General features: G+C 42.0%; 1 protein-coding gene across 1 annotated transcript; it reads left to right on the forward strand.

Moving 5' to 3' along the window:
- Positions 1 to 29,860: 29,860 nt before the first annotated feature.
- bmp4 (bone morphogenetic protein 4) lies at positions 29,861 to 39,453 on the forward strand. Its single transcript, XM_051387398.1, has 4 exons — positions 29,861 to 30,160; positions 34,201 to 34,323; positions 35,018 to 35,382; positions 37,773 to 39,453. The coding sequence occupies exons 3-4, from the start codon at positions 35,025 to 35,027 to the stop codon at positions 38,624 to 38,626; spliced, it is 1,212 nt and encodes a 403-aa protein (XP_051243358.1). The 5' UTR covers positions 29,861 to 30,160; positions 34,201 to 34,323; positions 35,018 to 35,024; the 3' UTR covers positions 38,627 to 39,453.
- Positions 39,454 to 72,089: the final 32,636 nt, after the last annotated feature.

Raw genomic sequence — 72,089 nt, forward strand, 5'->3', positions numbered from 1 at the left:
TTTGCAGAATATGGCAAAAATGTAATATAATATCCAGAAGTATGTTTTAATTAGTATGTAATCACCTGAAAATATGAATTTTGGTGTCTCCCATCAAAACAGGTATAGGTGTGTGTTTGTGTGTGGCGGGGGCTCTGAGTGAAGGCCACAGGGGCAGGAATGTAAAGGCTGCCTTGGGGGCCTCTGTGGTGCTAATGGATTAACAGGCCAGCTTGGCATGCTAATGGAGATTGTCTGTGATGTAATGAGCTTCTAATTAGGTCACCTCTGAGCTTGACCCTCTTGTAATGAGGAGGGCAGAAGAGAGAGGAGGGGCCGGGGCTGGTGATAGCACCCTGACCTGCAGGTGTGAACCGGCCCGGGCTGTAAACAGGGCTGGACATTCCTGGCATTCTCAGCTCAGCATCCCCTCCCAAAACTCCCCTCCTCCTGCCTGCCAATAACCCTTCTCTCGCGCTATGGGTGGATACACTCACAGAGAAACAATTGGAGCCACATTTCATGCTCCAAGGTGCTTCCCGGTTTGACTAAAAGAAAAAAAAGTTCCCTTGAGTTCAACTATTCTTTGATTGTCTGACACTATTTTTCTTTATGATATCCCTTTCACAGTGGTGTCGCTAGATTATGCTGTGACCTGGATTCAAATGCTAAAGGAATCTGCAGGAGGGGAACTATCTAATTATATGTGTAAGATTCTAGTCATCCTGTCTTATTGTGGTGTCTCATCTCTTCCTGACTGCCCTCTGCTCGCGGGACTATCATTAATCATTCACCCTTCCAAACCTCTTCTTCCTCAAACTGTCTCACTTTCTTTTTCTCTGCCTTGGCACAAAGTGGCGCACTGATACCACCCCAAAGCCCTTTTCTGACAGAACAAAACGCCTCTTTATTTCTGAGGGGGAGAATAACACCCAGTGTGCCACAGAGCAAGTGAAGAGGTAAAGAGACCAATCCATCCGCAGTTATTAGAAGTGCACTGTGAAAGGATTCCAGGACTACTGCCAGCACTTTTATTGCAGTATTTATGGGCATTGCATTATTATAAGTATTGCGTGATTATTCTAACAAGGATTTTACTATGTGCTCTCAAGGATGGTGTTGAATAAAGTGTAAATGAGGATGGTTTTATGTCATTTTTCTCTCCTTAATACTTGTTGAATGAAATGGAATTATTATCAGACATCTTGCTAAAGAGCATTTGGTTCTAATTTAGATTATAGCAGTGTGTGGTTTGTAAATGTGTGTGTTTGTGCATCCAAATACTTACCGCAGGTGGGGACACATGTGCACATGCATGTGTGTGTGTGTATGTTCAGGGTGACTTTAAAAAAGCTGGTGTCAAGATGTAGGGTTGTTGTTCTCAGAGGGACACACTGATACGATCAGTGTGGTGTAGTCATGGAGGGCGGGGACGAGGATGCATGGAGCTAAAGAGGAGTGGTATGACAAATGACCTTTAGGAGGTCATCGCTCTGTTTGTACTGTAGGGCTTATCAGATGCTGAGGGTCCATCCAGTCACTTGGTTGGGCTTCAGTTTTTAAAGCCTCTGAGGCAAAAAAGTGTGAGTTGTGCAGGCTTTTCTGAGAATAATTAATTAAAAGATTGAGTGATGACTTCTAGCCAGATGTGAAAATTGCAGGACCTGTTGCATGACTTAAGAACACAATCAGTGGTTTGGATGTACATTTGTGATCACAGACCAGTGTTACCCAAGTAACATGTTTGTCCTATTCCTTAATTGTATGATAGGCCACAGGGAGGTATGAGTACATTCCACCATACACTGGGGTAAAACGGAAGCACTGAGTTTCACGCTCACACACTTGTGAAGTGTCTACAGTCCACGTAATGTTTACTTCTTTGAAATAAGGGACTACTATTGCAAGATAAGCAAACTCTATACTGAGGGGACTGTTAATAAAAGGCAACAGTTCTGAGGACAAATAAGCTGACTTTTGCAGAATGTAATTTCTAAAATTTGACTGTTCTCCTGGATTGGTCTCCTTGGGTGTGTGTGATTTTTACCTATGGGGTGAGTATTGGGATATTTTCGACTAGATCTCTGAGGGCAGGGAGGTGCAGAGACAGGAACCCCAAAGCAGTAAGTGGACACTCTCTTTATCAGTCCCTCGTTCCTTCTCTTCTTTTAGTGGCCTAGACTCATTAAGCCGTCTATAAATGGTCCGGTCTTAATGAGGAGGCTTTTATAGGGCTCTCCCGGGGCCTCCAGGGGATAATCAGAGTCCAGTAGGAAGTCGTCTGTCTTGATAGCCTGCCCCTTTTCTCAGCGGTGGTCCGGCCAGACCTAGCCCCAATCCAGCATACAGTCACACCACCCATCTACCCCAATCTCAATTTCTCTCTCTCTTTTTCCTTTTCTCTTTCACTCTCTCTGTCTTTGCCATTGCCCCTGCATGTAGTTATTTCATGACGTGATAAAAGTCAGCTGGTGCCCAGTGCTCAGGCCAGTTGCGGGTCTTTTAATTGCCTCCTTCCTCCCCCTCGGCCTAGCCGGCTGCGGCTCTTTTACGAGGTCCAGGCCCCGGACCCACCGGCTGCTACTCACCCTTTCAAGGGTCTTCCTTCTCTTCCAAGGGATGTCCTTCTGTCTCCTGAGGCACCGAGACTCCAATTGTCTCCATTTTCAGATGATACCAATAGCACTGTACCAAAATGTGAACCATATTTGGTGGCGGGGGTTAAGGACAGATAGAGGGAGGGATAATTGCTTACATGTCTAGAAGTGATGAAAGGGAGTTAACTTTAAATAAATTATGACAAAGTTTGACACTCTTCACCCCAAAGTAATTTGATATTTAAGACTCAGTTTAAAAACTCTGTGTAAACCTTCACGGATTACAGGCTTCACAGCAAACTAATCACAAACTTGAAATGTCCCTTTTGTTTGTGTCAATAAAGCTCGCTTGTACAGCTTTACTTGTTGCTCTGGTACTCACAAGACAGCAGTGTTTACTTAGTTGCTTAAGTAGATAATGAAGATTCATTTTATGTGTTGCTTTTGGTGATTAAAAGCGTATTCATCAATGCCATGTCAGGCGGTGCTCGAATCAGGGTGAAAGCCTATCCCTGAACAGATGTTTACCACAAAGGTCAGAGAGCATGCTGTGTTTACATCAGCGGGTTTAGGACGGACATGTTTAGAATTGGAAATGCTGCTGTAGGCTACGACTTTAATCAAATTACCTTTTTCCTTTCCTCATCCTCTCCCCTTCACTCTATCGTTGTTCTTAAGAACTTTCTTTTTGTCTTACAAGATTCAAAACAACTGCTGCCTAGCGTCATTGAGTGTATGTCACTTCCTGCCTTAGGGTGAGTGTGGCCTCTCCACTTCCTCCCTTATTCATTCCAGAGGAGGGCTCTGAAATGCTCCATCTGAGCGAGCAGTTTCAGCCTTGGGGCTCTCTAAAAGGCATGCAGTTTGTGATTTGGAATAAGATATGTAAATCTGGAATGGCCTTTAGTATGTTTCTAAGAGGAAAGTTACTCAGCAGCTGCTTTTTGTAACTGTGTCTAAAGTCATTCCTTTTAATTCTTGGCAAGAGATACAAAGAGGGGCTGAGAGGAGAGAAGGGAGAGGCATGGCTTATGGGAAATGGAATGATAGCTCAGACCAAAACAAATTGTTTCTGGTTTCACTTGGGCCCGACCCTATTATCAGGCTGAGTGTCAGATCAGACAACTGCTGGAGCAGAGACAGTCCAGATGGAAGAGAGAAAAAAAAGACCACTTGGAGACAGTTTGCACTTGTGTAAGTGGTAATGCTGTTTTAGATTTTAAATTCAGAAATTTGTAAGTCTCTGTGTGTGTGTTTGTGTATGTACTGTGGAAGGCCAGTAGGTTGAAGGTCAGGTCTAAGGCCACGGTCCTTGCTGGGGGGGAAGCCACCATTACCAGTGCGTTTTGGACATGAGGGAAAAGTGAAATCGACTCTCAGATCCTAATGATGTTTTCTTTTGGAGTGAAAAATCTAAACATGTCCATTGCTCAGTAATGTGACCCAATATGGGGTCGCAGTCTGGTCACTGCAGGAAAGGCTTGTATTTCAATTACTGGAGCTTGAAACAACACATTTGCTGGGCTAAAAAGAGTTTACATGCATGTGTGTGTAGAGAGGTGAAGAAAACGTCAGAAGCCTCTACCTAAAAATCACTAGCTCAGAGGTTATAGAGCTATAGTTAAATAAATAAATAAATATATATTTAAATGTATCCAAGTTCAGTGTCTTACATTCACTTCCATTGTCTTTGGTAGAGTAGCTGTATTTATGGGGATGAGTGGGGCATATAAGCAATAAGTCATGTCAGACACCAGCCAATGATGATAATTTATCGCATTTTAATTGGGTCGGGGGGGGTGAGCGGGTGTGTGGGATCCCTCTCCAAAAAAACCCCTGTAGTTGTAAGTGATACTTAAGCGAGAAAAGGAACCACTTGATATTTCTTTTCCCGTCTTACTTTCTGTTCCTCCCTTCCCCTGTTTTACTCCTGTAATTGCATCATCACACCATGTCTTCACTTCCTTCTTCTTGTTTCTCTAGTGACACCTCTGCCTGACTCACAGTGATACCTACGTGGTGTTATTATGGCTACCGAGCAGAGCATTTGGGTGAGGCCCACTCTTTGTTGTTGACAGCATAGCGGTGATTAACGTGCCTTCTCCTGACCCCAGCTGCAGCCTGCTCCCTCAGCCCTCCCTCCTCAGTCCCTGCTGCTCCTGATGCCTGAATCTATAGCCCTAGAGACAGCCTCTCTCAGCCTCCACTGTCTGTGTTTGTGCACACATGTGAACTGCTTTGTATGTTTGGGAGGCAGTAATGATGTGTGAGAGCGGTGGGGGGTTTGTTTAGGTTGCTTAATTATCAGCTAATCGCTTCCTATAACTTTATAGTGTTTCCACTGTTTTATGGAGAAAAGCTTCAGTCGCTCCTTTTTTTCTTTCATATGGAATTTGCCTAAATGATGTGATGTCACCCTTCCCCACCCCCATCCAACCCCCCTCAGGGCACTATAGACAAGGAAAATTAGAGGGGAACTTTCACATAAAAGACGAAGGCTTGGCTAGTTTCAAACTGAGTCAGGTGATGCAAAGGAAAACAGGTATTCGCCGGCCAGGTTCATTTCTGCTGCTCAGTAGCGACAAATTCATTTTTAATTACAGAAAAAACATCCTGGAAGTCATTTAATTTTCCAGCCAGGCGCTGTAATCAATTTCTCTTCAGCATGGCTTGGTGGAATGGTAGCTGACCACAAAGCCTGCAAGTTAGTTAACCGCATTAAAGTTGCTCTGTTGAGAGCTGTTGGATTAAAGAACAGGCCTTAGGGGAGCTCCCCATACTAGCCCTGAAACCACCCACTGTTTCTTGTGTGGTTCAACTGCATGTGGGTGGAGATGTGCACGCAAGGTGTGTGTGCCTGTGTGTGTCTGTGTGTGCACGGACACAGACGTGTCTTGACATTAAACGTCTGTGTATGCACATTTATGCAAAAAAAACCAAAACGCTACTGCCCAGAACGAAACTCTGAACTCGCCACAACAGGCTGCGAGCCTCCTTGCTTTTCCATCAACCCCTCTCCTCAATGTTTGCCCGAACACAACCTGAGCTTTATTTCATGGCAGAAAACAAATATTAAGCGCACAGCTTTCTGCTTTACCTCTGCTACTGTGTATCTGCCTGGCCCTCACTCGCTTCTGTTCCTTCACGTCCCAGATATAATTATAGCTGTCCGAGGGATGATTATATGTTTACTCTGGAAGCTGGCCGACTGCCTGTCCCCAGTCCCTGAGGAGCTGCCTCTCAAAGGAGTTCCTCTTGAAAAGCACCACAAAAGTGGCTTCAGCAGTGCTCAAACACATAAGTGAGCAGATAGAACGATTCAAGACAGAGAGGAAGGTTACAGTAAGAGAAGGAGAGAGAGAGAGAGAGAAAGTGGCTGTGCCTTTATGCTATAATATCTATTTAAACTGGTCTATCCACCGCACTTGCTTCTGTGCTCCTTCTCTTGAACGGGCTGGTTAGCAGAATCTGGCTGACAAGAGGCAAATGAAGGGTGGAATGGAGGCTTTGGGAGTCACAAAATGAATGCCTTTAGAAGACGACAATACATTTATATTTATACAGACATCAATCCGTCTAACAGGGTTCAGAGATATATGTCATTGTTAGTGTGAGGCTAAGTGAGGGAACAATGAACAAAAGCTTTAACAATACTGTTCATTCCTCGTTTGCCCAAATAGCCTCTGTTATCTTTGCATTGTTTAACATGGAGCAGCTTTTTAGCTAGCAAATTGGTCACTAAGAAGCCATGAGCAACAAATATACAAACTATCACTCATTGCATCCTTACATGTCACACTTATTTTGGGTAACCTAGCATTAACAAAATCCATAATTTTTATTGGTTAAATCATAGCGTTACAGTCCACACTTAAACACCGCATGTAGTTTTGGTGTTGGCATGGCCAAATGAAGTGTTTTTAATGACTTGAGACAGAATTTGCAGACCACTCGTTCATGTTGCCTAGCAATACCTATTAATCTCTCCATGGCTGCTATGCATGAAGGTCCCTTTAGGCCAGGCAAAGGTCATCATTCCACACCTAATTAACACTCCTCACACTCCACATGCGCACAAGCACTCGTGTACACACACACACACACACACACACACACACACACACACACACACACACACACACACACACATTTACACAGATAGCTTTTTCTTTAAATAAAATCATATAGCAGCTTGTTTGGGGGTACAGTAGAATGCAGGTTTGGAGCAAAGCGGGACCAAAACATGTGCTTATGTCATGCTTTGACTTGTTTACAGTTTGGTATTTCTGAAGGCAGGCAGGGCTGACCTGTAACTGTTAGTTGACTGGTAATCTTTGGGAATTTGCTACAGCTAATCACCTCAGCTCTCATAACTTGCTCAGAACTGTGGGCCAGCTTGACAGGAATGGGAGCAAAAATTGCACACAAAGAAGCAAAAGCAGGAAATTCAGTGTCTGCTATCAAATCTTCTCAAACAGTGTATAAACAAATGAATAGTTTGTTGCTGGGCACTGGGAGGACGGAAGGACAAGCCAATAGCTGACTTTGCAACATTATTTTTGTTGAGCTGTGATCATCAACATAATGTTTGCCTGAGGGGTCCACAGAGTACATGTTGGCTCCAGTAAGGTTAAAAGTTGGATGTGCACAGCTTGTATATTTGTGGATGTTTGGTTGTAAACTGCTCTTGGTTTCCAGTTACCTAATTTCCTGAATGAGAACAAATAAATAAATACACACTTGCATAAAGAGACTTTAGACGACTAAACACACTCCGGTTTTATCGCCATAATTCTACCTCCCCTACCTCTTTTTTTAGTATTCAGTTAGCGGACGAGCACACACACACACACACACACACACACACACACACACACAAGCATACACACAGATACTCCTTTTAGCTGCAGACATACCGAAGCCCACGCATCCAGGCTCGCCTCAGTGCTGTCCTTGTAATGGGTGGTATCAGTGCTCCCTGAGCCCAGGACGGGCGATAAAAGCCAGGATAGCTGGGTTTTATCTGCTCTGCTGAAAGTTAGCCATTGACACCATGCACTTTAGAGGAAGTATCACTCAGTAGGAGGACCCATCTATCCTCTCATCTCCTCAGTGACAGTTAGTTCCCCTTTCTGGGGCAAGATTGAAATGATATTTATCCACCAAGTACATATAGACAGAGTCATATTGACAGCTACTGCTATTAAATCTTTTACTTTTGCTACAAAACTCAATATTCTGTGTCAAATTGGATTATGGACTTTTGGAGTTGATCAGTAGCAGGGCTTTCCTTTTTCTGTTCAACAGATGTTGAAGGAAAATTCTGGTTTCATACAAACCTGGTCTTATTTTTGTAGTTTTGCTGTATTTATCTTGGCAATAATACTATTGTACCTCAGAAGCTAAAAGCTGAAATCTGGGTATTCGGCCATATTGCTAAAAAGAGGCCTCAGGTCTCAGGCCTGAGGTAAGGAACTGGAGCAATAGCTGGCTAAACTCTTTAAGGTCGGACTGCTCATATTTTTGCCCGATCAGACTTTATTGTAGTAAGATGTAATAAGTACAATGTAATGATAACCAATAAGAGTACAAACTCCAAAAATAAGACCCAAGTTGTAATAAATTGGCTCCACATGGCTGCTTTTAACAGAGCAACTGTAAATGACAGGAAGTGTAGTGGGTTTGAATTCCTTGTTGAGAGGAAAGTGTGTGAAATCAGAATGCCAAGTCTTATCTACTGTAGGGTGTTCACATTGGCTCACTTAAAGCTAACAATGACTCAGTGTCTTCCATTTAGGCTCTTTATCCATCCAAAATGGTTGTTTTTTGTTAGCATTGTAGTGACTTTAATTCTTTTGCAATCACCCACTTCACCAACGGCAACCTCAACAAAACAGTCAATCACGGGCAGCGGCTATTTTTTTACTGTCAGACAAAAGGAACAAAACCGGAGTCGGTGGGTTTGTCCACCATAATTTGATTGCTGACAAGTGAGGGGAAAAAGGTCTGTCAGCTTAGCGACGATACCCAACAAAGGGCAATCTCATTGTAAACGTTGTAGCACTCAATTGCTGGATGATGGGGCGCTGGACAATGGAACAGCAGGCAGCGCTGGGCATGGCGAGGGCCCTCCCTGCGGCTCTCTACTGCAGTAATGACAGCCTAAGTGCCAACAGCAGGTGTCTTCCATTCAAGGCTGGGCAGGTTAATAAAGTTTCCCCCTGAAAGTCAATAAACAAGAGCTTGTTCACACACTGGCTAATTGTACTCATTCTTGTTCGTGCTCTCTCTCTCTGTCTCTCTCTCTCTCTCTCTCTTGCACTGCTCTCAGTCTCTCTCTCTGTCTCTCATCCTGTCTTCGCACGTCTGCAGTTTGTGTGCAGCGTAAAGACACGATAGAAGATAACAATGTAGAGAACTCTATATTATGTGGTTCACTTCATCAAAACGGTGCAATATTATTATTTAATATTTCTTCCTTTAACAAACACCATTTCCCAAAAGGCCCAGACTTCTACAGTATAAACATCACCAGCTTAGATGGAATCCAATCCCTGTACTTTTTATTTCTTTCAAATTCGGCATCATCTTTGCATCAGATATGGTTTGTGTAGGGGCATAAGAGTGGGGATTTTCTTGTGCGTGTGAGAGAGGGAGACAATCACTGATGATCAGCAAAGTGTTCACATTTCCTGTTATTAGTTTTAGTCAGTCCCCTGTTGTATCCACAAAGAGATGAGTATTCCTAGGAATTATTTTCACTTTGAATAAATTGGCAATCCATTTTATGTCACTAAGAGGAAAGTAAGGGTAACATAACCATGAACTTTCCTTAACCTTACTCAAGCTTTTCAGTTGGCAGTTGGTTTTTTTATTATAACCACAATCTAGGATCTCTCGAGGATCTATTGCCAGAAACAGTATACAATATTCATAGTTATGTTTTCATTAGTGTATAATTACCTGAAAATAAGTATTGTTGTGTTTCTGCTACCTTAGAATGAGCTCTTTTTATCTACAGAGGGAGCGGGTCCTCTTCTACGGAGTCAGCCATGTTGAACTGCCATGTTTCTACAGTACTAAAACACTGGCTCTAAATATATATGCCTTTCTAGTTTTTTTTACAAGTTTCATGGCCACCATAGTTTCTCTTTCACACTTTGGGAGGGTAAGGCGTGGGCATTGCAATCAGCAGCTACACTGCAAGATTTCACTAAAGCCTACCTACACGCTTCTCCTTTAACCATAACCTATAATTGTATTTTTAAAAACAGTGGCATTGAATGAAATTTGGGGCATTATCCAATATCAGCCTTCTTCATATAGCTGAAGATTTTAAGAAAGAAATTGAGAAGTGACATTAAAAGAGAGGATGTTGCATATCATAGATAAAGAATAACAATGACGATGTAGAGAAAAAGTTGTTGTTTTTGTAATGCTTTTTTGGTTTTTGGTTTAGTGGATACAAATTCATCTTAGGAAATAGATAGATAGTAAACCTCAGGAACAACACTTTTACAGGTGGAAGAAGTACACAGTAAGAGGTTGCGTTACAAAAGCAAGTAGAACAGCAGGTAGGCTGGAAGTGACGTCAGGACTTCAGCACTCTATAATGTAGACTGTCCTTCCTTCCCTATAGCCAGTCAAGAATGCTGATATTGGAGGATTCTGAAAATGTTTTCCTTTTAGGTCCAACACAAATGTTTGAAGAATTCTTGCTTTTTACAATATCTATGCAGGGCAAATATGATATTTAAGGTTAAGCAACTAAAAACATATAACTCATAGCTATAACTTGATACAGTTATGGGGAAAGACTGTAGTAATGGTTGATAAAAAGGGGAACATTATTGTTAATTGAAGTTAGATGCACTACATGCCCAACCATTTCCATACTTAATGCACACATGCTACTTCCTGCATTGACACTGAATGTCTGGAGGAGGCATGGAATCAACCAATATGGATGTACTTGGATCTTGAGTTTTTATTTGTTGAGAAATACGAGTATCTGTGCAAGTTCAATCAGTGTATGGGATCAAAAATCATAAACAACTGAGAATTTCAAAATATGACTTTCTGAAAATCCCCAGATACTTCCTCTGATGTGGAACCTGTCAAATCTAGTTGTAATCCCCTTTGTGCACACTGTCCGTCCTCTGTGTTATGGATATCTGTCACGTACATTTTGTTGCCATTCGTTCTCTGCATCACTTTAACTAACTCAAGTCTCTGAGGCTTGTGTTCCATCTTTAACAAGAGCCAAGTAAACAACTCCTTATGTTAAAGAAAAAAATGAGGGGAGCAGCCAGGAAAGTCAGTGAAAAGCTTTCACGGAGAGAAAGAAAGAGAGAAAGCAGTGATGGAAGAAAAAAAAAGAAGAAACTCCCACACCACAACCATGCAGCAAATTGGTTCAGTGCAGTGAACCTGTGTTCTGTGTTTGGGCAGGCAATAAGCAAAACGGGGGAACATGAAATGATATCTCAGCACATTTATCTTGATAAGAGTAGAGGATGTTGAGGCGTAATAGGAACAACATGGCTGGTAATGAGAGGAACACGGCATGATGGAGGAGTACACATGGATTACCAGCATTCCTCTTGATGGAGTTTTATGGAGGAAAAAAAAAAAAAGAATAGAGCTCCCTCGTTTATTTGATTTTAGAGGTTGTGGTTGGGGAGAAAAAACCTAGATAAATGCATGTTTCATCAGGGTTAAATATTTCCACCCTGTGAAAAAATGCCGGAAAGCAAACACAAGCCAGATTGTGGACTAGTGGTAGGACGATTGTGGGTATTTGTTTACATGTTGCTCTGTGTGTGTGTGTGTGTGTGTGTGTGTGTGTGTGTGTGTGTGCGTGTGCCTTTGCAAATAAATACCAAGCTTAACCACTCTCCATGGCATAGCAGGTGCTTCTAAAACAATGGTAGCCTAATGTTACTGTTTACCAAAGCTGCTTCCCTTGCTTTTACCGTGAAGTGTTTAACAAATAAAAGAGAGGAGGGACGAGGTAGAAGATTGATTAGAAGCGCCAAAGTACTGGGGAAGGATTGTTTGAGCCTGAAGTGAACACATTCATTGCTGACAGGTTTGCTAAAAGGCTTCCATCAGAGTGAAATTTTTCTTCATCATCTTCCCTGTCTCTCGGTAGCTGCTTCTGTTCTGTGTTTTTTTTTGTTCTACTTCTAACTGCAGATCCTCATAGAAATCTCAGCCCTTCAGTGTCTCCTACGTTCAAAACTTTCCTTACACTTTTAGTATCACCTTTGCATCAGACATGTTTTGTAAAGGAAAATATATGAGTGTGTGTGTGTGTGTGTGTGTGTGTGTGTGTGTGTGTGTGTGTGTGTGTGTGTGTGTGTGTGTGTGTGTGAGGTCAGACAGACACACAATGATACAGCTCAGTGGTGTGTTCACAGTTCCTGGTGTTAGGTTTAGTCAATCTTCTGTTGTGTCCACAAAGTAAGCAGCTCCCTCGCATTTCTGGAATGACTCAGATTTCTTCTCTGTCGGTCGCTCTCGTTTTTTTTTAAATTATTGCTGATCTACTTATGGGTTCCAAAGCCAAGATGCCCCCACCCCCCACCCCCCCTTTCCTCCCTCCTGACTCGTCTTTTCTGCTGTGTCACTGTCGGAAACCGAGGTGAGATCAAGAGAAAGTGAATCCACTGAGCTGCGGTGAAGGATACTCCCGTTTCGATCATCTGGACTCCATTTTGTTTCCTTTAGATGTTATCTTTTTGTCATAGTGCTTTTGCAATCAAACAATAAAGTGGCAAGATTAAGGGAAAGAAACCCTGTTATGTTAGTGGATTAAAGTGTTTAAAATAAACAGGACTTGTAAGACGAGAACTGTTAATTTTCTCAACGCTACATCACCAGTGCCAAGTCTTTATTTCATAAACAAAATTAAATACCACTTGATGTCATCACTGAAACATGTTTTTCCCATGCCCTTTGACAGCTGTGCTGGTTTTCAAAAACAGATTCATGTCCAGAAAGTGGAGAGAGGAGATTTTTATCCCACTGCTAGTCTGAGAACAGAAGCAGTTAGTTATATGAGATGCATAGCTTAAGATAAAAAGGTAGAGGAAATGTGGCTAAAATGTGGGAACACATTTGGGAAGCCAGATGAGATATATAATCTCTCCCGTGTGTTCTGGTTCTAACCTGGGCTCTCCTACCAGTTCACAGCAGGGAAAACCTCCAGAGGGAGTCTCCCAGGTATATGTCAGATCTTGTTTCTGTAATTTTGGTCATCATTTTACTCAACAAAGTAATTGCTGAGATCTGGAGACATGGCAACATTGATAAACACTGCTAAGTCCATCAGGAGTGGTCAGAAAACCAGACAGGTTGTAAACAAACCAGCATGTTCAGCCGGGTTATCTAAATGTTTGTTAAAATCCCTTATACCACAGAAAACTGTCTGGAAAAAGCAGGTCATAGTTTAAGCAAGAAGTCTATCTGTAACCATGAATGGGTTTCTACAACAGACAGTGTAGGGTAATCATTTTACCGTTTACTTTTGTTTTCTCTTCAAAACATTTGGCTAACCTGGAGGTTTGTTTAAAACCTGTACAATCATCCGACTGCAGATTACTTTTTTAGTGATGTTGCCAGATTTCTAGATCTCAGCAATTAACACGGCGAGTGCAAAAACAATATCAACTTAAGCGAGTAAGGGAACCTTGAGTTTTTATTGTCTTCTCAACTGCTGTTTCCTGATAAACTGTTGTTGTCAGTGTGCTTTAAAGAATGTGCTTGATGGTCGAACAGCGTCTTAAACACACTCCCAATGCTGAAAAATGTAACAACCCATGTCACACAGTGATTGGCCAGGTGTGCAGAGGTGAGAAAGTATGCAGGTTCCAACCTTTCTCTTAGGTTTGGTTTTTACTTACGTATTTTCTGTCACTTTTTGCGTGTACGGCTGAGTGCAACACCATGAATGTCTCTCACAAGAGAAATGTTTCCCTTTAGGCGTGTTTGGACGACACTTTGTACGAACTGGTTTGTTTGAAGCACACTAAACCCATTAAGCTCAACTTTTGAGTCATCAAGGATGATAGGTGCTGAACAAACACAATTTTCTGATGAAGACTGTGTAATACAGTCGAAAGCTCCAGATTGGTGTTTCTCAATAATTTGAGAATAAAGCATTAGGCTCTCAAAGTACCTCCATTATGACTGACATACATACAGTAGCGGACCCTATTCAGCTACAGACAGTTAACACATTAGAAATTTTTATTCCTAGTGAGCAGGCTGATATTAAATTTTAAATCATAATTGTTACATTTTGTAGTATTTTGATAGTATTATATGTTTTTAAATGTATTTTATTAAATAAATGCCACCAGTGGTTCATGTACCATATTTCGAGGACGAATGCTTCACACCAAGCGAGTAAGTAGACCTTGAGTTGAGATTGTTTTGTCAAAGTTATAATAAACCCTTTTTTTTAATTCTTTGACTTCGCATAATGCATCCTTCATCTATAATTTCCTTCAGTTTCTGTAACTTATATCACAGTTAAATCCTGCTACTGTGGTTCGTCATGTATCATTATCCATTATCTGCCCAAAGCTGTTAGATCAGAGTATCTCAGCTCATGGAGGAATGTATCGTTCGCAGCAGAGGACGATTAGCTGGAGTCTCACCTGCAGATTTATTTTCTGGGAGCTGAAAGTGGGGTGACAGAAAGTAACTCAACACTTTTGCACATTATCCTTTCCACCTCAGACTCACCACCGTAATGGCTGCCATGTTTTCCTAGCTCGCCACCATCAGTTATCCATTTCTCTCTTCCTCCCCTCTCCATTGCCCCCTTTCTCCCTGTGTCTCCCAGTTGCTGTTTTTTTCTCCTCTTTTTACTTGATTTCCTCCAATCTGCCCCACGGAGACTGAGCCAGAGCACCTGCAAGTGCTCACTTTGAAAGATGTTGCAGGCCCAAGAATGCGCGCAGTAAACACATGAGAGCTGTATTTATAATAAATCAGCTTTATGGCCCTCTGATGGAGGTGATATCAGTGAAATTTATGCTGAGAGACCTCACCGTCCTTAGCAAAACAGCTGCGAGATAGCACTACACCCCCACCCTCCTCCCCCCATCCCCACCTTCACCCCACCTCCCCGCCACCACCGCCCCGCCCCACCCCAGCGAATAGCCTGGTCTGACTGGGGTTAGAGCCCAACACAGTCCTCTCTATGTGGTGCGGCCTGCGGTCCCTGGAACGGTAAAGTCCAGACTGAAATAGAGTGTGGGCAGGGTGGCGGTAGTGGGTAACAGTGTGTGTGTGTGTCTCTGTGGTTGTGTGTATGTGCAGTCATACGTGTATTTAATGTAGGCTGGGTTGCACAAATAGCTTAAGCCTCGTGGAAGAGACTGGACGAGTTTTTAAGGTAGATCAGCGCAGCGGCTCCAGACCCGTGTTCTGGGTAAAATCGACATTCAGCCGGAAACCTGACATTCCTCACGATCTTGCACATCGTTTTCGTGCAAGCACATTAGACCCCAAACTTAAAAGTGGATTAAACAGCTTTTGTCACAGACTGATTGTCTCAAAAACCTTACACTCAAGCCCAAGTGTTTAATAAGAGTGGGCTTTGCAAATTCACACATACTGTACTACATAAGCTAGCACAAGCACAGATACACACACACACACACACACACACACACACACACGCTCACACACTGCTACTCCCTTGATCATCCGGTGTTCTCTAACCGGTCCAGATGGTTTCTGTCACTGCTAGCGAATGAACAGAAAACAATTTTAAAAGCAATGATGTCACAGCCGTGTCTGCGTCGTACGGTTTCACCTTACAGAACCCATTCCCATCATTCCATGATGAAAGGTGACCACCCGCCATTATTTGGTTTTCAACAGATGCAGGCAATAATAACAACGGCTGAGGCCCTGATGGTTAGAAGTGTTCTTAAAGCCTCTAAAACGCTGTGGAGTTACACATAATCAAGCCCCAAAATAAACCACGTAAACAGTGAATTACTGTGTTTTCCTCTGATGTCATCTCCTGCCCGTCTTGCCAAGAAGGGTGCAGCAGCTTCTGTAAATGTTTGTTGTCCTTTTGTCAACAACCCCTCTTGAGGAGCCTTCATTCAAACATGTTTGCCAATTTGGTATCATGCCGCAATGACACAAAGGTGGATGAGCAACATCTGAGAGTGAGTTGCCTCAGACGACTGTATGTAATATTGATGAAATAGTGGAAGGGTGTTGAATCCTTACTGGGAAAAGGAGGACAATTTCTTGTTCTCTCCCATCCTTTGGCAACCACTGGTGAAGTGCCTTTGAGCATGGCACCGGCTAATAATTGCTCAGTGGTTGGCAGTAAAAGACCGCAGTTGTACATAAACATCAGGTGTGAATGCTTCCAGCTGAATGAGTGTGAGCAAGCAATTATAGGAAAAGGTCACATATTCTAGGTAACTCTAAAGCCTTGTTTAGACTAAGGCTTTAAAATAAAACACATAAATGGGTGTGGGCGCGTAGTTAAAGGTACCAGTGAGAAAATTAAATATGATTCATTTTTATTTAAAAGTACTTGAGAACAAATATGAGGTTCTTGTACTTATCTTGAGTATGATCAGTCAGTTTATAAAATATGGTGCATTTTTGTACATTAAACAACACAACAGTTTAAAAACTAAAATCAGCTCCAGTGAAATGCAACTTGTGGACTATGTTGGAATGGAGCATTTTATATTGCAGTATATCTGAATAGTTCATCTCTGCAGAGCGGATTATAATACTATGGGTAAGGATTTTACAAGTCTGGAAAATGATCACTGTGACAGTAGAAGTAGAATAATGTCATTCACATTCGCAGAGCAGTAGCTGCCACTGAGGACACTGAGGTCATGTCCTTGGTAATATTTCTGGGAGTTTGGGGGCTTTAGTGACACGAGAAGACGTTAGGAATCTCCGATTACATTTCTTTTTTTACAGTTTTAGATACAGTTTTCATAAAATACAATTGAATACATAAATGAATACATAAAATGAGAAATTTGTCATTTCTTTCTTTCTTTCTTTCTTTTTGTTTTGATTGGGGACTTTTCGATTTTTTTTAGGTGTCCTGGCTATGACCCTGCTACTAGGAATGCGTGCTACTTACATGTATTGTATTGGCTAATGTAGATGAGGTTGTATTTGGTTACAGAAAAAGTTGGCCAAGGTTCAGCTTTTTTCTCTGCAATTTGGTGACCTCATTGAGATGAATGAGGAGGCTCAGTTTAGTCTGAATAAGAAGTCTAACATGTTTGGGGAAAAATACAACATGGATCTGACTCAATAGCCCTTCTTGTGGTAGAAATCACAGCGAAAAACCCTCTTGCTGTCATCCGCTTCACAAGTCAACTTTTTGTGTATCGTGTGCGATAAATAAATAACCAGCTAGCTAGAAGTTCTGTGGTGGGAGGAGAACCGTGGTGTGATTTTACCCAAAGCAGCACGAGGAGGGATGGCGACCTCTGAGAAGTCACTGGGTTGCCCACTTTTCCCTCTTCTCCTTTTTCCTCCCCTCTCTCTTCCCTCTCCACTCGGTGTTCTCACCTCCTCTTCCCTGCTGCGACCCAGGCTCCCTGTGGGTGAGGTAAAGTACTGGAGGGGAAACTGGCAGAGTAACGCAACAAATTTGGCTGTTAACCCAACACCATCCACCGGTGTGTTTGAGTAGTTGCCATGGTGACAGGCTCCCGCAGTAGGGATTGGGCTTCCCATTTTTCGCACCTACAGCTCCCGAGGAGAGAAAGCAGCTTGGGATGAAAGGTGTTTGTTACAGGAACAAAGAGGATGGAGGGAGGGAAGGAGGTTTTACTCACATGCACTGTTTTCTTTTATTTGTTTTTTTGGTTGTGTTCTGGTTAAGATCAAACTCAGCATAATATGTTTATACATATCTTTTTTAGATCCTGCTCCCGGATATCCCCACACATATAAATAAACAAAACATTTCAAATGAACCCTCATACCATTTGCAGCGAGCCAAACCACTAAAGACAACAATAACTGGTCTAACATGGACACATGCATCATTATCCTGGCTAATATCACTAAAACTGTGGTATTTTTATTTAACTTTTTTGCCCAGTAAGCTTTTATTCCGTGATTTGGATATGAGCTTATTTGTGTTTTTGTGAAAAGGATATGATGTTTGCATGCGTCAACACAGAAATGGTGTATTTGTGTTTCCAGAATGATAAAGGGATATTGATACACGTATAAACACACAGTCATTATAAATTTGATTTTCCGATGGGGAGAAGGGCTTTGAGTGCAGGACTTTTTTACTCTGAGACTTTGGAATAGAAAATCCAAGCTCTTACTGTAAGCAGTATCATTCGGTGCTCTAACCCAGCAGGCCCCTCGATGGCCTGGCCCCGTCTTCACTAAAGTCTGTGTGTGTGTGATCTCCAGCTGCAGCCTTCAAGTATGCTCTTGCAGTAAAAAAAAAAAAAAAAAAAAAAAAGCGCAACCACTCTTTTTTTGTTTATTTATTTATTTATTTTATTGTCAGCGGAAAATTTGTGTCATGTCAACCGGCCCCGGGGACCAGTGGTAAAGCACAGAGAGGAGAAAAATGTGGCTTCAGTTAGCTGGATCCATTACCATGTCTCCAAAACTACAGCGGATATATCTGACTGCTTTTTCCTCCCCTCTGTAGCTTTATTTTTGTTCAAACCTTGTTTGTTTGTAGAGATTGGAGCATCTTTTATGACACAACCATAGTAACTCTTGTGTTCTATTGCACTGGCATTACAAACTCTCTTCTCTGAATCATGCTTTCAAGAAGAGCCTTGATTTGATGTGGAATTACAGGTAATATGACTAAGCATGCTTTTAAGAGCTTCCCAGCAGTCAACAACTCGAATTACATCTGGCCTCGTAACAAGCTGATTTAGGATCTGCACTAGACTTCCAGTGGGGCAGGCCATAATTTTAACTAGAGAGAATCAAAATGTGCCTGCAGATTAATTCACAGATCAGATTCAGCTCAGCACTGATATAAAATGTTAGTATAATTGTGATGACATTCTATATTTTTTTTACTGTCAACAAATCCCACGAAAAGACCAAACGCAACAATGACTTGATGCTTTTAAGTCTCTGAACCATCTCCTTTTTTGTACAAAAAACAAAGAACATGGGCACTGTAGCTTATTTTGAATCAATCCCACATGCTCTGTTCTGCTGTTGTAAAAACTCAGTAGTACAACAAATCCACAGCTAAAAATAGTCCCCAAGAGATATATTACTTACTCTAGTTGAGTAATGTTTGCCTGTCATTATCATCATTATTCATAATTTTTTTCAAACGACCAGTGTGTAGGATTTAGTGGCATCTAATGGTGAAGTTGCGCTTTGCAACCATTTGAATACCTCTCAGCCTTCCTAGAATGTAGGTAAAAGCTATGGGGGCTTCGAAAGTCATGAAAAAGGCCAGTGTTTGGTTTTTTCCATTCTGGGCTACTGTAGAAACATGGTGGTCCAACATGGCGGCCTCCACCCTTCTGTGGATAATGATGTCTCATTTTAAGGTAACGAAAATCTTATTTTCAGGTGATTATACACTAATGAAAACATACCTATGAATGTTATATTCCATTTCCTCCAATAGATCCTCCAAAATGTTACACACTGTAGCTTTGAAAAATGAACGTATATTTGTGATTTGTTTTTAAAGATTTATGTCTTTAGAAGGAACAAATAGGTTTGGTGTTTAGAGCAACAGGCTGAGGAGTCGTAAAGTATGGGGGTACGAAATAACAATTTTCATGAGATTTGGTGACAGTAACAAAATGGTAGAATAACACCAATCTTATCATTTAACAGAATTAACTCTCATCACAGATGCATGCATGCATGTCTGTGCATGCACACACTGTACAGTATGTTGTGTTAGCGTGCCTGCGTGAGTGTATGTGGGGTAAACTGTATCCCACCCCTGAGCTTTCAGCTCTCAAATCAAGGCCCTGAAAGTAAACAGTGCATTGCCAGAGGACCTTGTTTATCAAATCTGCAATTGCACTCATAGAGCAAAATGACCTACAATTATAAGCCCAGCTAGAAATTAAGTTTTCAGTCAGCCATCCAGAAAAAGATCATAGGATATCCTGCAAAGGGAATTCTTCAGTAGTCTTCCCCTTCTCCTAGTACCTTCTTTTCCTAAAACACCACACTGTCATGGAAGTTACTTTCTTCTTAAATATGTTCCTCAGTTTTTGTGAAAGGGTTTATATAGCTACCATGCACACTAATACACGGTGGTTGAGTGTGTATATGTCACATCATGGTCATATTTGTAGAATTTCCTTCCAAAACAACCACATCAGGCTCATACCTCCAAGCACGAGAGCTTTGTTGCTACCAGCTTCGCCAAGATATTCCGACCACTCCTAAAACGTCAACTGTTCCAGCAAAAGCAATTACATGCCCCTGCCCTGAAAGCAAAGTGGAGAGCTTCTCTCTTTAAAGTGTGTAAAATTCCCTCCTAGTTTAATTATGTGGTGCTGGGTGGAACCTAGAGGCCACTCTCTCCACTCTGCTTTAACATAAGTGCATTTTCCATGGCACAAGCATGCAACATATTGGTTCCCACAGAGAGATCGGAAGCACGGCAGATCCCTAAACCTGGGTTACAGCATTCCTGGATCTCTGAGCAGTGTGGTGACCTAATCGCCTGACCACCTACTGCTCCGTGCCAAATCCCAAGCAGCAGGCCAGACACCCCTGAGAGTAACATCCGACTGCACCATGAAATATTATGTCAGGAGTGAGTCATTGGATACTGAGCCTCGTTTAGAACAGCTTTACGTACTCACAAACACAGGAGCTTTACTCAAACTGGATTAAGCCGGTGAATAAACCGTATCACTGAAAGGAAATGTATCATTTCTGGCAGCCATATTACTCAGTTTATAATGTCACAGTGCGTGACACATAGGGAAAAAGGTCTGGTACACGTTATATGCAAGTTTATGGTTATGCACCGGGTCAAAGTATTTCAAAACCAGTTTAATTTGCTTTATTGAGGGACAAACAAACATGTATACTGACACCGTCAAGTCAATCAGAAGTACATTTCTTTGACAAGCTGCACTGTGACAAAAGTCTCCCCTCCATTCTGCATCCAGCTGTTGTACAGCGTTGACTTTACAAACAAATTCACTTTGACAAATATCCAAGCTGGAGACCCCGAGTTTGATAAACAAATCAGTCTCTCCTAATAAATCAATTCATGTTGCTTTTATTAGTGTTTTGACGTATCAGTCAAGCACATAATCAATCAGCGAGTTGATTGCACAGCATGTGTAGATTACTTACAAAGCAAGCAAGACCATGGCTATTGACCAGTAGTCCTGACTGTTAATGAAATATATCATTAGAATCATGCTTTACTGGTATTGTAACCATTTCACTAACTGGTGTCAAGGGTCATTCTGGTTAGTTTCAAACTTGGCCTGATCTGCTGACGTTTTGCCATCTTGCCATCAATTTCTCCCAAATTCTACTCAGTTTTAGACTTCCAGAGGGACAAATCTAAAATGAGCATATAATGTTAGTTACATTGAATAATACTGTATTCTATTTTGGGAGTCCAGTTTTCTGTTGTTATTGGCATGGATCAGAATTTGACTAAACACCCCCCCTGAACAGCGATTGCCCACTCATAGCTTAGCAATCATAAGCCTGGATTGCCTCAACTATGGGACTCTAGCAAAAGAGATTAATTTAAAGAGTTTGGAGGGTGGTGTCTCTTTTTAGCCTGTCCAAAACCGAAAACACAAGAGCAAAGGTGTAAGGAATGGATAAACCAGCGTGTTTGTCTGCTTTAACGTAAGCTGCAATAGTCAGTGTGTCCGGCCAAGTAGCTACTCCAGTAGTTACCACGCATTACTTTAAAGGCCTAAGAACACATCATTAACTAACTAGATTACATTAGGTTGTGGGGTTAAATGTTACTTTAAAAACATGGCTGCTCATGACTATCACTATCTATCCACTGTGTAGTGTTCCCTTACTGTGTGAAAGCTGGTGCCAGATGATCAGTGTATGGGATGTACTGCTTTTGCTTAATTCTTTTAGCATACTGTATTTGAGGGGTTAACTGCAGACTCCTTTTAGAAAGTTCTTTAAACAAGTCAGTTGGAAACCTTAGTCAGCTGAAAATGTTGCTTAATTTGCTAATTAGCAATGGCTAAAAATGAGAACCCTGCTTCATCTTTGTCTGAAACTTAAGATCCATTGTTTCAAAAGTATTTCAAGTGGTAAATCTGCTACTATTCTACATTAACTGCACATATGTCGTGCAAGAACAGAAAAGCCTAATAGTCAGGAAACAATAGAGAGACTTTTCTTGTTCTTGAAATGATGCTGATCTGCAGCATTTATAACTGATACACCGTGCCTGTGCTGTACTGTATGATTGACAACTGACTGCTAACCTTTTCCTCTGTTCTGCTCCATTCACTCTCACTTTTCTGCCACTCGCTCTCATTCGCTCGTCACTAAGTAGACATGGTAGCCTATGAGGTTGTTTATTAGCCCAAAAACAAGGACACAAGCTTTGTTAGAGAAGAGGTTGCAGGCAGCCAGACAAAAGACTGCTAAAAAAAAGGGGGAATGTGGGAAATCTCACATCAGAGTGCAGATTCTCTCTGACCAATCAGTTGTCTTCTGTGTTTGTAGCTCCACCTCACCGTCGAATTCGGTGTGCTGACTGAACTGAGGCGTAACAAAGAACGGGACGGAATAGAAAGGTTCTATTGGTATCATCTACAACTTTTGACAAGGAAAACGCAATAACAACGAATAACTGTTCAACTGTGCAAATGACTGACCCAAACTGGACTACTTGGTGGAAACCAAAGAAAAAAATTGGTAAAATAGAACTCAGGTTCAATATAATTAAATTCAGCATTTTATTACCTTTGATTTTTATGTGTCATGTATTTTGTCTTTTTTTTTTTTTTCTGTTTCAACACTCCCCTCACCTCTTCTGTTGCCCATGGTTCGCCCACACAGGGATGTTAGCATATTCCAACTGCTTGGAATTCCTTCCTGCCGTCTTGGGAGCTCACACTGCATTTTAAAACTTGTTGGGCCCTTTCAAGTTTTATTTGAAAGTATGTAATTACATTCTTGACAGAATAACGGGTTCCTGGAGTGATTTACATGCTGTATTAAATGTCATGGTTCGAAAAGACGCTTCTTGATAGCCTTGACAGATTTGGGCAATAGAGATGCAGTGAAAATATAATATAGAGGGGGTGGTAGGTTTGGGAATGAGGGCAGAGGCTTTACTCCACCTCTGTAAAGTCTTGTTGATGTCTTACTTCACTGGTTTTGTTAGGATGGCTGTGGCTGGTCTCTGGTCCATTTATAATTTATGAGGTTCAACTCTTTGCCACTGGTCGAATAAAAAACTTAAGTTGGGGTGCAGTTTGATGTAAATCAATCATTTTGATTAACTTTTGTCTTTCTGCTTTCAGCCAGGGTCAGTTAAGGTAGTGCATGATTTAAAATCGCATTAGGATTTTGAAAAACATCTACCTTTATATTATTGTAGCTAGTGAAAGTAGAATATGCAGTAGGCTTCTTGGTGAATAGCAACTTTGTACAGAAACTTCATAACCTGATTTTGAGAATATTACATAGTTTGATTGACCCAAAAAGAATTCCAGATATTCAGTTTTGAAGGTCTGGTCACAGGACCTCACAGGGCACTGTGTATGGCATTGCATTTTATTTAATTATGTTCTATTCTGGTCAATTTCTATCTATTCAGGTCTAATCTATTTTTCTCTTGAGCACCAGAACATAACACTTGTGAGGTTCTCTATCACAAAGCAGCGCCACCGCTAGAGAATTTATTTGGCTGCCTCTTAGCTTGGCCTCTTAGGGACTGCGGTGTGGGCAAAGTCAATTCCCCTCTCAGATTAAAGGAGTGTCTTCAAGTGCCAATCCAAATGGTGATAAAAAAGCTTTTTAATCCATTGAGAAAGTTTCCTGGTGTAACCCCCCAGAGTCCCAGCATCAGGCGTTGCCCCACTCAGACTGCGTCTGGACAGTGTTGAAGCCAGAGTGTGTCTCCCTGCGCCCTGACAGAGGCAGAGAAAGGCCTAAAAAAGGCCCCCTCCGCCACTCACTTGACCAGCTACCTTTGATAACATCTGGCAGGGGCAGGTTTGCACCAGCGACAGCAGGAGATGGAGGGACATTAAAGTCCTGTCACTCACTTGGCAGGAAGGCAGTCAGTAACTCCACATCATTCGGCCGACCGAACCTCAATCGCTTACACTGGAGTGTCACTGATGATCTCTCTTTCTAATGGGTCTGATGATATTCTCCGGCAGTAGTGTTATATGAGATGATGGCTTGGCATGGCTGCTTTTTATTCTGAACTCAAATCCCCTTATCTTATCATTAAAATAGCTTAGAGTGCTGATATCCTCTTAGCTATTTAGGCCTAACAAATGTATTTTTGACTACAGAACAAGAACAAAACCCAAAGAAAATCTGTGACTTGAAACCTAAACATTCTTTATAGAAGGAAACTTGTACTGTGTATCTAAACAGTGATGTCTGTTGAAGGAGATGGGCCGGAAAGGACTTGGACCTATTTTTGTTCTGGTCTTTGCAAGCAGTTTAGAGGGGGCTAGATGTGAGTTTCAACACAGCTCCCCCGGAAAGGCGCAGACCAATTCAACATCCATCCCTCTCCATTTTCTTTCTGTTTACTTCTGGGTTCATGAGTTTACATGCCAATTCCATTACAGGGATTAAAATAGTTTGTTCAATCCATCCTCAAACTCTTCTTCCCTTGTCCTTCTCTCTCCCTTTAACCCCTCACACCACTTACAGGCTTTCAGGTCCCAGGGCTGGGTTAGGGGATTACAGGACAAGCACACTGCAGCCGGAGCACCCAAAGAAACACAAGGCAGCTGTGTCGAAGAATGTTCCAATGAGATGTCCGAGCATTACTGAAAGCTGAGGTTTGATCAATGGCTGTGGCGCGTGTCTGCACTAGTGAACACTTCACGGAGCGTCTGACAGAGAAGAAAGAGAAAATCAAGGTGTGTTATGACATCAGGCTTGGGGTCTAGGCGGCTGGGTCACCTTTGAGCTGTTGCTGATTAAGGGCTGGTGTTCACAGGTGAGCGGCTCCGAGCAGGATTTAGTGACACAGGCACAGAGGTGAAATCACCCCACTCTCCCAGCTAACGTCAAAGCAGCAAAGAAGTGCTGACCTCTCCCTCAAATGGCCAAAGGCAAATGTCAGAAGATAAGTGAGCTCTGTGACTGTGCTCAGCTCACTCAAAGAAAAGTGAAGGCAGGTGAACTTTCCACAAGTCACTTTTTAAACAATTTATGTACACACAAAAATATAAAAAAGGAAGGAAAAAAGAACTAGATAGTAAGACGCATGAAATACTTGGCGGGTTTTAATCAGGTATTTTTGCATTTTTTCTCCTCTACAGTCCCAGACTGTGAGATCAGAGGTTCATATCATAAGTAGTGAAGAAAGTCAGTCGCTGCTCCGGGTTTAAGCCACCCGTAGTTGGTAATCTCCTTCGGAACTGCAGGAGCTCAAAGGGGCTAAGCCTGGTCAGCACCTAAGAAGGGGCATCCACAGCATATCTTCAAGTGCTCCCGGCTGCTTGGCTGCTTGGCTGAGGCTTCCTGTGTGGAAGGAACTCTGCAAGGCTCAAAAGCCATTATAGGCCATGCCGCTGAATAGAATAAAGTATTCCACCTGCGATGAAGTTTAAACAGAACATATAACTTGAGCATAACTTAATAATATTTCAGTGTGTAACTGATTTAATAAAGAAATAAAGTGAAAGAAGACCATGGGCTCTTTACAAAATAAATAAATGTATTTAAAAATACAGTTACACAGTTATTTAATCACTGTATATGCTGAAATACATTTTTAGTTGCCATTTACTAATGAAATATTGCTTTTTTTGTAATAATAATAATACTTTCAAAGTGCGTCACATCCCACATGACACGGAAAACATATTAAACATATTATATAAACTGCTGAATATGTGTGTGTTTGTGTGTGTTCTTGATAGAGAGTCAGAATTCTAATTAATTGCATAACATTAATCAATGTTGGGAAATAATTAATCATCAGAGAGTAAAACTGGAATCATTTCTAGTAAGAATGATTTCTTTGTTAAAAGGACGGACATCAAAGATGTAAAGCAGATGTAGCAACGTGTACATGAACATTAACATTAAATAACAGTGTATACCAATTTGAAACACTATATGTTGGTTTATATAAATTTGTATTGTCATATAGAAACAAATCTTTTATGTTCTGAATTGTACAATTTACAAAAAATATTATTTTTTTGTCATATGAGAAGTGACAAGCTTCCCAAGCCATAACTTGTACACCACCTCCATCATGTTTGACAGCTGACGTGTCCATGAGCTGTTTCTTTGTTTCTACAAACTTTCCATCTTCCAACACTGGTACATGTACAGTACAGGTTGATCTTTGTCTTATCTGTCCAAAACAAATTGCTCCATAACTCTTTTGTTTGTTTTGTTTTTGTTTTACATGTTTTGCTTATCTGTTATTTCCATCTTGTGGTTTAAGGTAATGCTGGTGCAATCTTGCCTGGTCTTTGACACATCAACGGATTATCTACGTGACATTGACGTAACATTGCATACAATATCTCATACATCTCAATAACGCACAAAAACATCCTGCCCTAAAATACGTTATAATTTGGTCATTGTTAGTTTACAGATGTGCCTCTGCTACACCGCAGCAATGTCCCGCATACATTTGATCCGCTGTGATAGTGCAACAAAGGGAAATAATACAGTGTGCAAATGTGGTAACTAAATATTGTTACATTACATCATCTCAGGGATGTTAACCCGCAGCAGTGTTCAATTCAAAGTATGTATGTCATATTAACAATGTTGCAATTGATGATTAAATGACCTACATTGAAAAACACAGCTTTGTGCCCCCAGTTTCAGTAATCGTCATACTTGTCAATATCAGCTGTAATATTGTAAAAATATTACACATTAACATCATACCATATATTGTCTATGGTGTCTAAACTTGTTGCTGTTTTAGAAACTTGATCTGTATTCAGTATGAAATAGTAGCTCAAATAATCTTATGATATCAAACCACGCAATGAGGGTGACAAAAAGGAATGTTTCATCCATTTTAATGCACTGGTGCAACATCAGGTCATCAGCATGATTAGTCCCAGTCATTCGAACTTGAAAGTGAAAACATGAAATATGGATCCCACAAGAAAGGCTGCAAGTTTGACCAAGAATAAATTATGCATGACAAGGTTGCCATCAAAGAGACAAGACACAAATGGTTTTAGTAACAGTGTTGAAATGAGACAATCATAGCTTGAGATCCAGCATCAAGAGTCATGCAGAAAGTATGCACTAGAAGGTGAGGAATATTAAGTGGCCTGAGTCACAAAAAATCCCAAATGCCACGCGCACATGCATAAATGTACCAATGCATATACACAAAAACTTTTTGGTCCAACAGTGAGAAGCTAAATGGATTTTGCAACCAAAGTGTGACACGGTTACACAGGAAATCAATAATGATTAACAAAATACATTCTCGGCCAGACTTTTCCAAATGATACATTCTCTGATTTAAAGGGGCCCACAGTGCAAACAATGTAGGAGTAGGACCACAAAAGTAAAGGTAACATGACAAACAGTGTCATAATATTTGCATCCCAGATCTCCTGCCCTGTACAGACCATTATTCGGACCCAGTCTACATGGCTTCACAACACTGACACGTCCAAAGTGATGCAAAGCAGATTTAAAGCATAAAAGAATTTATCTCCATGTTTCAGCAATAAATAACATGGTGCCCAACCTATAATCTCTCTTTAGGACTATTGTGGCAATAAATGTGTGGCAGAAATTCAGTGTAGTTTGGAAATTAAACTTAACAAACTGGCTGAGGAAGTCTTTTTCTTTATTGTTACTCTCTCATTGGACATAAAATGAGTGAAAATGTTTAAACCAAATTCAGGGGGTAAATCCTCTGGCTATGACAACGACGCTACAGAGATATGCTGCTTATCACATGGTTAATCCACTTCAGCAGTATTACGATTATTAGAGTACAAAAAAATCCCAAGAATCTGAAGCTTGATAAAGTTTACTCCATATTGCACCTAAAGACAATAAAAAAAGACTTTCTTCGAACAATAGCAGGAAAATGATTACATTGTTGTCATGCCTTAGAAATCTATTACTCACACCCTGTCACAACTGCATACCAGAATTTATCTGTTATGTGCTATTCTTAGATTTTAGTGCAGCTGGGTTGATCACAGGATTCCACAGGTAACATTGTTGCATGGTAAGGAGATCTTCTACAGCCTGTTTAATTACAATGTGGTGTGCCACAGGTCAGCTCCCAGGGTCTCTCTCTCTATATATATATATGTGTGTGTGTGTGTATATATATATATATATATATATATATCCTGCTTTGGCTAAATGTCAGGCAATTATAGCACTTAATATGTAGCCAGAAAAACAACTAGAAGCGTCAAACATTGATTTTAATCTAAAAAGGTGCCAAATATGATGAATATAAAAGTGATGATGTTATGGTGGTAAAAGAAGCTGTCAACAAGGGAATAAAATTCTTGTTAATGGTGGGGATACAGTATCATGGAGTATGATTTGTAAAATGTAAATCTATCTCCCAGAAATAATAAACAGTGTTATATTACTGTGCTGATATCTGGAGTGCTGCAAGGGGAGAAATGACAGGACTGAAAAACAAGACAAAACAGATCTGCAGTTGTTTTGTAATAGTTAAATGCTGTAATGGGTTTGGCTGTTGGATGGTTAGACATAAATAGGAGCAGAAAGTAGTGGTTCCATTTTTCAGACATGTTAAGGGAAACAGATTTCTTTTGTTTTGTCAGACAATAATTGAATCAAACAGGAAATTATCTCATAAATGTTTTTGAAAAGTATAAAAAATAAAAATGCAATAATAAAGATGATTATACCCTATATGATTACTGTGTGTTTGTAATTTTCAATATATGACAACATATTTACATACATTATTATTTAATTAATTGATTAAAGGGTGCATGTCTTTTTTTTTTTTTTTAAGAACTCTAGAAAGAGTTGTCCAATGAAGTTTAAAATCAGTGTTTAACAGCTCCACATGTACAATGGGAGTCATTCCAAAGGTGTTCAAGCACATTGGCTTCCTGTGGGATTTGGGGGGTCCCTAGAGGTCCCCCTTTAAACTTTATGTTACAGCCTAATGAGCATCAGAACCTGTGTGAGGATTCATTAAAGGTTCACTTGAGCAGTATCAGCCTACATAAATGTAACTCTATACTGCACATCACAACAGAAAATATCCTCAAATGGGGTTCAAGGGGAAATATCAAAATCTCTGTCATGTATTGTGCATCAGTAAGCTACAGACTATAGCTTAATAAATGGAGAAGCTGTTGAGTTGTAAAGGAGCACTTCAGTTTCTCTCTTTCTTCATATCAGTGACAGTGAGTGACGAACTATAGAGGGCCTCATTAACGCTCATGATTGCCCCTATAGAGGCTAAATCTATGAATAAATGTCCCCACATCTACTTAAGGAGAAAATAAAAAAATACACTTTTTGGGGGGAAAACATTCCATTGTTTGCTCCCCAAAAATTTACTTTTGCTTTAATTCAGGGGCCAATGCCGAGCAGAGAGGCAGCGGGTGTGAGATATAAGCTCGGCACAGGGGATATTATTTCTGAAATGTCGTTTTTAATTTGAGTTTTGACTAATTTATCACTCTGATTTGCTTGTTTACTGTGTAAATCTTAAAGTTGGCATAATTCCTAATTTTGGATTAAGCGCCACTCCAATTCAATTTAGACCGATTATTTACATCTGCAGGTACATGGGTCTTTTTCATTTAGAGCACCACGCCAAGTAGTTTACTGTCTGGATCCAGGCATTGAAATGCAGATTCATACTATTGAGCATTTGACTCGTCGGCTGTTATTCACAGTCAAATTACAACGTTTCACATAATGAATAGAAAAATACTGCGCGCATCGAGCTGTCTTTATTTAAAGTGGAGGAGGAGAGAAGGGGGGTTATCCAAGGTGTTTGAGACAGATGAGGGAGGTGGGGGTCGGAGAGGGAGGAGGAGGCAGGGAGGGTAAATTGGGCGGACACATAAAAACTGCAAGGGGCCATAGATGCTGGATCATTTGGAAAAGTCTGGCCGTGCAGCGCACCGCCCGCCCTCACGAGCAGTAGACTGGAGACGGATAGGAAACCTCGCTGCAAGACCCCGAGCACCGGCCTCCACTCCGACCCCGTCTCCTCTCGTCCGCTTAGAGGTGTCGCTAAAGGATTAATGAGCCAAAAAGGCACCCAACTTCTCCTTTAAGACTCGTTTCGGCGTTTTTCGGCTTTACGCCTGGACTGCCTTACACCTTTCCTTTCATATTCACTTCATTCGAGGATACCTGTACCTCTACTGATGGTAAGCGCTCATCTACTGACACATTCACACAGCACAGACGCAGAGATTCAGCCGCGCAGCTTTTAAGAAACGGAACCTGTTGAATAAAACAGGAGGAATCTCGTTGACAGTTTGTGACTTTTAGTTTTTTGGTCTTTGGTTTTTCGTGCGCGTTTTAATCGAGTTCACTTAGGGTTTGGACAGCTTTCCCGGTAGAAATATACAAGGATAAATGCCCATAAAAATCGCACAGCTTGCCTCATTGACACAGAAGCGGAGATAAAGTGAAATGAAAGTGTATTTGGGGACGAAAAGCGCAGAAATCCTGGTGGAGCTCGTAGCAGGTTAAAGTCTTTTGTGCCGGAGAGTTGAGCAGTGACAAACCAACATAGTGAGGTCATTTCCAAACAGAGCGTCCAATTTCTCTACGCTTCTCCCCCTTCAACACAATTAAAATATTTACATTATGCCGATTTTAAACTTTTCCCCAGAAGTCTGGCGGAGATTTTGCCGACTGAACACCTGTAGGCTATCTGCTTCTCGTCATCCCGGTATGCGTAATGTGAAAGATGGAGATGACACAGCTCGGGATTTAAGCCAAAATGAAGGGGAAAAAAACATTGTTTTTCTCCTAATTTTTATTTCTAATTTTATTTAACTGTACATATAAGATTAGTTTATGCGTAATTGAGCCATATTTTAAACGGCATATTTCAAACAGTACAGCAACAGTTGCAAGAATTCCGGTTTGTATTTGTTAAACGACAACAAAAAAAGGACTCAACACCTTTTCCACCAGTTTTTTAACATCACCTGATGTGTAACCAACGATTATGAAGTGAAATTCATTTCATTTATACAGTAAAGCTTGCAGCAGGGAAAACATTTCGCGGCCTGCATGGCGTCCTTGGCACAGTCTTTTACTTTTATATTCAAGTTTCTCTGCCATCATGCAGGCGCACATACTCCCAATAGCTACACACACACTCAAACCATGAATGCTAAGGCGTTTTATATTTGCCTAATTATATATCTGTTTTTTAAAAAAACACGTGTGGCTGGCAAAGACAGGTTGAAAGTTTCAGGAAAATATTGGCTCAGGTGTTGACTTTGTGTTGATGCAACCTGATGTTTTAGGATTTACATTTGTATTATTTAACAACCTTCAACCTGTTCAGCTGAGAGCATTTCACTTTGCCAATATAATTTCTTCTTAAACAGTGCGAAATCAACATAAGAAATCTCATAAAAGTCATGCAGCTCATCATTTATATCGACATCTTGCCTTTTACAATATACACAACCATTAACCTGGTTTCAGTGATCTCACTGACTGTGAATGTTCTCACTGTTGAACTGCTCACTGGGAGCAAATAAAACCCCAAACCTACACTATTCAACAACAAGAGACATTACAGGTCTCTGTTTTATTTCTGTCAACACAAATGAGGACGTTGCATTTAGTTGGGCACAGTGTAAAGCCCAATGTAAAACCATTTACTTACAACCTAACATGTTACTTTTTGTCTTTGCAACTATTGATCATTATTTGGAGTAGTCAGTTGAATCACTCATACCAAGTATCATTATGAATTATATGTGATCTAAAGCCTATTAGCACTGACCAGAGAAGGACATTAAACATAAAATATGGCAGCTGATTACAAAACACAATTCCCATGACTTTAAACGTTGGTAAACTGATCTAAAATGATAAAATCAGGCCAGAGATTTGGCTTTTCCCGTGGTAACCTGTTGTCCTCCTCCCTCCTTCCCTCCCACCATCACTGTCAAATTCCTCATGAAACACATCTGAAGAGCCATGTGCATAGTCTGATCACATTATCTTTGGTCAGAGAGAGAGAGAGAGAGAGAGAGAGAGAGAGAGAGAGAGAGGCCAAGGGGGATCAAGCAAAGCCAAGGGCAGTTGACTGCTCCGGCCTAATTGCACCCTGGTCTGCATTTGTTGTTGCAAAATGTGTCTCTGTCTCTCACTCAGTTTGGATGTATTCTAAGTGTGAAGCTTCTCAAAACATTTTATAATTCTGGGAATTCTGTTTTGCTGTTGCTGTTAGATCAAGAGGAGTAAATGTGAATCCACAATGCTGATAAATGCGGTGGAAAACCATTGAAAAAATGAACAGAGAGGGGAACTGGAAATGTTTTGCTTTTTTTAAATCATCACTGGGGAAAACAGGCCAGCAAAATGAACGCAATGACTTTTTCCAGAGTTGAAAGTTACTCCCCGTCTGTCTTACATCTTCTTTCATCATCATCGCACCACTTTGAGTGTCTGTCTGTTTTAGCCTGCAGCTTTGTCAGTGGCTGGTTACAGTTACAAGATGTTCTGTATGGTCAGTGTTTTTGAGTGCTATGAATCCCTGTAATCATGGGAGAGGCCCTCGCTGTACAATGAACGTTTGTTGTAAGAGATGTGCACACACACACATACTCTCTCTCACACACACACACACACACACACACACACACACGTTATCCCCCCACCCCATGGGTAATAGAGCTGATCATGTTCTGAACCCTCCTCTCGCTTTGCCACAGTTCTCACGAACATGCAAGCGGTGGCACACACTTATGCACGCGTACAGACACGCATGCTCACGCACGCTCATGCATGTACGCTGTTTAGCTCATGCACACACACACACTGCACATCACCCTTTTCTTCACACACACTGGATCTAGTGTCATGACCGAGAAAGGGGGGTCAGTCGGAGGTCAAAGTCTAATGCTGTTAGGAAAGAGATCCTTGATTGCATGTACAGTGAGCCATGCAGTGGCCGAGATAATCGCACAGATACAAACCCAGACATGCTCACACGCACACTGTATATTGCACACGCGCGCGCACGCACACACACACACACACACACACACACAATGTTCCTGTTAATGTGCATCCTCACTGTGTAGTAATGCTTGGATGCTCTCCAGTGGAACAGGCTCCAAATGATGACCAAAGACCTACTTTGCTCTGGAGCACCGAGTAGAAATGTCTGCTCTGTGGTGCTGTTGTTGTGGTCAAATATTCAGTAATTTTATTAGTGTGATTCAACAACATTTAGCACATTTAAATGACGTGTTAAAGAATTGAATCATTAGGGCCACATTGCTGTGCTTGTTAAACGTACCAGAAGAGAAAAAAAAGACTGTTAAGACAGAGAGGGATCTTTTTTTTCCTGTTTTTTTTCATCGTAGAAGCTTTTCCAAAAACGTTCATATTTTAATTAAAGTAGTCCTCTGGAACATATTTGAAGAAAATGTCCTTGGATGTTGTGGTGATATCAAGATTAAGAGCCAAATACGCCCCACAAAAACCATACACACACCAGTGCTGAATGTTCGACTCTTCTACCGATGACAGTGATGTCAAAGAGCAGAAGGCCTGTCATCAGCGTCACTACAACCTGTGTGATCCCTCAAGTGGGGAAGCGTTACTAAGAGATGAGCCCCTTTTGAGAGGGATGTGTTTAGTTCCTTGTGTGAGGAGGGATAAAGGTTGACTGAGTTCACTTGGAGACAGTTTCTGTAAGCAAATAGCCCTCTTGTTTTGGATATAGATTTGACCAGTCCTGATCAAAGTAGTGTTATCAGCTCTTTGGTCTGTGTGTGAACATGAGAGGATGGTTTCAGACTCTCTTTTTTTCAGTTGAAGTCTGCTCTTATCTAATGGTTTTTGCTCTTGTGGAATTGCTTGCCATCATTTCAAACTAGCTGCTTTTGAAACAGGTTTCCTATCACTTTCTGGAACAGATGCAATAAATTAATGAGGTGTGTTTTCTGTCTTAGGTGAGTGTAAGGCATTGGGGATCTGCTGTCTGTGTTGTGGCACATACCTCCTTACATTCCAGTTACAGTAAATAGCTAGCTTAGCCCATGAGCCAAAATGATAAGCCTTAAAGAGACACTGGGTCTCTCTCTTACCCACACACACTGACACAGATATACACATGTACTACTCTTTAAGTATATAATAAGAGCTTCAAGTGTTTGTAACTTCATTCAGTGTATAATGTCCCTGTGTTTTCATCTGTATCTTCCAGGAACAGGGTCACTCCAACGTTCTCCTGCAGCCGCCCAACACCACCTAACATTTCCTGGAAGAACGTGTCCATTGACTGCTCCCAACAAACATGGACTGTTTTCCCATGCTTTATTTTCTGTCGGTAAGTAAGTGGACCATGCCATTTCAATTTGTGGCATGTGACACATGGCCGCATCTCACATTTTTCCCTTTCCTCTCTGTCCACTGAATCACTGATTTATGTGGCATTCACCAGACTTGAACTGAAAATCCCTATGTTGGGCAAGGCACATGTGTGAGGAAGAGCTTTTTCTGTTAAATTTGTGGCACATAGTCGTTGGTTTGCCCCGTGGCTTGTTAGAGGAGACTGTGAGGGACCAAGGCTCCTTATCGAGTTAAGAATTTGCTCTGACCCCCGGGCTGCCTCTTTTATTTGTCTAATCATAGTGGAGGAGGGAGGAGACGAGGGGAGGGAGGGAGTGAAGAGGAATGGCCCTCAAATTCCATTCAAGAAAGTTGGGTTCTTGAGCCAGCTGTTTACCTTTGGAGGATGTCGCCAAAGATAAACTGCAAGTGGTCTATCTGATTGGGGACTGCTTTGCTGTAAACAAGACAGACTAGACTATATAACCAATTACGGTCTGCCCTGAGTGGGAACAATTACAGAAGACGGTGTATGGCTGGTAAAGACATGTAGAAAAGGAAAAGACAAATATTTTATGTCAGTTAAAATGGAGACCTTTCTCTCCCTTCGTTGTCTTTTTTGTGTTTTCTTCCCCCCGTGCTCAGCTCTTTCCTAATTTTTATCTCCCTGTGCTATCTTTTGCTCCCCTCAGAGACATCATGATTCCTGGTAATCGAATGCTGATGGTCATTTTAATATGCCAAGTCCTGCTGGGAGAGAGCAACCATGCTAGTCTGATACCTGAAGAAGGGAAAAAGAAAGTACCGGGCCTGCAGGGTCGTTCGACCGCTCAGAGCCATGAACTGCTGCGGGACTTCGAGGCCACGCTGCTGCACATGTTCGGCCTCAAGAGGCGGCCGCGGCCCAGCCGCTCGGCCACAGTGCCTCGCTACTTGCTGGACCTCTACCGGCTACAGTCGGGAGAGGCTGAGGAGACCGGAGCGCATGACATCGCTTTTGAGTACCCAGAAAGGTCAGCCAGCCGGGCCAACACTGTGAGGGGCTTCCACCATGAAGGTAAGGGGGGAAAATTGAGGATGTTGTCATCATATGTAGTTGGTGGAAATTAAAAAGAAAATGAAAATTAAATGAAAGGCGAAAATCATGTCATCAGTAAGAAGACAGAGGAAAAATGGATCATGTCAGCACAGAAACATTACAGCATACTCATGGTCATTGTTGCCAAGCATTCCAATAATTTTGGTAGTAATGTATTTCATTAGCATGGGCGAGGACTGCAAGTATTCAGGGTAAAAAAAAAAAAACATTTCCTACATCCCTTGAAACATGATTGTAAGGCAGTTCCACCCATCTCACCATAACCAAGGAATCTAAGGATGTGGTCACCAAACACTGTCTACAGAGGGGCAAGAAATTCTGCTAGACAAACTCTCAAGAGCCTCATTTGACAAAACTCTGCATGTTTGGTTAGCAGCTGAAGGAAAAGCATACCTTCATATTACTGACTTACACTTCTCACCCCACCCAGCAGAACATGGCTTAAAAAAGCCCAGTCTTGGCCTGGAATTGGAGTGTGCTCCTCTCTCATGTCTCCAGTTTATATGGAGGGCTCTTTTAGAAGGACCTTCCTCAACGTGCAATTATCTTTAATGCTACTCTGCAGGCTTCTAAATAAAGCCCCTACTGCCAACAATGTGGGTGCTGAGAGCAGACACTGTAGCTCTCTGAAGGGATGGAAAAACAGCCTCAGAAGCTAGTGTGATAGAAAGACTGGAACGTAAGAAGGGTTTCTGTTTATTGTGACTTGGGTCTGCTTAGTTTTAGCGACAAATGCAGAGGTTTCAATTAGGCTCGGAGAAACACCAGGGTGACAGAACTGGTAAATGTAAGTTGAGGTTGGAAATTTAGACTGAAACACGTCGGAGAAATGCTTGGAAACAATCCCTGGCAGTTAGCAGGTGAGTAAAGTGATCTTGTAGCGTGGTGGACTGAGAAAACCGGGGAGCTTTAGGGCTACAGAACATGTCTGCCCTTAGGGGGAGGAGTGTGGAAGGAGGGATGAGTCAGCCTTAATGGGGCTCGTCAAACACACTGCTAGTGGTAGCACACGGCAACACGCACTTACACTGCAATGTACCAAGGCTGGTCAGGAAGAAAGAGCACCGCCACTGAAGGAGGAACTTCTGCCTGTGATGCAATGTGTGTGTGTGTGTGTGTGTGTGTGTGTGTGTGTGTGTGTGTGTGTGTGTGTGTGTGTGTGTGTGTGTGTGTGAGTGTGTATGGGTTTCTACTGCTCTCTACAGGCATTTACCCTCCTTCTCCTTTGCTAAACTATGTTAATAATACGTTTTGAGGCCTTTCGAGTGGGAGTGCTCGCTTTCATGGAAGCACCATTGTGCAATAGTGTGATTTGGCTGACTGATCTGTCCAAAACACTGTGAGGTATTACAATCTGCAGCAGATGGACAGTCAGACATGTTTACAGGCTAGGTAAACCGTGGAACCATTCATCTTGAATTCAGCAAGAAAGATGTGTTTTTTATTGGCCGTGTGTAACAGGTGACATCTCCCTCTTTTTCATTAATTTCAAATGACTTTGTGAATTAAACTACAAAGCAGACACGAGAAGGTGTGTGTGTGTGTGTGTGTGTGTGTGTTCACATTTAAATTTTTGAATAAGCTTTAGTTGAGGATTTGAACACATTGCATTCCCTCGTATGAGCCTCTTTCCCATGGGCTTCAGATAAATGAGATTCTACTGTATTGTCTGACTCCTTAATGATTATTCATGATGAAAATGATAAACGTCTTAAGTGAACAAACTGCAGAGCTAATCAAAAACACAGCAGGTTTTAATAATGAGAACCACCTGGGTAAGATTAGGGCCTGGGTGTGAAATAACAGGGGTGGATTGAGCAGGAAAATAGTAGACACAACATTCCTTTCCCCAACAATGGTGATCTTGCCAGAAATCTGCAGACTGAGCGTGGAACAGGGAGCCTCCACTGTGTTTATACTGTAGCTGTGGTACGTTAATCACCACCCTCCTTGTAATGCATGTTTCAGCAAAGTGCTCAGAGAAAGGCAATGAGAGAAGGGCTGGATAATCCTTATAGATAGATAAGGAGGCATGGACGATGTATATTTATATTGCTGAATACACCAGATTCGTTGAAAAGTGAGCATGTACATCATTTTGTGTCAATTAAGCCACGCTAGACTGAGGAAGTGTGAGGTTAGCGCAGCTCAGAGGTGTGTTTCTTAGTTTTATCTGCTGGTACTGAAATGTGGGTGGGCAAAGAACAGCACAGATTAGGAATTACAGTATCTTAATCTCTGGATATTTTTATATAACAAAGTTATGAGTTAACTTTTTACACATTGCATTAGTTGACATTAGTTAATCATGCATTTAATCCCACATTTCTCCTCTTGCTCATTTTCAGAGCACATGGAGAGGCTGCATGAGCCTGATGATGGAGAAACCATGCCCCTTCGCTTCCTGTTTAACCTCACCAGCATTCCAGGGGACGAGCTGCTCTCTTCCGCTGAACTGAGGCTCTACCGTCATCAGATTGATGAGGCCATTGCCAGCACCCTCTCAGATGACCAGGGGCTTCACCGAATAAACGTGTACGAAGTGCTGAAGCCTCCGCGGCAAGGGCAGCTAATCACGCAGCTCTTGGATACGCGGCTTGTGCACCACAACGCGTCACGCTGGGAGAGCTTTGATGTGAGCCCTGCCGTGCTGCGCTGGACTCGTGAGGGCCTCCCAAATTATGGGCTGGCTGTGGAGGTTCTGCACCTCAACCAGACGCCACACCACCAAGGCCGACACGTCCGCATCAGCCGTTCACTACACCAGGAGCCTGGCGAGGACTGGGAGCAGCTGCGCCCCCTCCTGGTTACCTTTGGCCATGATGGGAAGGGTCACCCGCTGACCCGCCGGACCAAGCGCAGCCCCAAGCAGCGGGGCCGTAAACGCAACCGCAACTGCCGTCGCCACGCACTGTATGTGGACTTCAGCGATGTAGGCTGGAATGACTGGATAGTGGCGCCCCCTGGCTACCAGGCCTATTATTGCCACGGGGAATGCCCCTTTCCTCTGGCGGATCATCTGAACTCAACCAACCATGCCATTGTTCAGACACTGGTGAACTCTGTGAACAACAACATTCCCAAGGCCTGTTGTGTGCCAACAGAGCTCAGCGCCATCTCCATGCTCTACCTAGACGAACACGACAAGGTGGTCCTAAAAAACTACCAAGAAATGGTAGTAGAGGGCTGCGGCTGCCGCTAACACACAGCCTAACTCGAACTTGGACTTGGACTGGCGACTTGAAAAAAGCAAAACAGACGCTAAATGGACGCTAAAACAAATCAGAAGGTCTTTACTCCCAAAAATGTTCACTTGGACCCTTATTTATAACTTTTATGTTGAGGTGTATGTTTGTCTCACTTTTTTTTGTTTCTTTGACAATATGATCATATATTTTGACAAAATATATATATTTATATCTACATATTAAAAATAAATTGAGTCCTTATTTTAAACATAAAAAAGCTGTACAACTTTTCATAATGTACATTAGATTGTATAAGGTTTTTTATTGAGAAAATAGTAAAAACAATCTAAAAAGTAAAGTTTATTTACTGGTAATATTTATTGCTTTCATATGATATACATTTTGGAGAAAAAATAAAAACATGAATTGCTTCCAATAACACCTTCAAGCAGATCACAAGATGCACCATTTGTGTATTTGCATAAATTAGAGCACTGCGTGAATTTGTCACAACACTGATTTTTTTTTTAAGGAATCAGTTGAAATAATCAGAAATGTACATTGACTTTAATTAACCTCTTTCCATTAATATTAAGCTGATGATTTTAATAAGCCCCTTAGAACAAAATCATGTAATTATCTACGTAAGGGGGTTGTAAAAATAAAAGTTGACAGTAATTATCGATTACTGCTTAAACATGAATTTGGATTCAAATTCTAAGCCTGATGCTTCTCCTGATTTGAAATGTGTTCAAAACACTTTTTAGCTAAAAGAAAGATAAAAGCAGAGAAATCTTTCTGATGCTCTGTCTTTCCCAAATAAAAATTGTTTGGTTCATTATCCGGCATCTCACCAGCTTTTAATGATTCACACTTCATCAAAGAAAGACAAATAGTGGAAATTATCACCCTGCGGTTCTACTTTTTTTCTACTTAATTTTCACTGACAGAAGCTGTTACAGAAATGGTATGCCATTTCAAAGCCTTCAGGCCTTTGGGTTAGGGCCTTATTGTTCTCAAATTTCACTTTTATGTCAATTAGGCTAACATGTGGTGGTTGGACACTCGCTAATCCAATTGCAGTCGGGGCCGGTTGTTGAGCCTGACTGTGGAAGAGTGATTCTATTGTTCTTGACGTCCCCACATTGGGGGCATGATTGTGGCCAATGCGTCCTGCCCTGATACAAGGCGGCTGAGTCCTCAGAAGAATCAAAGGTTAGACGCTCTGTCTCCTGCCTTTGTCTTCAGCGGCTCATGCCGGCAGAGCAAAGACGCCTGTCTCCAACCTGTGCCCCATCACACAATAGGCTTCTACATCACTTATTTACAAGCTGACGGCTGGCCCAAATTATATGATAATGTTTAGAGAGAGCGACTCCTTTGAACTGCTGCGGGACGTTGGCTGTGCTTTGTTTCGTAGAGAGTGCCACGTATATCATCATGTCTGATGTACAGGGTGCAAACAAATAATTATAAAGTTGACAGTATAATCAGGATTTTATGGATTTTTTTTTAACACTTTAATGAGCAGTTTTTACATGTAAGAACTACAAATTTAGGTCCAGGCTTAACTGGTGTCAGTCTCAGGACAAAGGTAGAAAACTAAATTTTTTAACTTGAAACATTTCTTGACTGGTATGTTGTGACAAATGAAATGGTTACAATATTAGGTGGTTTATTTTAATGACAAGTCAGGGGTTCTACTGGAGCATGTGCAGGCCCTCAGGCCCTCTAATGGCCACTGGGCTTCTCTTTGATGCCTGCATATCAGCGTCAAAAACCAGCGAGACTGCTAAAGGAAGAGGAGACGGAGAAGAATTTCATTTTGAAGTGACTGAAGGCAGAGGAGATGGGGTTGAGGGTGGGAGGTACATGTATGTGTGTGTTCGAGAAGAAAGGGCGGTGGTGTTTTTTCAGCAGCTTGACAGTGCAATTACAACATTTCAACTGATCTGCCCCTGAAGTTGAGATAACATCAGCCAGTTATGGTAATTGTCTTGCCTGTTCATTATCCCACTACCTGACACAAAGAGAGGATGCATGTTTATTAAAAGACCCAGAGAGGGACATTTATATAAGCTCAACACACCCAGTGAGCTTGCCATTTAGTTTACCAGCCAGCCAGTGGAGCTTTTAAAGTTGGTGTTTAGCAGCATCATGCCTGAAGTCCCAAATGCTTCACTGAGGGTCATCAGCCACGTGATTCTTAAAAGCTTCAGGAAATAGATAGATAAATGTGAGTGTGTGAGAGTGAGTGTGTGTGAAGGGACATAGAGGGGTGGGGGGGTTGGGGTCAATTACAGAATGAGTGCTTAAAAACAGATTGAGGGCTTTGTCATTCCTATGTGACGTGCCACTCAGTCTCCTGTAAGTGCTCGTTCTCACGCAATTACAGGTGAGTCATTATGCAGCAGGTCTATTGACACTGCTCGACTAATTGACTGGGCGAAGTCTTCAAAAAGCTTTTTATTTGGACGTTCCACCGTAAAAGCCGAGTGTTTATAGACAGTAAACCTCCCCGCAGGAACAAAGGAAGATGATCCTCGCTTGCGTTGCCCTTTTTGAGTGGGTGCACTCGATACGTCTATCACTGAAATTTTCCTTTCTTTTCCCTCAGAGTTACCAGATGTTAGAGATCTGGATGTGTGTATGTGTCCATAAATCAGGCTTTCAGGTGGGTCGGGTGACACAAAAACACATTAAAAACAGCTTTAACTATGAAAATTAGATTTTTGTGTGTCAGTAAAGTTAAAGCGATAGTTCGGTTTTTGACATAAGGTGAATGTAAATCCTACGTTCAGAGTTAGAGCCCGCATGACTGGTGGTGTGATATACAACTGGGAAAAAAGTTCCAACTTTCTGGGAGACCTGAGAGAAAAATTAAACAGCAGAAAGACCCATTGCTCATTGCGTTATAGCTTTAACTCTTTTATATGTTGTGGTTTTCTGAGCTGTGGCTCATCTTTGTATGATGCCTTGCAGACTGGCTGGGAAATGGTGTGCAAGTCTTACCACCTCATGTAAAAAAAAAATAACAACACAATATTCGTTTAATGTTTTATTCAGTTACATTAACTAGTTCTAGATACATCTCTCTTTCTTTAGATTTTGTCTTTCACACTTCTTTTTACAATGGCAGGAACAAAGATGCTTTATTACTCTTCACAAGTTGGCAGTTTCATACTTTGAGTGAGGCCATGTCCACCAGGGCTGTAATGGACTAATGTTTTCATCATCAATTAATCTCACCAAAAGTTTTTCAATATATAACTTCATGTATGAAATCACAAGCCCTTAAAGCACAAGGCCAATGCGGAACACTCAGAGATATTCAACTTAAAATCATATAAAAATGGATATATATAAATATATAATAATATAATATAATAACATATAAACAAATCCTCATAATAGAGAAGCTGGATAGAGCAAATACGCAGATTAATGTCCACTAATGCAGACAGTCTCTTTCTTTCTTTTTTCGCCTTCATAATGGAGCTGGAAAACTCTGTTGTCACAATGTGACCAAATTAGAAAACAGCTTTCTGGTGTTGTAGTGTGGACTGGGAAAGTCCACAACATTTTCAAAAAGGCACCTTTCTTTCACCTCCAACTCTTTTTGTGATCTATTATCATCAACCCACACATCACTGACATCTTGTTGTTTATCCTATCAGATGACTTAATGAGCATGAAAGTGATATCTTGAGTCTGCAGTATCTGAGCTTAAACTGCTTAACATTTACAATCCACCATTAAATCATTATTTTCTACAACAAAAACCAAAGGATATCTAAAAGACCAAACACCTGTTGTGGTTTCAGCTAAGATAAGTGAGAGGGGAGGAGACAGAACAGAGCTTTAATCTGCAAAAGAGCGAGGAGTATCCTGAAATATGCATTATTCTATCCATTCAGTGCAGATAATGGTGGTAACACACCATTCTGTTGGTTGCCAAAGTTTGGAGATACCCACAAGTTCCAAAGAAAACTGTCCAGAACGAGGTTTTGGGATTATTCTGAGTAACTGGGGCATTGTTTCTGCTGCTCTTGAATTTTTCAAATATTTTTTAAAAACCACAAAGAATATTCTGCTCACCTCCATCATATTAGAGTGACAGCAGACATTTTGAACAGCAGTGGAAATCTCAAACCTCTGCAAATAAAACCAAAACTATCTGCAGGACGACCACAAGAGGTGGAAATATTTTTCTGCGGTTTGGGTGAACTGACCCTTAAAGACAAACAAAACAGCAGTTATACTCTACAAGAAGAAATGTTTATGGACCACGTATTGAGGTCTGGTCGTACTCTGGAAATGGAAAGAGTTAGTTGATGCTCTCTTGTTCTCTCTCTGTAGAGAATCAGGAGGGGCTATTGTGATGATAGCTCATGTCAGTGCTGCTCGAGGTCACGGCCTCTTGTTTCACTCTCCCACTCATACTTCAACACACACACATACATACACACACATACACACACTGTCTTATACCCTTTTTCAGGGTATATCATTTTTACACAAAGACACGCACGCACAGATCTGAAACCTTAGACCCTTCCCGCTGTCCATCTGTAGGGGTTATCTGTGTGACACCTCCTCTCACCCCTGTCTGTGACTCATCTCCACTCATCACGCACACCTCGACTCTGGCACATGGCAGCCAGGACGCTCCATGGTGCATTTAAGGGGATGAGGCTGTCATCGATGGAATATTTTGACCTCGGGGTCACAGGCATACACACAGAAACATGGTGCGTACAGTGCAAGTAGTAATGGGTAATAGAAGAGGGGCATTTTACTCGTCGGGGTTCAGACACAGTTGATGTGTATTGCTTTAGAGCCGAAACCATTAGTTGACTTGGAATGCAATCTGATTGAATTCTCACTCAAACATGACAAACTGTACCACTTGAAAGCTACGTGATTCTATATGTCTAAACCAAAATCACTCTTTCAATGCAGCAACTGATGCTTATTTCCTAAGTTTTGCAACCGTAATGTGAAAAAAGCAGAACTGCAAACTAAGAAAATTGGTGAGAAAAACTTACATTTTCACCATGTTTGTGCTTCTGTGATTCATTCCTTAGATTAATTCTAACTTTGTGATAGTACACTTTGATGATAGAAGAAGAGACCATGAAAATGACTGTAATCAAAATGGCTCATGAACAGAAACAATTTAAGAGAAACATTTAAAAGTGGTTTACGTTTTTGGCTTCTGCACGAAAAGGCTGTGCTTGTAATTATTCGTCATTTATCAAATGAAAATTAAACTTGACTTCTGCCATCTGAACTGAATATCTTTTGTTTTTGGGCTGTAAACCGGAGATTATACAACGTCAGACATGTCTGAAGATGTTGTAATCGAGATTTTCCCATTTTTTCTGATGCTAAATGATAAATTCATTAATTGAAAAAAACATCACCAGGTTATTAGAAAACTAAAATAATATTTAGCTGCAGCCTTACATTGCCTCTTCAGGAAACTGTGGTTACAGTAAAACAAAGAAAACACTGTTGTTGCTATCCAAAAGATGTAAACTAAAAACACTGTGTTTTTGATTGACAGTTGTTAGGGTTTTGGTCATTCTCACCCTCCCTGAGCTTCCTTTAACTTTTTAACTTACAGAGTGTGTGTGTGTGTGTGTGTGTGTGTGTGTGTATGCTTTCCTTCCCATGCACACTTAAGTACGTGTGCACAGTTACAAACCTGCAGTTGCCCGCCCCATTCAGGCTGTTAGCACCCCTGGTGTCTGTCAGTGGTGTTAGAAGAAAAACAATGAAGGCCTCTCAAAGAAAGCTTAATAACAGTAATTGCTGCCTGAGTGATTAGAAAGAGTATCAGATATTTCCATCTTGACAACTGTTCCCAAACAAAGTACACAGGAACAGAGGGTTGGGGGCCATGGAGGGTGTGTGTGTGTGTGTGTGTGTGTGTGTAGTGGGGGGGGGGTTACACACTGTGTGATTAAACCCCCTCGACACTCGTTTCTCTCACCAAGCCTCCCCGACTGGGAAGGGATCGCAGTGGAAATTTCCACTTGTCGAAGAAACAACCTGCGGGTTTAAAATTTGGTGTCAAGTGCCAGTGTCGCTGTGTGGACGGAATGCTTCTTTTGTGGGCGAGTCTCTGGTGTAATTTCGGGCAGGGCAGGGTGTCCCTGCAGTAGGCCTTTCTTCCTCGGGCCCTGTGCAGTTTCATTAGATACGGCTAATGAAAAGATGGCTGCTGGACAGCCCGGCCCCCCGACGCTCCTCTGGCCTGTATTTAGAGCCCCCGCCTCACATCTCCCACTGAACAGGTGTGCTGGCTGGCCCTCCAGCACTACACCAACCTACTGAAAACACTTTTCATCCTCATCTTTTCTTTAACAGGCTACGGAGTGTTATTTTCACAAGGTCATTTTACAACATTATTTTCATTTGAGGCAACTTGTTTACTTCCATTACAGGTCTTTTTCTTTTTATAACGTTGGTTTTTACCATCTAAACACAAAAGCAGGTGCCTCCTTCTGTTTCCTATTAGAATAAAGACACTTCCTCACTCCATACCGAGACATATAAACAAGAATCTGAAATAAAATATGATTTATAAATGTATTTATGATATAGCTTCTTGTTGATAGCTTTCCATAGTCTAGATATGTTACTCCCTGTTAACAGAAAATACGATACCTATGTGTGGGACATTTGGTCTGGTGTAATGCTGTACATTGTGTTATATATACATTTTTATATCATTTTTTGTTTTCTTTCTTTCTTTGTGTAGCTGGATTTTTTTGTGTGTATATTTTCGATGTATCATTGTCTTTGTGCTCCCACTCTGAATGACCTTTCATTGTATACTACTCGAATTGTTAATCATTTTGAGATGTTTATCAGTCTGGCGTGGTTGGATGGTAAACCACATCAGCCTTTTGGTATAAATATGGGTGCGGTAACAACGTCTAAACCTGATGAAAATCCAACTGGGATCAAAACATTATCTATTTGAGTAGATTTGTGGTTTTGGAGTCAGTGTGAAGACACTACTTTATTCAGTAAAAGTTTGAGCAATTTTCCATGAGGCAGGGTTAACACACACAATCTACTCAAATATATAAATTTGAGAATACATTTGAAATATATGGATGTATCCTTTTCATAAGTTCTTCTTCCATATGAATATTTTTGCCCTGCAAACAGTTTGTTTTCAAGCCTCTAGTAAAAACAAGTGGCAACATAAAGTGTCACATATTCCTCTCACATCCTTCTTTTTATTTACACATATGGCAGGAAATTAAAGACAGTGAGTAGAGCGAGTATCCCTCATTTAACAATCTCCACCACTCTGAAGCCTCTGGCAAACTGAGACGTTGTAAAAAGCCTCCTGTAATTAGACAAAGCTGTTTATGTGCAACTGCTTCATCTCATTCCCCTATTCGCTTCCCTATGAGACACTAATTTGCCTTTCAGCGTGATAATAGTTGATAAACAGTATGGTGTCATCTGGTGACAGCTCATTGTTTTGCTCTGGTTAGTTACAGAAGCCTATTTCGGCTACTGGCAGCTTCTCCCTTTTCAGGTGCATAAATATCTGAGAAGACAACTGGTGTTTGGCTGGAGCGCGGCCGAAGTTAGATCTCAGTGTTTATTTGCTAACAGACTCCCTCTGTGTTCATACGCTGACCCTTTGTGTGGCTCTCTGAGAGGCAGGTGGATTGTGCCTCTGGCTTGTGAGCTACAGTTTGAAAGCAACAAAGTGAAACCGGAGCTGTAACACGACCCTGAGGCAATTAGGCCCACAATGAGGACGTTTTTTTCGCATTCACTCCTTTTGTGTTGCTAAATACTATTTAAGAGCAAATAAAATGAGGAACCATGGGTGCTTTGGCAAAGAGGCTGAGGAAAATGTATAACCAGGTAGTAAATCAGCAACAGATTCCATTTTTTTTTTTACCTGACGATGGCTGCTTGTTGTACATAAGTTGAGAGAGTTGCTCCAAAGCATGTCATTCCTTTGAAGTTACTCCAACTTGTCGTCCGCCGTTTTTTTGAAGTGTGTGTATAAGCAGGGAGGGGATTTGGGTGGGGTGAACAGGACTGGAGGATGCAAGACTAATGGAGTCTGTTTTGGGGAAGTTTTAGCTCTGCAGACCCTTTCCCATGCGGACAGACAAACTTTGGAAGCGGGAAAGATGCAAGGAAGACTGGAAGAGAGAGACCCTGCAGCTCCTTCCCTCCTCCTTTTCTCCCTCCTCCCTTCCGTTGCTATATACCCTTCTCTGAATGGAGTGTGTCTACCGGATCTGCCCAGGATGAAATGTCATATCTTAGACTGATCCTTATCTCTTAATCGCTTCCTTTGTCTCCCATGATTCCCCAGACCCTCCCTGACTTCCCTCCTCGGACAGGGCCCTTTGATGTGTCAGCCACGGTTAGGGACGCTGGGGGTGGGATATTTGTGGTGTGTGCATGCATGTGTGTGTGTTTTAAAGTGGCGGTCTGGTTCTGCTCTGAGCTAACAAGAGCCCCAGAGGTTATCAAGATTCGATGGTGGAGGAGACCACTGGAAAGGGTTTGGGCTTTTGCGTCTCTTGTGGCTTTGCGGAGTTAGAAGCAAAGAGATGGTGTGTATTGTTGCATGCATACATGTGTATGCTCCTGTGTATGTGCTGGCTATTTGCATGGGTCACAGACAGTCAAATGTGAAACAAATGTTGGAAATATCAAAGAAAAGGTATACAATGAACAAAAAACAGGAGCACAAAGCAAATTCTAAAACTGCCCTGGCTATAACAGAATAATCTGTAATAATCTGATACATTTTGGAAGTTTCTATCACAGTTTATCTACATCCTTCACGAATTCCTGTTTTTTGGCCTTTGGCTAAATAGAAGAAATAGCTATTGTACAGAATGCGTCAAAAAGTCTCCAGATAAGCTCATTTCAACATTGTAAGGCCCGTGAAAACACATTCAGACAGATCATTGTTATTCTTTGCCATTGTTAGCCTTAGCCTTGAGCTGATGCCACTGCTGTAATGTCAGATGTGTTGGACTCATTAACTTCCAAATAGTGCCCCACTGTATATTTGATTTCACCAGGCAAGCAGGAATTTTAGACTTAAGAGATAAAAAAACAAAACAATGTTCAGTTCTCCAAAGTGAAAACTGTCGCTGATCTAACAGATATAGCAGGTTTAATATTTTTGTCCTCCCTACCTCCAGTTGGCCCTGTTTCCGTATTTATGTGCAGGTTTAAATAATTAAACAAAAGGAAAGCTAGAGTGGCCTGTGGTCTAATCTAACACACAGCAAATATAATATTTTTGACCTCCCTACCTCCAGTTGACCCAATATTCACTTCCCTAATTAACTTCTGCAGGTTCAAAAATTCCACAAAAACCTGTAGCAGTTTAGCTCAGTGTTCGAGTTTTTACTAGGCACCATTCACCAAAATATAATTGAAAGTGGAGATTTAACTTGAACCATCAATGAAGCTGAAATGATAATACATTTTTATTCAAGATATTGAGTTATTGGGTTGTGCAAGTATTAGGCACATGGCATTGGTGTAAACCACAGTAGAATAATACAATACAATGATAGAGGCCTAAAAAACTGGCGAAAGGAGGGGAAGAGAGAGGTCAGAAGGGCATGAGTTAAATTCTTTCAAATTACGTAGCACAGTTAGTTATGGATTGGACTGTTGCTTATAAACAGTATCTAAAATATGCACAACTTACATGTGAGTTCAGTCCTTCCAACTTCCAGCTGTGTTGGTCAGTATAATGTAATCAGGTATGTGTACCAAGATTATATGTAAATACAAGAGGAGTGGAATGAAATGGAAAAACTAGGCTGAGGAAGTACAGCCAGACCTTTTGGGTTTCATTTGGGGTAACTGGAGGATGGCTGCTTCAGGATTGTCAAAAATGTGCTGCTTCTGCTTTCCCAGATTTCCAATGAAAAGGTGTGTGTGCTATTTGTGTGTGTGAGAGCAAGAGAGCAAAAGAGACGGACCGTGAGAAAAAGAAAAAGACAGACAGAGATAGCTTGTTTGAAAAGGATCGTATCTTCCAACGCATCTTCGAGCAGATAAATGCAGTCACATCTTTAAACATGTGACTGTGTATGAGTGGAAAGTTTACATGTGTATCATATCACAGCTCATTGGTGTCTGTTTGGCTCATTTTGCTGATCCAACAACCGGAGGCTCATTCTTTGGTCCCTAAAGGAATCTCGGGCTGGAGCCAGGGGTGATGGGGGCACATTGTCTGCACCCTCTGGTGGCAGGATGCAACAGCACAACCTGTCCTTTTGTGTGTATGTGTGTATCTGTGTGCGTACAGAGGGTGTTTGTGTGTCTACTGGTTAAAAGAACGTGCTTCCTCAGGTGAGAGCACAATACTGTATGTTTGTGTGGGGAGGCCACCCAGCATCAGCTGCATATCCTGACAAAGATAGGAGACCTGGCTTACAATTAGAGGTTTTTGCTTTAGCCAAAAGCAACATTGTTCATTTCAGTGAAAGAGTGGGGCCCTCACTGGGTCCTGAGCCACCTGGAGATGAAGGAGGTGGAGGCGAGTGGAAAGTAGAGAGAAGAATAACAGCATTAGTGTCAGAAAGAAAATGTCACCATAAGAACAGATTCATCAATGTAATGGTAAGGCTATTATTATCGTATTGTATGCAGCATACCGTTTTCAAACCCTGGGTGGATTTTCAAATAACGGAGCAGCATTATTTCAGCCACTGGTGGCTATCTGTGTGTATTTGCACATCCAAGCTAGTGTAGAGAGAAAATAAGCCAGCACTTTCCCCCAGATTTAGGCCTAAGCTTGAATAAACTCTGACACTCCCTCCTTTGCGAGTGATTGTCAAGAGGCTGTTTGTTGCTCTTGGCATGAACATACACAACTGTATACATTTAGCTGTGGACACTGGGGCATTCAAGAGTGAGATCATTAACATATGGGCCGAGCAGTTAAGGCCCGCAGCCATGAGCCCTGGGGGACAGCCTGGCTGTGTAAGTGAATACTGATCATATACTTCAGATATTATTACCTCTCCTTGTGTGGAAAAAGCTTGTCCACAAAGTACTTAAACCAGAAACTGAGCAGGTGGTAGACAAGCAAACAAATCAGGCAACATGCATTTGTATTATCAGGAATTGTTCCTGAGAAAATAAAAAGATTTCAGACTCTATACCAAGAACCTGAACTTTTGATTGTTGCTTGAATGATTGGATTTCAGGGCTCGAATTTCTGCTGATATGTTAGACTTGGAGTTTTTCTGTGTATCTGTCTTTGAGAATTTTATCTATGTAATATTATGAAACTGTAGTGTTTGTAGTGTAGAGTTTCTTTTTTTTTTTTTTTTTTACTACAAAACTAACCCAAAGACCCAACCCAAAAGAAAGGAGGAAAAACTGTGAAAACCTACAATTAAACATTTCAGCCGGTAATAAAAAAGGAGAGGAAGAGTCACACCAAACAAACAGACTTGTTGCCTTGGTAATGGACAAAGCCCCCGCTGAGGTGGTGCACATGGGCCCTCCAGACTGTCAGAAGGAGATATCTGATATCTGAGCTATATCTAAAACTACTAGAGGACCACAAGAGGTATAAGTTGGAATAGTTGACAGGCGTGAGTTGAGGAAAAGAAACATTTTTTGTTTTGGTTGTACTGTCCTGCAAGAATCTGAGGAAAAGGTAGAGAAGAATAGGTTTCTAATGAAGACCAGGCTATCCCGGAGGATGGTCTGCTCTATTGGATACAGCAAGGGGGTTTCCAAAACACTCGCATTCATTTGTCCTTTACATTCGGGATACATGTTGCAGTGTGTCGTGGGTTCACTTGAGCTCTTTCTCAATGAGAACTTAGACTGTCTGGTGTTTGTTGCCACATACCTGCCATCCAAGATATTTCAATGATATATGAGAGGAAGTGGAGCAGAACCATGGAGGTTCTGGCTGTGGTATGATGAATATACTTTAAAAGGGCCAGGCAGAAAACATGGTGACATTTTTGGTGCTGGATGGGACAGAGACATGACTAAAACACTGTTTGGCTGGTCAACACGTGGTGTGTGTGTGCGCGCCTGTGTTTCTGTGTGTGTTTGTGTGAGGCTCGCGGCCACAGCCGTGCCCGGAAAGGCTTGGAGCACAACCAGTCATTAGGAAGTCAGGCCGTCTGGAGTGCATTATGGGCTGGGTACTGTAACTCTTACAAGCACAGGCTGCTATCAAATCAGGGATGAGGGGAAGAAGGAGGGAATGAGAGACTTAGAGAGAAAGAAGGAAAAGAATCCTCGTACCTGTGTCGGATAATAGATGCAAATAACTTTAGTGGCTTCCTTTAACTTACTTGTTTGTCATGAGGGACAAAAGTACAGATTTTACTGGAAAGTATTTGAATGTTTGGTAAAATTGTCCTGCTACAGGTACTCAAAGCAGGATAAAACACATTTTACGAGTTAACTCCTTATTTGGCTCAGGTCTGGTTAAAATGCAGGTGACAGCTTGGAAAAAGAGGAAAAGAATGGGGTGGATGAGGAGTTAATGGGAGAGGCAAGGAAAAAGTGAGGAGATCTTAAGAGCAGAATGGCCAACCTAAGATTGTTAAAACGTTTCAGTCATCCAAAAGAAGGGAGGAATCACTAGATGGATGGATAGAGAGACAGACAGATGTGTGGAAGATACAATGTTGCTTTCACATAAAGACAGTGCTTAGGCTGAATCAGTGCTGCGATGATAGTCACAGCTGAAGTTGTGACTGCAGCTCTCAACAATTTGACAGGTTTTGGTGTTTCACATCAAATTACTGCTTACATTTGGTTATGTTTAGGTGTCATCGAATGGACATGATTCACTCCAGACCATACAAAGAGTCCAACTGAAAGGAAAAGTAAGGGGAAGATGCATGCTGTAACATACAGGCAGAAGACAGTTGGATGAAATAAAAGAAAAGAAAGAGAAGTAGATATGAGGAAGAGATATCTGAGTGAGAGAGATTATATGACATCAACAAAAGTAAATATTGCGGGTTGTGTTGAATGATACCTGGTGAGTACCTCAAAATGAGTTTTAATACAAAGTCTTGTCCTAACTCGTCTCTGTGGCTTGGCTAATAAAATGTTGTGCAAATAACAGCACTCAACAAGACAATCAGTAAAGATCTGCATAGAGCTGGTCTGCAGTACATGTTGGCAGTGCAGTTTTTCTTTCACCGGGATTGTGGGCCGACAAGTTGTAATGCGTGATCATAGAGTAGGCTGGATGGTCTTTTGTTAGTCTGCCACAGCTTGCCACACTTGCACCAAATAGCTGTCTTAGCATTCATATCTTTATGACAATAAAACATTATATACAGGAGATTGGGCCTCAACACAATCATTAGTGAAAAGCTTTTTGCTGAAATGTAATGGTAAAACCTGAAAAGCTTGGTGCAGTGGCAGACTCAAAAAACACAAAAAGGGCACCAACTGCACGCAGTGGGGCACCAGTGTGCATAAAGCTGTAATGCATTTATGGTAAAACAGTTCCAAACCCTATTCTAGCATGCGTTTTCTCTTTTTTTAAGGTCAACCACTCCACTGGAAGTGCTGTTTTTCTACAAAGATTTAAGACCATAAGATGTCTGTGGTGATCACTGGCAGTGTGGGCAATTAGCTCAGAAAGTTCTTTTTTTAGACTAGGGAAAGCGAGAAGCTCAATTTACTGGAGGCACCACAGATACACACTCCTGCAGACTTCTTTCAAACTCCAGAATGAATCCATAATAAAGGACTGCGTCATACCTATTCACCCAGCACTAGAAGTAAATAAACACCACAGCTGGGAGGTCACAGTTCACGACCATAGCTATCCCACCAGACAAACTCTTTTAGGTCAACATTTGTGTCCTTTATCTGTTGCTCTCTGTCCACATTGAAAATAGAGTTGCTGTTTGGGTCTGAAAAAAGTCATATGAGTCATCACTGTGCATCATTCGACCACAAAAATACAAACAGATTTTGTTGCTTGGTGAGTTTGGTGAGGAGGCGGTCAGTAGATTTGCAGAGAGTCAAGCCTTTGCAGAAGGGCATCAAACTGTCAAATTTTGTTGTGGCTACTTAGTTCAAAGAGTAGTCTGTTGATTTATCAGTTGAACTTTTGCATTTGGCTCCGTAGTTTAAACTTATGAGACAATCAGAGCTGGAGGCGGCCATTTAAGGCATTGTCTTTGACATCTTGACTTCATCCTGGTCTTCTGTTTTTTGATTTAGCGGCAGAAGAGGAGAGGAATTGCCTGGCAAGCGTCTGGCCTTCATGTTACAGCATTCGACATATTGAAACACCTGTTTTGATTTATTGTGTTTGGGTAGTTGGCAGTGGATGGATTCCAGCACCCAGCTTCTTGCACATGCACTGCCAAGAAGACAACTCTGTCTTATACACTTTTTGCACACACTCACACACACACACTCACGGACAAATAAACACAAAGAGTACATATTTGTCCAACACCACACACACACACACACACACACACACACACACACACACACACACACACACACACACACGCTGTACTCTTTACACGTTTTACAAATGACTTGGTCCAAAGATCAATCATGAAAGCAGACTTTCTGGAAGTCTGTGTTAATGCCTTTCGTTTCTGAGCCTCCCCCTGCTGAGCACAGGCGTGCTGGCACACAGAAGGAGAAACCAGAGAGCAAGACGGGAGGAGAGAACAGCACAGTCCAACAGAGAAAAGTATGGTGACCATACGTCAGTCTGCCCTGAGATCACCTTTGACATGGTCCCACCTGTCAGCAAGAACCTGAATCAAACCCCCTTTTCTCTGAACCCAAGTGCATTAAACTCAAAGAGCAAATTCCCTGCACAGCCTTTTTGGTTTTATGCCAAAGTTCCCCTTTCTGCTGGCCTGCATCTATCTATCTGCTGCATAGACTAGAGTTAAAGAGAAGCAAATAGATACGCCATCTGGCAGTTGTCTGGCCTTAGCTGTCTGTAGGACATATGATGGATACTATCGGGAAAAGACGCCAAAACACAAAATAGCTGAGGTCATTAAGTTTAGGAAATCCCAAAAGTGGGAGAGGGCTGCAGATCTTTGTTGTTTGACTGTTGGAGATGGTTCTTGTGCTGTGGATTTGGATGCTTTACAGGTTAGTGTCTTATATCACATTTTAAATCACACGTAACATCACCTTCTTTATGTTTTTTTTCTGTGTAATACTGAAACACAAATCAGAGAGAAAAATCTGAATGTCTCTATCTTTTGATTCTCTTGAGAAACCAGCTGGTATCAGCTCCGCCTCTTCTGGTGGTTCATGGCTGTCGTCAAGTTGACGCATGTATACGTTATCCTAATTAGATGGTTGGGGGACCCAGACAATCGTTTGCCAAGGCCAGACAGGGTTCTTCCCTTTCCTGTGTGTCACAGTATGACATCACAGTCTGGGTGCTCGGACACCCTATCATTGGTATGATCGGGCAGGACGTGATGCATTTAGGGAGTGACTGAGCCAACCTCAGAGTACTGTCACAGTCCCAGTCCACCACGCAGACCAGGCTTAGGAGGAAGTAGCCCATGTGCCAAGGAAGTGTGGGCTGTGCCACTTCAATCCAGGAATTCTTATCATGTTGACTTTTCAAAAGGGATGCACCACACTGCGGTTTAATCTGCAGCTGGGACAACAAAGTGATGAATGGAGTGGCTAGTGAGGAAGGGATATGCCCACACACTCACCTCCTCCTTCCCTCTCTCTCCCTTTACGCCCTCAATCAATTCACACACACATACATACACACACCGGTCTCAAATCCTGGGGCAGCCATACGGGTGGAGAAATTTGCGAGCTGTGGAACTCTGCAGAGCCACTCTCCAGGGCCGTGGCCATAAAACAAAAGCACTTGTAACATGAAAGAATTCCTGCAATTTACAAGAGGAAGTGGAACATCTGAGAGACGATGTTTGAATTCTCAGTGTGCTCTTCTGGGCGAAGTGTCAAAGCAGGGGTGGCTGCTGCTGGCTGATTTCCCCTTCCCACCACCATCGCCACCCCACAAGTCAAACCACCCTCCATCCCACCAGCCATATGCACTTCTTTCCATGCTAAATGTACTTCCTGTTCCCCATTACAACGCCATGTTTCAGTGACCAGTGAGACCTCAGTAAAACATGTCCACCCTGAGTGCAGGCACCCACCGCGCAGTGCTAAGGGGCCGTCAAGGGCTTCACTTTGAACCTGGCAGCTCCAGGGAACATTCCTGCCTTGAAAGGTTTATTTGGTTATCTCTCCAAATGTCCTGAGGTGAAATATACTGTTAAGTAAACTTAGCTGATACAAACCAGTTGTAGGTATGCAATAGTAAACAGATTGTAACCGCTCATGAAATGGTTGCTGCCTGCATCAGAGCAGTGTGCTGCACACTGTCTGCCTCCACCCAGCAACGTCAGAAATAGCAGGTTTTTCTCATAATGCACAAGAACTTTAGATGGACTTTTGCCTCAGGGCAACGTGGGGTCTGAACTTTTACAGGTTCTCTGGTTTTCTTATTTTTGTCTCAGTCTTGTTGTTCTTTTATGACAAGACTTGATATATGTTGCACAATTCCTACATTTTTATAGAGATAAGGGCTTTGTTTGTATTTTTAAGAAGGTACAACCATTCTTTGCAAAACAGTGTGTAGTGTGTGTGTGTAACCTGCATGTGTATGTGTGTGTTTGCAGTTTTCCAGAATTTGGTCTGCATTCATGTGGATAATTATAACTTTATGGAGATTTTTTTTCCCTCCCTTCCTTACGACCACATCTGCAGCAGAGGCAAATAGTAGAGGAAGGGTGGAGGCCAAACTTTCTGGTTCTCTCTCTTTCTCCTCTCTTGGTTTCTGTCTCTTTCCCTCTGCTGTCTGCCTCCTCTCTCTCTCTCTCTCTCTCTCTCTCTCTCTCTCTCTATACCCCTCCTTCCTTCTGTCGCTCATCTTCCTCCCTGGCCCGGACCACCTACGTGTGGAGCCTTGGGTGGACCCAGAACCATTGCTATCAGCGCAAGTGTACTCAAACGTCCCATAATGACTTCCACTTAGAGCCAGTCCATAAACACTCTCAGATGCACAGAGACACACTCTCAGGGCTCAGGCAGGCCGGCTGCATGCTTTTCTCCTCCGCAGAGGCTGCAGTCACTTAGCTAGTTTCCTTAATTCCTTTCTTAATAGGAATCTGTTTGTTTGTTTGTGCATTGGTTCAGTGCTGTTTATTTGGCTGCCTGTTTTATGACATTTAGCAAAGTCCTTCGAGCCACCCTAGGAGCTGTGCTAACCTCATGTGAGTGTGGCAACATTCACATATTAAACTTAAAGCTTTTTACAGTAACTCATTGAGTTTTCCGGCAGTGGTTAGACCTGCGGTGAGCCTACCTCCACGAAGATCTGCCCCTCAGAACGGCTTCATGACTTTGTAAGATCCCCAAAGTAACAAGTCCCACGCCTGTGGACGATGATGTCACACTATATTGTGTAATTATGTTTTGCTTTATGTTAAATACCATAAAACTCATGTACACTGCAAGGGTGGAGCTGACATATTCCTTTAACTCATTGAATGACCTCAAGTTAATTTAACCTCAGTGCAACACTGATTGGTTCGGTACAACTCTGAAGAGGATGTTGTGTGATTAGAAATGTCAGTTTGTTCTGTGTTATTTGTTTGAATTCTCACAGATGTCACTTTTAATCTACCGGAACATTAAACTGAAGAATGAATCGTAAAATGATGAACATATTCTGACAGTTGTGCCATTATGGGAATATTAATTTTATAGTTTTGCCAATAGTTTCTACCTGTAATAATACGTTTTTACTTACCATGTTAATTGACCTGAGATCTGGGCAATACAATGAAATTGCATAAAAGAAGCCAGATGGGGCAAGAAACAAAAGCAGTCATAACATCATAAAGGTTTTAAATAAAGCCCCAGCTCAGCCAGATGGGTTTGAAAAAGAAAATAAAGATGAATTGTAAAATGATTCCTAAGCTTTCTATTGAAAAACATCAGTGTAAGAGCAATGTCAATATATATGTGCTGTGACATTTTAAAAGTATTTGCTATTAAGTGAAATTATAATTAGAGGCATTGAATATCCGTTTGTGCTAATGTTAATGTAATGGATGTTACTATTTCATGACAAATATCTCTCAGTTGCAGTTATTAGTCTTTGGAACAAAACAGTATTTTGACCAAGACCAAAAGAGAATTGACCTTGCTAACTTGTAGCTTTTCATCTTTAATAATAAACCTTTAAAATGGAGTTGGCCTCTTGCTCTGTCACTCTCTCTTTTTCTCTTCTTAGCTTTCTCTCAACATCCTCTCTTTGTCTCTATCACGATGTCCGTAGAGGCTGCTGAGCCTAGTTTCGTTGCCTGCTCGCCTGGCTCTGGTTCTGGTGCCCATTTTGGCCAGCTCCCTGTAAGAATTTAGCCCCATCACAGGCTTGAAAACCTCCTCCTCCTGGCGGTCCAAAGCTCCAGTTGTAGAGGTGTAAACACTGAAACGCTCCAATGAGATTCCAGTCTGGCTAACTGAGCTACCTTGCTACCTGCAGTTAAGTCACTTTACAGCCGTCACTATTACTATGGTTGGTTTTGGCTTTTTAAAGGTATTTATCCACAATAACAAACTACAGATATCCTTTAAGGGAGTCATATATTAGCATCTAATGTGTTAAACCATCCTGACACCTGTAGACTCTAACTTGAACTTGATCGTGACAGAGTAAAGTCAGAGTGACACCATCTGTATCACAACACCTGGAGTGTATCTACCAGCGAGATAAACACAAATATTCACACATCATTCTGGGCAAAACCGTCACACACTCCCTGTTGTCAGAGATTAAGTGGACTATCTCCTGCCTGCACTGACAGGATAACCAAGATAGGCCTTTAGAAATGACATTTTTGCCAGTAGACTGTAAAGACCGTTACGTGACAACAGAGTATCTCCTGAAGGTTGGAAAAAGAGGAGAGGAGAGCAGAGAAAAGATTGAGATCAGACTCCCAGCTGCTCTGCTCCCATCTTCTATCAATGTTGACATTTCAGAGTGTTTTATATCATGTCAGAATGTGGTTTTGAAAATGTGCCACTGACATTGTGGTTCTGAAACTGAGCTGTGGAAAACAGATTTGAATGTCTCGTGTTTTTTCGGCTGTTTAGGACTTCCAAACCAAACATGAATAGACCCTGATATTTTATATAAATGACAAGCATGTGCATGCGCATATGTTCACACACAAATCCTGAAGTGAATCAAAGACAGTAAGATAAAAACATCCAATGGCCTCTTTCATCTGGTTTGTTTAGATTTTTTCCATCTCGTGTTTATCCCTCAAGCAAAACTATGCATCTTGTTTTGCAATCAGCTTGCCTTTAATCTGTTTGGGACATTGTCTCCCCTTCTATCAGTACACAGGTGAGTTATCGCTGCAGCTCTGCATCCTACCAAGCGTGGGGTTTCACAGCTCAGGGGCCACTATCTGGACTTGTACGGAACAGCAATCTTCCCATGTGGGCCAGAGGGCGGACATGTCCACAACTCACAAGATCAGACACGGCACTAAGCTCTGCCATGATATGCCTCCTCTAAAGTGATGTTGCAAACCTCAGGAGATTACAGATGAGCAGATTCAAGATATCAAACATGCGATGGGGCAGGTGGGTGTTTTTCTGAGACAGTGGAACGGGGGGAAAATGAAGACGAGTTGATCTGCTTTGAATCGGAACAGTACTTAGGTTAAAATATGCTTTTACTTAATGCTCTGTTTAAAACTCCACACCTGGAATTTAAAAAATCCTATGAAGACCAAACATAAGCAGATAAAATCATTCAACTTAAGACATGTTAATGTACTTATAAGCTCAGTTGAAGAGCATCATAAAACTGCCTGCATGGCACTCTTGGCAGAGCAGTTGTCTTAGCACACCATATTCTCTGTTACCGTTTACAGTCAACTGTTATATAAAATGCAAAAAGCCAAGAAAAATGTGCTTGAGGCTTCACTTTTGACCTTAGAAAGCATTTTGACCTCTTTTTTCCACTTAGTCCACTTAAAGTGCAAGAAACCTTCATTAGCAAGTGTTTCTTGGCACAAATCCAAAACAAATTGCCCCTCATACTGAGACTGTATCTGTTTTTATCCTACGAATGTGTCATGGATCCTGTATATTTACAAAAAACCTGTCTTCATTTGAAAACACCTTGCTATTGTGAGACATGTAAATGCAATGGCATGTAACAGACGGTGGCTTCCCTCTCAGGGTCATGCAGAGTTCCTCGGAGAGTGTGAGTCAATTCCAATTGTGAGTGAGTCAATTAGTGTTTGTGAGTCACTTTGTGGGGCCATTTTCTCTGTGAGTCACCTAGACGAGCCATTGCATTTCCCGCAACACAAGGAGACTTTCTCATTTTCTCAGGTACCCACTGTTTGGACAGAATAGCTCCCTTAATTGACCTCACTTTGATGTTCCCAGTTAAAGGTTTTGTCTGTGTAGTGTCACTCAGCAGGCAACATGAACTAATGACAATCAGTCCCTCTCTACTGGACAGTTTGGTGGGAGGGGGTTATGATGGTCTCCGATGAAGTGCTTTCCCCAATATAAGTGCTACCCTTTAAAAAAATAAAAAATAAAAATCCTTTTAGATCCTAAAGCCACAGCCACAAAATAACATTAATTGGATGAGTACTCCAGGGGCTGTAAGTGAGTAAGTAAACCGTCACTGAGCCCACATCCACACCAAGGTGGATAAATCTGGGAACCTCATTAACAAGAGAAAATTACTTCCAACCAAACCATTTTTAAATTGTTACTGAAACGTCTACCAAGGACATGCTATCAAGGACATTTATTTATCATTATACAACACAAGATGAAAGTTTGCACTCCTCATTTGAGTCTCCTCATTCTATGCACAACTTAGCTACAATACTGTATAAACAATATTTATTGATGCAGACTGGAAAAATCAAACTTTGCCAGTGTTGCTTTAAGTTCATTGAATTTAGGGAATTTGGATACCAGTAAAATTATCCCCATGGTTTTCATCTGTATGGTTTCTGCGGCAATCGGCTCATGTTTACCTTCTGTCAGCAACCACTTGCTTTCTGTAAGTATCTTTATCTTGACAGAACTTGGACGACACAGCCCAGATATGCTGTTTGGAGTGTGCAGGTTAGAAATCAACTAATAATCCCATTTTTGGTGTGTTTCAGTGTTGTCAAACACAGTTTGTGTTCACTGACGTATCTTTCAACTGAACAAGTACAAAATAGTAATTTGATGTCTGCTACTCACCACCAAACTTCATCTAGCCTTAAACTAAACTTAAACAGAATTTATTTGGTGTGAAAAATGGCTGCGTGATGTGGATGGAAGGCCAAAATGTTGAGGAAAACATGAGTTTTTACATTTACTCATCTCATACAGGACATGGCCTGAGTCATCCATATTTGTACCTTAACACACTTTACTCTGCCCCCTTTATGCACCTCTATCTCTGGGGTGCTGAGAGCAAAGATTTTGGTTCCATCATCACAGGCTGAGTGGCTGCAGACAGGAAGAACCGGCCCATCTGCTGAAGTAGTTTGCTGCTATTGCTGACTATGGAGGACGTGAGTGTTTTTGAGTGCTGTTTTTCTTATTTAACATTAATAACAGCCTGTGTTTCACTTCAGTTCAATTCAGTCCAATGTGTGCTTTATTGACATGATAAAATTGACAATATATGCACACACAGGGGGTGAACACAAGATCATGACCACCTGTACGGTCTAATGCAATACAACACAATAACCCCCTTTGTGAAGCATATTTTGTTGATACTCTGTCTCTATGGTAACTGTTGAAGCTAAAGTCAGCCTTTGTCTACAAATTCATTAAAATCTTTAAGTTAGTAAAGTAAACACATTTTGTTGGACACAAGTAATGTCATGTGTATCTTTGCAGAATACACTTTAACGTAAGACAAGTATGCTTTAGAACAGCCACGCTACATACCCCAACACCACAATGGACACACACATACACACTCAACACACACATACATAGACTTCAAAGGAAGCAGAAATTATAGCCTGCATACTAACTGGGGCCTGGCACACTCTCCTTGGCTCTCTCCTTGGCTCTCCTTCATCTGAAATAAATACACCCGCAAATACAAAACAGGCAAATACAAAACCAATGAAACACATGTTTTCATCGCAGTCCAAAGCCATTGTTTTTCCTTTCATTTCTGAGGCAGAGAGTTGTATTTTTAAATAATTCAGGTAAATTCTTCTGTGATTCTAGCACACACACAACCCTTTTTCTAATAAAAACGCCATCCTCACAATAACCCATTTTGCATTTTTATTTAATAAACTCAGGTAGGGCTAACAAGTTTATGCGTATAAAGATGCACATATATAATTCATATGTAAAGATAGCCATATGTTCCTTTAAAGTTAATCTGACACCTCAGTGCCAATCCTGCATGTTGCAGGCCAAATAAGAGCCTGTGAGGGTTCAAAATGTTAACAACTACACTCTCAGAGTCTCTTTTCCCATCGCTCTGCTACAAGCCGTTACTATCTCGTTTCGGTTCTTAAAATTTGATGGAGTGATGGTTCCACTTTGGTCTTGTCAGATAGCAGGCAAATATGGGCATCATATTTCCAAGGATCGTCACAATATATTTCTCCCTGGAGGCAAAGTTTAAACAAAACCATTCCAGGGATTCCTGGGCTCTGAGTATTATCTCCTGTTTGGACCACCGAGTGCAAAAAGGAGGCAACCTGCAAGCTTTTAAAGATGGGGTCTGAACATCTAAGCATTTGGAGCTGCACAAAATGTTTTTGACGTGTCAAGCAAAAGCCCTTAACAACTGAGAGGACGGTATGTTTTTTAGTGCGGCGGGTTTATAAAGTACATCTGCTTTCTTTGTTTAGAGAGAAATGTTCTCTCTCATCTTTTTCTTCCGCTATAAATCAGAGACCACAATGGCACAGAGAATAAAAGTCAGGGACAGCAAAGCTCTGTTGTACATCTCACCAGCAAAAGCAAAGTCTGTGTTTATGCTTTCATACACTTGTTTGTGCTGACTCCTTGTCTGTCTGTCTGTCTGTCTGTCAGTCTCGGCTATCCATCATTTAAAATGTCTTTATTTTTTCGTAACACTTGGCATGCTTGTCTTAGGAAGTACAAACTGAGGAGGGATGAAGGGGAATAGCATGTCCTTGTTAGTCTAAATGATTAAATTTATCCTCCTTGTTAACTAAACGTTTGAGAGAAATTGTGGTGGATATCATCAATTTACCCTTCGTCATTCTTTGAACAGTTTGCCCACTGCCTGATTGGTATTAAAACTGTGGAAACTGTGGATTGGGTAAGCTATTATTTTGGTAGTTTCTCCCTTCCCCACTCTTTCTCACATGCTGGTTTCAGTATAGTTTTTCTTACAACTATTTTCAATAACCAAGTCTGTTCCAAACACACACACACACACACACAAAGAGCCAGCTGGATGAGGCCCACCCCGCAGCCTGATCTTGTTAGCGGTGCGGTGGAGAGCGCAGCCACACCTCCGAAGAAAAGATGGGACAGAAAGAGAGCAGTGCTCCGGGTTCGACCCCTCATCTCTCTCACGTTATCCTGAGGCGTGGACCAGGGCTCTGTGGTTGTTGCGCCTGCTTGATGCCTCGCCATGGTGCTCCGAGGATCCCCTTAAGATCAGAGTCACGACAGTCATTCATTCTGCCACGTGTGGGCACAAACAGATGCACACTTGGCTGTGTCCACACAGAGTTGCTGTCTGATTCAGTGATGTCTTCTTCAGTCAACATTATAACAGCCAACATCTTGTGGGACAGTGAGACTTATGTATACATGTTTACTGAAAAACAGACCCATCCACAGAAAGCTTGAAACAAGCCCTCGTGTCTAAGTGACGACTAAATATGTTGTTTGTCATTTATTTCCAGAACAATCCATTAGAGGGTTTTCTGATGGTGCCCCTATCAGCGGGGATGAAACTGTTTGTGTGTGTCTTCCAAAACAACTTACAGGACTCGTACAAAAACAATTCACATGAGCTTTTTCTAATCTGCCAGTCCTATTTTAAAGGTTTGATTAGATTTAGGTACCTAAAACTACTTTGAGGGTAGGGAAGTATTGTGGGCATGAAACAAACATTGCCAGTAGGAGACAAGATGCAAACCCAGGTCTTCGTTGTCCAACACTTGGTATCATAAACATGACACACACTGTCAGACGTGGCAAAACATCAAGCCTTTTGTATAAGCCCATACACTGGCAGCGACTTTATGTGTCATTATATATAGGCCAACATCCCTCAACACTCAAGAAAATAAGCAATTCTATCAAATTTGCTTTCCAGATTCTTACTATCTCAGCTTCCAAATCTTGACTACTTGTTATTGTGTGGCAGGTCCGGTCCTGTGCTACAGGTGTCCAGTGCTGAGATCATTGCTAAAATGTCAAACAGGTTAACAAACATGAGATGATGATACAGGTTGTAAAGAAGTAGTTATAGCCAGATTAACTTCAGTTGGAAGTAAAACTGAAAACAAGTGCACCTGTAATCCAAAATCCATGACTATTTAATCATGTGTTTTATCAGGAAGTCATGTGGAAGCTGATGGATGTTTACATTTTTTTCCATTTGCGTTCATTCTCTTCAAAATATGTTTGACAAACTGTTTACCATCTGTATCATCATCTAGCACTTCATGTTTCTTGTCCTTGGACTTCTCAGCAATATCACAACCATAGAACTGATGGCCGTAGTTAAGGCAATAAAACCCAAGTTCAGTTTTTAATAACAACTTTACAATTGTATTTCTGCCTTTGATTCTGAGACAGGCCAGTTATTATTTGCACGACCACAAGAGGACGCTCCTCAGGAAAACATAAACATAGTGTCTGAACAAAACAACCGATGCTGCCGTTTTTTTCTGGCGAGGAAAGTCTCAAGGCACATGTGTAACTGCAATTTACAGAAATCTGATTTAGATTAGGCTGGACTAATGCATGCAGGTTACAGTGGAACGGAGCGGAGCAGCATATTGCCTAGGAGGGGGGTAGGAGTGATGGAGGTTGAGTGTGTAAATGTGTGTGTGTGTGTGTGTGTGTGTGTGTGTGTGTATAGGGGGTGGGTTGGGGCTGAACTCACAGCTGGGAGAATGGTGTGCTAACCCTGCCAAAGCCTCAGCACATGACTCCCACCACTTGTCAAAATCACCATGTGTGCAATAATGTGATTACAGTCTGGTTACTATTATGATTTAAAACAACAGCTTGTGCGGAATGGAAGAAACGCACTGCCCCACAGAATATGTGTGTGTGTGTGTGTGTGTGTGTGTGTGTGTGTGTGTGTGTGTGTGTGTGTGTGTGTGTGTGTGTGTGTGTGTGTGTGTGTGTTGGAGGGTAAGAGAGGGGCTGGAAAAGGGCAATATGGGTAACAGGAGTAGGGAGGGAGTGCATTGGATTTGTGCCCCGGCACCCTCCCTTCTTTCTCCCGTCCATACCCTGCAGGGGGACACTGGGTGGGGGTTTCAGGGTGACTGTCTAGGTCTTGTCATGGATTTACAAGTCGGGGGAACGCTTTATGTCATTTTCTCCCCCTCTGTAGCCCCTTACACCATCCACGTCCTCCCCCTCCTTTCATTCCAGGTTACACAATCACTGCACTGCACACAAGGGGTTGTCATCACAGGTGCAGCCGAGATTGGCCAGGATAAAGGAACGCTTCCAGCTCAAGATGTTTTTCCCCTCTCTTTTCTTTTTTCCTCAACCAGCTCCTTCCCTCTCCTTTCTTGTTTTCCCTTTTCTTCTCATGTCCTTATAATTCTTTCTCTTACTCCTATTTGTTACACACTTTTCACTTATGTTTCCTCCATACAGGCCCCATTTCCTTCTCTATATATCTTGTTCTCTGTCAAGCAGGCTGTTTTAAAATGGAAAAACAAGTCACCATTGCCACCACACAGGGTTTGTCCTTTGCATTGATTGAAACAGGATTCTGTCCCTTCCAACTATCCCGTCCAGCCAGGAACCCTGCCCAAACTCTCACTCATATACGCCTCTTGACGGTGCCTGCCCTTTGGCTCACTCCTGAGGAACAGTCAGGCAGCCAGCAGAGCAAAGGTGTGAGATCACCAATTTGCCAAAATCGTGAATGTGTCTGTTTGTAATTACGCAGAAAGGTCTTTCAGCCTCTCAGCCACAGAGAATGGTGAGCCTCCTTTTTGGTGGTACAGCCTTGGCCGCAGGGCCAGATGGAAAAGGGAGAGGGAGGGATGGAGGAAGGGAGGGAGGAATGTAAACTGTAACCAGGCAGCCCAGCATGTTAGAAGCTGGACCCGATCCACACGATGCCAGCCGGGCATGAAGGCAGCTCTAACGATTCCCTCCTGGGCATCTGGAAGTGGGAGAGACAGAATGAGTGAGGCCCAGGCCCACAATGCCACCCATCTCGGAGCTCAGCTAAGGAAAACAAACGCCAGCGGTCACAGAGAGGGGATTTCCGGTTAGAGTCACCTAATACCTCCCTGGAATCTCAGAGGTTTGGAATCTAGAGTTGTGGAAGAGCCGGGGCTGCTATAAGCCACACAGCAGCGATGTAATTCCACTTTTAAGTTTCACCTCCTCGTATTAAACTCTCTTGGCTTAGCATCAGGCTCCATATCCCTCTCTCTGCCGGCTTAACTTAGATGAAGGAAATAACAGTGGATTTCACTGACAAGAATAGAAAGATCAAGTGAGTTATCCACTTTTACAAATCAGCAAAATCCCTAAGCATATGACTTCCCCAGTTCTTATTTTAAATCATACTTTTCCCATGATTGATCCTCATTTGTAACAAGTTTGGGCATTCTTTCTGTAAACTTCAGGCCAGATACAGGACTTTAAAGCAAGAACTTGGCATAGCCTCTCCTACTTAGTCTTATGAAGGAGGTCAGGTGCAGGATCTCCGCCCTCAACCCCAGTGACAGGATGTGTTTGATGTGTGTGAGACCTGAGTTGACCAGGTAGTGTAGTCGCTGCTCATAAGCAGAATCGTTTAGTAACCCTGGTAGCGAGGCCCCTTATCCATGGCCCTGCCTTAATTCTTTCACCAACTCCTTTTTCACAGCAGATGTTGTTAGGCAGACAAAACCCAGACTCCTAATAGAAATAGTTTCAAAAACTCCCTCTTGGCTTTTTAGGGAGAGAACCGATTGCGAGGCATGTGTAAGGTCGTGTGTTCTATGGGGTTTTGGTCCAATCGGTTTTATGGCCTCTTTTGTGTCTTGTGATGAAACATCTGTGCGCATTTGTGGACAGACTACAGTTGAGAGCACTGGGTGCACACATATCTCACGTGTACTAGGTGCGGCCCAAGCTGTTTACATCTTGGACCAAGTCTATGCTATGTTTTCACCAGAGTGGTACATGTCCTGTGAGCACTCCAACCTCTCTAGTTTCTCTAAGCACTTTAGTCGGTGGTTTCTGTGCTTCGGGGACCCTGTGATGAGACAGCTGTGCAAGAGAGCGTGTGTGCACATACAAAAAAAGTGTGGACGTGTGAGCAGGCCGCCTCACTGCAGCTCGTAGCCCATGTGGCCCTTTGCCCCGACGCTTCAGGACGGTGTGAACGAGCAAGGTCACCATGCGCTGCGGCCTGATGGGAGTTGAGGCATCTGTCTTGGGCCGTGATGAATAGCAAGCACCTGCACTACTCACGGAAACCAGTGAGATTGAGAGATTGAGAGGAGGGGAGGAAAAGGAAAGGAGTGTCCACCTCCAAAATTGGCAACCAGAGACCTCACCTGCTACAAGGCATGGAGCAATAAAAACGCAGCCTCCTTGCAAACCTCCCCTCCTGCCTCCCTGAGAGCTCCAGTACCGCCCCACTACCACTACTATACACACAGATACATGCAAACCCTCCCTGTCTCTCTCTTCCTCTCTCTCTCTCTCTCTCACACACACACACACACACACAAGCTAGCTCAACCCGCTTTATTTGAGATGTTTGTCTTGCTAATGTGTAGTACCTCGGGGAGAATCAGACCTAATGCAAGGAGACCGCAAACTCTGCGCTCTGTGGTCTTAATAAGGACTAACCACTTGCCGAGCTTGGCCGGAGCTGGACCGGGAGTCGAAGGGGGGAGGAGAACCAGAGAGAAAGGGAGAGAGAGGGAGTGAGGATGAGTGATGATGAAGAGAGAGAGAGAGTGGAGGAAGAGAGTATGAGATGGCAGGAGAGAGAGAGGTCGGGGATTGTTTTACAAACAGAATTCCTTTAATTAATCACGCTGTTTGAACAGCTGGCCTACTCAAGACAGGTCGTAACGGGATCCCTACGTGGAAGTGCGGATTACAGACGTGGATTCGGCAGAAAAATATTAGCTGTCAAATGTTGCAGCCGAGAGGTGCAGGAGAAGGCCCCTGTTTCCTGGTGGTGAGAGAGCCACAGACGGGGGGGGGGGGGTTGCTTAACATGGCTCCCCGAGGACTGAGGTTGCACAAGACAACACAAGGGCCTGCGGAGAGGGGGGTGGACCTCGGGCCAGGGGGCAGCCTCTAAGGCTAGCAGTCGTCCCTCAGGGCCAGGTCCAGTGCAGCAGTCTGGGAAGGGGGTTCAGATTTAGGGTCAGGCTCTGATATGGGACTGGAGACTTGGAGACCCCCATGTTAGCATTTATGTACAGGCCGCACATAAACAACTGAGAGCAGCTGTCAAGAGAGAATGCAGTGTCCTAGTGGTACATGTTTATTATCAATGTCCCTGCAGAGGGATTGACATCATGGTTAAGAATGTGGCTGTGAAATAGTTGGCTACCTACTCTTTGTAAATAAATACATTCGGTATGTAGGTCAGTTTGTGGACAGGTCATTGGCATTCTGAAAGAAGACTGGGAATTGCATTTTGTCCCAAATATTCATCACTGAAAAGTTTTCTGTGGCATCCCTTCTTTGCTTTTTTTTTTTCGCCTAAACACTGACTTACTCCAGCATTTATGACATCAATGATTCAGACAAAAATCTATTCATTTTAATGCAACTGTCTTAATCAGTGGATACAATTCCATATATACTTCTGCATGTAGTCAAAGTTTGGTGACATGCAAATTCATATTGTTGGAACAGAATGAGCCACAGCCAACGGTGGCATGACCTAAGGGTCATTAAGTCACCAAGCAGAAATCAACTAAGCTGTGTCACTTCCTGGTTTAACTGGGCACTAAACCTGGAGAACAAGTGTAAACGACTACCAAGACACATTGTGATCTAATCATTCAAACCGCTTGCCGAGGTGGTCTAGGACACATTTTACCACTCCTTATTTGTAGTGTAAATCGTGCATGTTAATACCAGGTGTAAACGGGCTCTATGTCAGACCCTGCTGCTCCCACCTGCCCTGCAGTAACCCCTGTGTCCCTGCCAATGTCCATCACCTGACCTCCTTCGCCCAGCTGCACACCTGTTCCCACTTCCCCATCAGCTTGGTAGAATATATTGCTACCCACTTTCATTCATTCCCCAAAACATCCTCTATTGTTCTTATTGCTGTAGTGTTCCAGCCATTTTCTCTGTCTGCTGGAAATCAGCCTGTTATGACCCCTCGCCTGCATTTTGGTCTTCTCTCTAGCCTGATCCCCTATCAGATACATCTTCCTTATTTCCCCTTTCTTTCTGGTTTTGAATTTTGCCTGTTTTTGACCTCATAAGACTGATCTTTTATTTACTTTAAATTTAACCAGCCTGCTCTAAGAGTCATGTTTTTGGGTTGTTTTTACTAAGCTTTTACAGTGACTTGGTTAAAAGCAACATAACAACTATGTTAAATCCAAACTTTTCAGCTATCAGAAGCGATAAGTCCTTGAAGTCTGAATAACTTTGAAGATTGAATAAAGACACATTCTCAGGTTTTTTTCATACTATTTGGCCCTTGCCACATCCCGTTTCAAAGATGTACTGTTGATGCACTGACAACAGTCACATTCACATGCGAATGCAGGGTAGGGACCATCGCCTGCCAAGGCCAATGCACACGTTCTTTGCTGTTGGTTGAAGCTGTGGCCTCACCATTCAACGTTCTGCAAAGCTGAACTCCACACAAGGAAACAATACTAATTTGTGTACGAATTACATCTTCAAAAAGGGTCAAGTAAAAAAGCTTTAAAAAATGAATGAAACAGCTAGTAATTGACAATACTTAGATAGCATGAGAAATACAGAGAATCCAAAAAAGAAGGTAATTCTGTGTTCTGTCTCCACTTCTTCTGTTTCTTGGTTTCTGTTTGCAATGTTTTTGTTATCTCTCTCTCTCTCTCTCTCTCTCTCTCTCTCTCTCTCTCTCTCTCTCGCTCTCTCTGTCTCTCTCTCTCTCTTTCTCTCTCCCTCCCTTTGTATCTGTGTCTCATTCTGTCCAGTCAGTGCATGAGGAGAAAAGGGAGTAATGTTGGCTCAGGTGCTCGCTTACACCGTATTTACATGTAGGGTAGGGAGGAAACAAATGTTCACCGACCACACACATACCACACACCACACTGTATACACACATAACCAAGATGTATCATTCTAATTGTGTAAACAGCAATATTACTCTCAGACCTTCCACCCCGCCTCCACTCCCCTTTCTCTCATGGCCATGATGTAATTACCAAGGCACTTAATAAGTCATTGAGAGACTTGGAGCGGACACAGTTACAAAGTGAGATTTACCAGTTCATGAGGCTAAACCAGAATATCATCCATTCTTACTTAATGAATACCAATCACAACCACAGTAATTTTAGGAAGCCTACGCCAAGGCTGTTTTAGTGACACAATATTTGACTGTGAGTCCATTCGCTGAATTATACACCAAGGAAAGGAGAGACCTGTCTGGACAATGGTATAAAAGCTTTTTTCGAACATCTGTTGGGCTTTCCTTTGAGAGCCCCATAAAGTTTCACCACAGAGTTTTGTGGTGATTTTCCGGGTTTCTCTATGTATCCCAATAGGGAGGCAGCAGCTTGTTCAGTGAACCATGTTCAGTTCAAAGCATAGAGAGGAGTTCGAGGAGTGTTGAGGACGGTGATGTATAGCAGACTGGACCACCAGGGTCATGGCTTTAGTGTACCCCTTCTGTGTGTGTGTGTGTGTGTGTGTGTGTGTGTGTGTGTGTGTGTGTGTGTGTGTGTGTGTGTGTGTGTGTGTGTGTGTGTGTGTGTGTGTGTGTGTGTGTGTGTGTGTGTAGGTGTGCATTTGTGTGTGGGTGTGGGTGTCTGTGTGTGTGTGTGTGTGTGTGTGTGTGTGTGTGTGTGAGAACATACACCTCCTCCTAGATCACACTTACAGACACAAAACAATAATTAATAGCCTATTGTATACTGAATGAATTGACTTTTGTAACAACATGGTCATTACTTTAGTGCTGTTATTATGTTTTAATGCTGGTAATACTAATACGTACATGTACATGATCTAACAAACATCTAATATTATTAGACAACAAGCAAGGACTAGAAGCAGCAAATTTGACCACAATATTAATAACCTCCAGATTAACATCATGTTGTATCACGTTAACACTGAACAAGATCTTTGGTTTCCCAAAGCAGGTTTATCAATGTCACTAAGTGCACTGAATGAAACATGCAATGCTGTCTTTTCTCTTTCCACCTGTGCTGGAGGAGTGGTTGTCAACTATTAAATTCATCTATTTTGATAATCCATTAATGGTTTTGAGTTATTTTTAAGGAAAAAATGTCCAAATTCCCTGATTTTAGCTTCTCAGATGTGAATATTTCCTGGTTTATTTAGTCCTCTGTGGCAGTAAACTGGATATCTTTTGGTTATAGTTTTTTTTCAATAGTTTTCACCATTGGCTGACATTCTACAGACCAGACAACTGATCGGAAAAAAAATTCAGACCACACAGCCCCAGTTTGTAGCCCATTCTTTCTGTTAGAAATGTGTAATCTGAAGTACTGATGATACATGATACATGATTTTTATTTTTTCTGACTTTGGAAAGTCCCATACATGGCCACATAAGATATTCTACACCTTTTTTCACTCAGTAGTACTGACTAGTAAACTGTTTACCATGTGTAAAACTGGTGGAGAGTCCCTTTCAGGAGGCTGCACTTCAACTTGACCAAAACAGAAACTTGATGTCATGTGAAACTTTGTGTATACTCACTGTGGCTTTGTTTCGTTCATTTATTTACACGATACACCAACAGGGATGCATAAAGATTAAAGAGGTTACAGTAATGTAGTGGAAATAACAGTGACCAAAAATTTGAGCGGAACAACAACAGTGAGTGAGAAGAGATCAGATTCAGGATGTGAGGTCTGTCCACCAAAATCAAACCAGGACATAAGACTGAGAATACATCACAAAATGTTTGTTGAGAGATGGCAGCAATTTACCAGAAGAGGAAAGGAGTGCTTCATGTTTTCATCCAAATGTGTCCCAGAATTTGCCAAAATGTACTCTTCAGAAACAAATTTTAGACCACGTCAACCTTGAGGTAAGCACTCAATGCAACATCACACCCAATTCCCAGGATGCTTTCAGAAGACATGGTACTTTTGTTGTCTCTTCCTCAGAGTCTTTCGTTTGCATGCTCTTCTGTTTTGTGACCACGCATGTTATTGACTTATTTGCATTTTGTTGCAGCAGGACCTATTTTCCCATAAGAGAAAGAGGCAGGTCATGAATCCACATCTGTGGGCGTCCAGTATGTCCTCATCACGGAGGCACTTGGACGTTACTGTATGTTTTTGTGTTCATGTTTGTATTACGTTAGCTGGATTAGTGCAGTTTCGTGGGTGTGTTTGCATCCATCACTCAGAGAATATGTGTGTGTTGAATGTATTTGTGTGTCTGTGAATTCCCCACCCTTTTCTTTCTTTCTTTCTCCCTCTTAAGCGGTTGTTTGTGTGTGTCTGCTCTTAATGAATACAGCCACAGGATAAACAGCCACATGATAAAACAATTACAATTAAGCACATATGTGAAGCATAGGGCAGAAAGCAAGAGATTGGGAAAGAGAGAACGGAAAGAGACTGAAAGGATATAAGAAAAGGCTAAACAAGGGCCTACGAAAGAGAAGACAAGAGAGTAAAAGGTGTGAGAAAAAGTAGAGAATGTGAGGGAGATGCATATCACTTCAGTGGCTTGTCTGGGAGACTCAAGGCGCTCCCACGTCCCTCTTCTCTCTCCCTTGGACGACCCTGCTCCCCTCTGTCTGCATTGGGAGAAAGGAAACGGACGAAGGATTTACTGTTGGGTCCTGACTTGTACACATTCCTGGTGTTGTTTTTCTCCCCTCGGCCCCTTGGCCATACCAAAGGCCTCTAAAACAACAGGCTGTCAGGTTGTGACAGCTGGCTTCAAACAGCTCCTACAGCAGCCCAGCACCCAGGTTCCCAGCCTCACCATTGAGTTGT

Source organism: Dicentrarchus labrax, unplaced genomic scaffold, assembly GCF_905237075.1.
Source record: "Dicentrarchus labrax unplaced genomic scaffold, dlabrax2021, whole genome shotgun sequence".
NCBI classification, from domain to species: domain Eukaryota; kingdom Metazoa; phylum Chordata; class Actinopteri; family Moronidae; genus Dicentrarchus; species Dicentrarchus labrax.

Coding starts and splice junctions, on each gene's coding strand:
- bmp4 (XM_051387398.1), top strand. CDS start 35,025: ATGATTCCTGGTAATCGAATGCTGATGGTCATTTTAATATGCCAAGTC. Junction 35,383..37,772: donor GAGGGGCTTCCACCATGAAG/GTAAGGGGGGAA, acceptor GCTCATTTTCAG/AGCACATGGAGAGGCTGCAT.